This window comes from Nicotiana sylvestris, chromosome 12 (genome assembly GCF_000393655.2).
Source record: "Nicotiana sylvestris chromosome 12, ASM39365v2, whole genome shotgun sequence".
In the NCBI taxonomy this organism is placed as follows: Eukaryota; Viridiplantae; Streptophyta; class Magnoliopsida; order Solanales; family Solanaceae; genus Nicotiana; species Nicotiana sylvestris.
This window is the reverse complement of record NC_091068.1, coordinates 150,644,349-150,716,437: the sequence shown is the minus strand read 5'-3', so window position 1 is coordinate 150,716,437 and position 72,089 is coordinate 150,644,349. Positions and strand designations below refer to the sequence as shown.

Sequence of the window (72,089 nt, the reverse complement as noted above, 5' to 3'; positions counted from 1 at the left end):
ACATATAGACATATATTTTTTTATATATATATTTTTGAATAAAACAACCATGGGCAAAATCACAAATAACTAGCAAAAAATGCCACGTAAAAATCCAGCAAATGTACAGCAAGACCAATTGCTATTATTTTGTTTCTTTTGGAGTGATTGTCGCGTAAAACAAAAATCACGTGCTCACAAGTTGGATTATTAGTCCTGGAGTATTTTGGTATAAGGATTGAAGTCCAATGGGAGGAAGGGGATTGGAACAATCTCCAAGCTAGTGAGCCAAGACATTATTTTTGACTGAAAGATTGTGAATTTCCTATCTACCACAGGCTTTTGGTAATTGGATTATTTCCTATTTAATAAGGTGAAGCTTACGTTTTTGTGTTGTGGTTCTCCATAGAAAATTTCTTTGATAACATTCTAATTGATTGGTAATATTGGTAGGTAGTTTGATAGGCAGCATAACATGATTTGGTAAACAGTTTAGGGCAGCCTTTATTAAGGTGGTTCATCCCGCCATTGTTAACAAATTTGTTTTCCACCCGACTAGTCTATTTTTGTAGTTATCCAGGAGGAATTGAAAATTTGAGTTTGTAGGTAGTTTATTGAAATTAGGGTATCTAAGGTATTTACCAAAATTTGACCCCTCCCTCATATGGAAGGAATGAGTCACACTTTCTCTATCTGCTATGAAAGTGTTCTTAGAGAAGAATATTTTGGATTTGGTATAATTAATAGTTAAGCACGAAACCTTAGTAAACAGGTTGAGTGTGTCAATTATAGAGTTGATACTCATTGGGGTTAATTTAAAGGTTAAGGTAATGTCGTCATCAAATAGAAGGTGACAGATTTGTGGACCTTGCCTAGATAATTTGATGGGGTGCCACTTTTGGTAATCTACTTCAGCATGTATTTTACTTGAGAGAATTTCCATGCAAAAAATGAAAATATAGGGTGAGAGGGGGTCCCCTTGGCGGATGCCTCTTGATTGTGAGAATAAATGAGTGGGTGCTCCGTTAAGTAGCACTGAGATGGAAGAGGTGGCTATGCAAGACATAATTAATTTGATCAACTTTGGTGGAAAATTGAAGTAGTGGAGGATGTCATGTATGAATCCCCATTCCATCTTGTCAAAAGCTTTTTCGAGATCTAATTTGAGAAGAAAAGATGCATGATCACCTTTTTTCCTCTTGAAATAGTGCATAATCTCTTGCACGATAATTGCATTATAAGCTGCTCTACGATTAGGCAGGAAGGCTAGTTGTTCCGGACTGATGAAGCTAAATAAAATTGGTTTGATATGGTGGACTATGATTTTGGTAATTAATTTGTAGAGTGTGCTACAAAGGCTTATTGATCGATATTGAGTGATAAAGATAGGTTGTTGTACTTTATGGATAAGACAAATGTAAGTTCTATTAATTTTTGTAGGAATTTGTTGTGTGTTAAAGACCTCCAAACAGAAAGATATGACTGAGGAGCTCATTTGAGTCCAGTAATTTTGTTAGAAGTATGGATATAATCCATCAGGTCCAGGTGCTTTTAAGGGTTGGAAAGACTCAAGGGCATTATTGATTTCTAGTTGTGTAATGGTGTATTCCAATTTGGAATAGTCATGATTATTGATGATGTTGGAATGAGCTTTATAAGTAGGGTATGTGTTGTGAGTATGGGTAGTAGTGAATAATTTGTGATAATAGTCCTCAATTGAGGTATTGATCTCTTGTTGATCCAATATCCAATTACCTACCGAGTTTTTTAGAGTAGTAATACGATTGCGTCTACGTCGTTGTAAAGTAGTTACGTGAAATTTTTTTGTGTTGGCATCTCCTTCTTGTAGCCAAGTTATTCGAGATGTTAGTTTCAAAAAATCCTCTTCAATTTTTAGTATGTCATTATATTGAGTTATTAGGTCAGTTTCAAGATTTTGTAGAAAATGACTAGTGGTGTATTCGGGGGAATTTTGAATTCCTTGGATTCTCGGTAGAAGAATTTTTTATTTTTATAAATGTTACCAAATGTGGGTCTATTCCAATCCAGAATATATTTTGTAAAGTCTTTGATAGCAGTGAGTATAGGTTTATTCGGAGTCCAATTGAGGGTAATTATGAAATTAAATAGAGGGTGAGTGGTCCAGATTGTTTCAAAATGAAAAAAAATTTCGTTAGGAGCTTTATGTTTATTAAGATTTAGTAACAACGGGCTATGACCGGAGTGTGTTCTTGGTAGGTGTTGAACAGAGGCTTCAGGAAATAGGTTTAGCCAGTCATAATTGGTTAAACATCTATCTAGTCTTTCTAGTATACAATGTGATAGTTGTCTGTTGTTGGACTATGTAAATCGACTACCCGTATAACCAAGGTCTACTAGATTACAATAGTTAAGACATTGAATAAATTTGTCACTCCTCCTATTATTAATCTCTAAACTACCATATTTTTCACTAGATTTAACTATTTCATTAAAATTGCCTCCTATTAACCAAGGTAATTTAGTTTGATCATGTAATGCTCGCATCTTATCCATAAGATAGATCATGTGTAAAGGTCATTTTTAGCATAAATGACAGAGAGTAACCAAGTTTTAGAGATTGGGGGTACCTGGACAATGGAGTTAATTTCTTGACTTGTGGCTGCTACTTGATCAAGTTTGATCAGGTCATCTTTCCAAAGTAGAGCAATTCCCCTAGACATGCCTTCAGCAGGTGATTGAGCCAAGTGTGTAAACCAAACTCAGACTTAAGTCCCTCATGATCGTGCATGTCTGTTTCAAGTAGTGCTACCAAAGTTGGTTTATGGTAGTTGAGCATGGAGCGAAAGTTGCGACTGAACTCTGGTGACTGGGCTCCTCGACAATTTCAAATAACGAACTGCATGGATTGATTATTGAGCAGGCTTGGTGGAGCCTCCCTCTCCACTGTTGAGGATCTGGTTATCAGTGCTGGGATTAGCACTATTTTAAATTTTTCCACCTTCGAATTTCTTGTTCGGCATATGTTTAGGGAAAAACTTAGTAGTTTTGGTGGGCATGCGATGATCACTTTTCTTTCGTACTGTTCTTTGAGGGTGTAAGTTTTGTTCCCTTTGAGATAACACAATATGGAAAGTGCTTCTCCTATCTCCGCCATTGTGGCTGCCACTTCCAGTTAAGCTATTTCGTCGAGTTCGTATGAAGGTAGATTGGGTTGGTGAAGTGGACTCATTGGAGGAGTGAGTGGGTAGTATGGTGAGTCTTGTGCATGAAGGGGTATTATGGGTGCTATCGATGATCGTGGTTAGATCCAAGGTACAAAGGTTTTAGGTGGTTGTTGTGGTGGATAAAAAGGCAAGTCTAGAGTGTTCATTGGTGGTGATGGAGGGACTTTCATGGATAGAGTTGCTGGAAATGGTGGCGTCATTGGTTGTGCTTGGGTGAAAAGTGATGGAGGGTTCATAGCCCAGAGGAATTGGTTGTAAAGCTTCACCCCATGCACATCCCTTATGTTACTATTTGTGCTATATTTTCCAGATTTTGTATTATTACTATCATATCATGGTTGTCGATTTCCATGCTGAAGGTCAGTGCATGTTCTTGCAGGCTCATCTCTAGCCATGATTGAGGGTATGTTTGTAATGATGGATACTGTGTTATGTAGATGGGTATTGGTTGTGGGGGATGTTCTTATGGTGGTTGCATGGTTATTGTGTTGAGGAATATGGGGTGTTGGAGTAGGTTCATATTTGTGAAGGAGATTATTCTCCTGTGATGGAAGTTGTGGTGTGATCAGTTCATTTGGAGAAAGTATGTACGGGGTGGTATGCTTTTTAGTAGATGGAGGGATAATGTTAGTTAATGATGGTGTTGCGGTATGAAGTTGATTTTGAGAGGGTAATAGAAATATTTGATTTGATATGGGTAATGAAGGTGTAGTTTTGTGTGCGTTTTCGGCACGTGAAGGGCCGATGGAGTTTGCTTGTTTTAGGTAATCAATGGTTTTGTGATTTGGGTGGGAAGGGTAGGCATTGGGTTTGGCGTTTGTAGATTATTTTGGGTTATATGGGAAAGGATGGATGCCGAACATAGGTATGTATTTGAGTGTCTATAGAGAGGTGTGAGGTGGAGCTACATGGGTCTGTATTGGTGAAGGTGTTAGATGTTTTTTTCATGTGGAGGGTCTTTGTTGAATTTGGTTGGGAATTAGATGATGAGTCAGCAAGTATGGGTGGTGGTAGTATCATTTGGTGATGAGTGGATTTTGGGCTAGGTGGTGGCTTGGTAGCTTGATGGGCCATTGTACTTGGGCCTGGGATACTGCTCGTTTGGTCTCGCTTGAGGTTCCAGTAAGAATTTGAGTGTTATTTCGTTGAAAATTTTGGGAGGGGTGGGAAAGTCATTTTGGCTTGTTATGTTAATTACTGATTTCTTAATTGTGGCATGGTTAGCAGGATTCGAGAGAGTTAGGTCAGAGGTCATACCTGTTAATCCTGTGCCAGCAGCCATTGTCGTGCGTGTTAGTACTTGGTTGGTTGTGTGATATTGTCCACGCGAGCGAGTCCTTGGTGGGAAGGTGACCGTTTTCCATTCGTTGGTTGTGGAGATTGGTTGTTTAGATTGTTCTGATATAGTGTCATGTGATGTGTGTGTGCGGGAGGATTCATTCAAGGAAGTGATGTGCAAAGTGTTGGTATTTGATATTGGGAAACTTTGTGGAGATGAGCAGAAATTTTTAGTGTGGCCTAGCCTACCACATAGGGTGCATAACATATTGAGCCCTTCATATAGTATTTGTTGTTTATGTATACCTATGTACACATGTTTTTCTTTTTTGAGGGGCATCTCTAAAGGAACTTCGATACATATTCGTAAATAGCGGCCTCTTGTAGTTGCCGAGGTGCATGTATCAACTTTGAGGAGGGATGCAATTTTTTCACTCACTCGTAAAGTATTTCAAAGTCGTAGAACTCTGTAGGTAGTTCTGACAATATTAGCCAAATTGCTGTGTAGGTGAATTGGGTGTTGGAGGCTATAAAATTTGGTTCCCACTTGCGAACGGAGAGAAAGTGGTTGAATATAAACTAAGGGCCATTGTGTAGGGCATTGATCATGTTTTCTTCCTTTTGGAACTTAACTAAGAAGAAGTCACACCCTAAATCTATTAAGGGAAGATCTTCCGTGGGCTTCCATAATGCATGTAATTTAGACCGTAGAGTTTGATGTCCAACGTTTCTTCCAAGATTTTGATGATGACAAAGAATTTTCATGGGGAATAGAGACATGACTTATCAGCAAATGCGAGTGGTATGAAGGTGTCTTGGTGGAGGTTATTTATTGTTTCATCGGTTAGATCAATATGTGAGTGAGTTTGATGACATGTATTGGAGTAAGGGGTGAATTTGTTGTTGGCCAATAAGGTTTGTTCAAAAGATAGAGGTGGATAAATTTCAGAGCTTGGGTTTGGAGTTGGAGTTGGAGGCGTATCGATGTGCATGGAACTAATGTTCGGTGGTTCTAGTAGTGGAGAGGTGGTGGTGTCGTTCATTGGTCCTTTTTTACCTTTGGCTACGTTTGAATAATACAGTTTGTGAGTTGTTTGTCAAAGTGTTAATTAAGGTTTTAGTAGTATCATGGTTCTGCATGCAGATTGCATGGACATGGACATGTTCTTTATTCCAACTCTGAAAGATTGAATAAAGTCCAGATGTATCCCTGTTATAATTATCATGTCGTCAACATACAATGACACCAACATAATTCTGCTACCTTCTCCCTTAATAAGTTGCTATACTATTGCACATCTTGAACCTAATCTTTACAGATAGCTATGGACTCTGTTGCACTATTAGGATGGCAATAGGCGATTGCAGGGCATGTTGGGAAGTGTGTCTGACTAAATGAAAGATATAATAATTTCAAGAGAAAAATAAAAAAATTCGCAACAAGAAAAGATTTACGTGGTTCGATAAGTTTTGCTTACACCACTGCCATACAGAGAATATTTTATTATTCTGAAGAGAAAAAAGAAATTTGAGGGATGGTATATACTTGAGGAAAGAGATGCCTATTTATAGGAAAATATTAGAATATGAACACGGCTTCTTTTCTTGCTGCTGCTGACTTTTCGTGCCGCATACATTTCCTTATTTGCCTTTTGCATATTGTTCTCTTTCTTAATTAAGTATTTCTTTGACCTTTTTTTCTTTCTCTCTTACTACTCATTTTAAAGTTGGGTTTATTCCTTTCAATCTCCTTGAAAAACTGATGATAGGCTATAAACCTGTATTTTAGCCTTAGTATTGCACTCTAATTACTACATTTTACGTATGTTTGAGCTTAAATGATGGTGAATTACACTTATTATGTAGTTTATGCCTTGCAGGAAACGATTCGGAGCTATTAAAGTAATTTGAAGCTAAATCGAACAAGTTGGAGCTTTGAAGTCCGAGTAGAAGCCCAAGAATTAAGCCGAGATCACATTCGGATGGGGGGGTCGAGGACCAATTCCGAATGTCAAAAAGGGAACAAACAAATTTACTTCGAGAAAAAAGCAAAGCCGCGCCGCATGAGGCACCGCTAGGCAGTGCAAAAGGTGGTCTGACAGGCAATGTGCGAGCTCTCTGGATTTCCTCACAAGCGCACCACATGGCGCACTGCGGCGCTGGTGTACAAAATTTACAAAGTAGTTTTCTAGTTCGGCTAGAAAGGGTAGTTTTGTTCGGGCTTCTTTCTACATGGTATAAATGCATTAAAAATATGATTTTAGGAGACTTTTGACCTACGAAAGATTGGAGAGCCAACCAAACAAGAAGTCTGAAGAATTCATCAATATTTTAACCTACAATCGGTGCAATACGGGAGTTTGTATCGAATCATTAGAATTGATGTTTTCTTTGTTTTTGATCCTTATTGAGATGTCTTATTCCATTGCTATGGAGTAATTTCCATTAGGGTGTTGACAGATACAGTGTTCCGATAATTTGATTAGGGATTTGATTATTGATAATTGTTAGAATTAATTGATGGAGCTTTAATTTGTATTGTGGAGTTATTTATTATTTTGCTTAATCGAAGAGGAGTTTGATATTGAATTTCTTCACATCTTATGCTCTAGTTTAAATTCGTGATTCAAATTGGTAATCGAAAAAGACTCTTGAATTGTTAATCGAACTTGAAAATAGAAAAATATTCGTGAGAAGTTACCCTTTTGATCATAACCATCATTTTATTGTTGCAATTGTTTACCGTGCTTCAATTGGATTAATTACTAAAATTAACATTTAATCGAAAAGGGAACATTAATCTCAAGTGTAATCTTATTATTGGTTGAATTCGTGAGAATTAACTACATTATAGAGTGAATTAACTCAAGAATTGGATCCCGAGTCAGTTATCTTGCACCTATTTAGTCAAATACCCTTATCTTTCTCATTGATATTCCTTCGTTGCTTATCTGCTGTCTTTTGTGATCAATTGTTAATTGCTGAAGTTTTAGTAGTTAATTATATTAATAGTTATCAAATAAAGTGTTAATTTTCCTGGATAGTAATAAACTGAATATTATTCGAATACTGTTTAAATCCAATCCTTGTGGAGATGATAATTTAATTATACTATCTTTGACTAGTGAGCATTAATTCGTGTTGTATTTTGTGTTTGTCAAATTTTGGCGTCGTTGCCGTGGATTGCAATCAATAGTGTTTAAAATAGTTTTTAGTACTAATTCAGTAACCAATTTATACTTTAGTGTATTCACATTTTCTCACTTGTGTGCATGATACAGGTTGATTTCTCTGGTGTATGACTCGATCCTCTTCAAAGGAAGAGATACCCTATGAACCAGATTTGGAAAAACACCTGCGACAACTGAGAAAAGAAAGAAAATTAATAGGAAATTGCTTGGGTCAAACTTCGACTCAAGATACCTTGGCAAACAAGGAGAATGATGGAGTAGACTTAGCTACAAGAAAGGTGGCACAACAAGAAGTTGCACGGATAGCAACTGAAGTAGCCCGGAGAATTGCTGATAAGACGGTCAAAGATAATGGGGGTCGAAGGTTCAATATAAATCCACCCTTGGTTGAAGACCAGTTCAGGAATGCAGCATTCAGGCCTAGAAGATCATTGGGTGACTCTGCTAGGCCAGTCTACAATCAAGGACTGTCAAGTGTCAGACCTTCACCTATAGCAACAAACAACTTCGAATTAAAGCAAGTCTTGCTTCAAACTATCCAAAATAACTACATTTTCAAAGGGAAGGTGAACGAAGACCCTAACACTCACTTGATAGATTTTGAAGAAATCGTAAACACCTTCGAATACAATGAAGTATCAAAGGATGCAGTCTACTTAAGGGAATTCCCCTTTTCATTAAAAGATGACTTGAAGCAATAGCTTCGTAGCTTACCCACAGGTTTGATTAGGACATGGGAAGATATGACCAAAAGGTTTCTTGATAAATACTTCTCAGCTGCAAAAACAGGGAGGTTCAGAAGTGAAATCCACAATTTCTGCCAAAAGGCGACAAATATAGTTTTCGAAGCTTGGGAAAGATTCAAGGAGATAGTCAGAAAGTGTTAGCATAATGGAAATGATTTGTGGATACAACTCTAGGATTTTTAGGATGGACAGACACCGTCTTCGTAACAAACTCTGAATATTGTATGTGGAGGTCCACTAATGAAAAAAACTCTAGAGGAGATTGTCTTAATCCTTGATGAAATATCTGAGGATGCTAATCAGTGGCTGGCTGAGAGTAATGACAGAAGAAATTAGTTGGGGTTCACCAGGTGGATTCTAACACATCTATGCAAGCCCAGCTAGACACCATGTCCAAGGAAGTAAGGAAGCTGACATCGGCCAATGTAAAGAGTGAGTTGCACGCATCATGTGACTTTTTATGGAATATGACACCCTACACATGAGTGTCAATCATCAACTGAGGAAGTCAATGTTGTGGGGAACTTTAATAGTGGAAACTACCAAAGTAGGAACAACTATAATGCTATGGGTCAAAGACATCCAGGTGTTTCGTGGAGTTCACCTAGTGGGAGCTTGAACTAATGGCAGAAAAATAATCTAAAACCCTAGGGTCAAGGACCACTGGGTTTTCAAAACAAAAAAGGCAATAATACCAACCACAACAGTCAAATCAGTCTAGTATGGAAGATCTCATGAAGTCATTCATCAATAAATCAGATGAAATTTTGAGACTCACGGCACAACCATTCGAGAACAGGGCATGAACATCTGGAATTTAGAAAGACAATTGGGATAGATTGCATATTTGTTGGCTCGTGGAGTTTACACTCTAACACTGAAAATAACCCATAAGAAACAATCAAAGTTGTGTCTCTAAGAAGTGGCAAAATATTGGCTGACCTAGTGGTGAAAGAAAGACCAGAGGTAGTGAACAAGCAGACCGAGACACTGGAAGAGAAAAAGAGTGAAGTGCAGAAAAGCTAGAATAGTGGGATACAAAAGAAGATTGAAGAAAGTAGACATATGTCAGTTCTACCATTCCCTCAAAAGATAAAGTGGGAAAAACTTGACAAAGCGATTCTTGGAAATGCTCAAGCAACTTTATATGAACATTCCCTTCATAGAGGTACTCACTTAGATGTCTACTTATGCAAAGTTTTGAAGAAACTATTGTCCAGTAAGAGAAAATTAGAGGAGATAACAATGGTCAAGATGAATTCCCACTCCAGTACCATATTGCAAAACAAAATTCCCCACAAGTGTGGGGACCTAGGAAGCTTCATCATACCATGCTCGTTGGGGAGTGAGAAATTCGACAAGGCCTTCTGCGATTCTGGTGCATCTATAAATCTAATGCCTATGTCTGTATTCAAGAAATTGGAAGGTGAGATTGGAGTGATCAAATCAATAACAGTGTCCCTACAACTAGCAGACCAGACCAACATTTTACATAAGGAAATCATTGAGGATATTCTAGTGCGGGTAGACAAATTTATGTACCCCGTAGGCTTTATTGTGCTGGATATGAAGGTAGAAAAGTAGGTGCCTCTAATTCTAGGGAGGCCATTTTTATGTACAGGTAGAGCCTTGATATCTACGAGGGGCAGCTTATGCTCAGATTATGCAATGAAAAAAAATGATGTTCCAGATGAAGAGGATGATGAAATAGCCAGTGATGAGGCGTCCGCCTACTCGTGTTTCAAGCTAGATGTTTTTGGGGAATTGGGTAAAAAATACAAGTTTTACAAGCTTGTTGGTGATACTCTATAGTGGTGTATTACTCAGTCTAGAATAGTGGAGTATGAAGATCTTGAAATAAAGAAAGAGGTTGAAGATCTTGAAACTGAGGATCAAGTGGTTGATAAGGAGGAACTAAAAGAGGATGCTTCCAAGCCTAATGTTGAATTCAAATTCCTCCCTACTCACTTGAAATATGCTTTTCTTGAAACTAATAATTTTTTTGTGATTATTTCTGCTGACTTAACAGGTACAAAGGAGCAAAATATGGTAAAGCTGCCGAAAAAGCAGAAGAAGGCCATTGACTGGAGTATAACTGATATTCAAGGAATCAATCCATCTATTTGCATGCACAAATTATGTTGGAAGAAAATATTAAGCTAGTGGTGCAGCCTCAACGCAAGTTGAACAAAAATTTGAAGGAGGTAATGCATAAGGAGATCATCAAATTGCTAGATGCGGGAGTGATTTCCCCATCTCTGATAGCTAGGGGATTAGTCTGGTGCAGGTAGTACCTAAGAAGGGGGCATGACAGTGGTGAAGAATGAAGACAATGAATTGATCCCCATAAGAACAGTCACTAGGTGGAGAATGTGCATTGATTATAGAAGACTGAATGATGCAACAAGAAAGGACCACTTCCTACTTCCCTTTATCGATCAAATGCTCGAGAAAGTGTGTGGACATGGATGCTACTGCCTCTTGGATAGGTAATCAGGCTGCAATCAGATACCCATTGCCCCGGAAGATGATGAGAACACCACATTCACTTGCACGTCGTGTATTTTTGCTTACAAGGGGATGCCATTTGGGTTGTGCAATGCGCCTACCACTTTTCAAAGGTGCATGATGTTTATATTCTTTGATTTAAACGGGAAGTGTCTCGACATATTCATGGATGATTTCACTCTCTTTGGTGATGACTTTGAGGATCGCTTGAAGAATTGAGAGCTCGTGCTTGAACGTTGTAAAGCCACTCACTTGGTTCTTAACTGGGAGAAGTGCCACTTTATGGTGAAAGAGGGAATTGTCCTTGGCCATAAAGTGACTGCACATGGAATTGAAGTTGATAGAGCTAAGTTTGATATAATTGCTAGGCTCCTTCCACCGACTTCTATAAAGAGCATAAGAAGTTTCTTGGGACATGCTGGGTTGTATAGTAGGTTCATCAAAAAAATTTCCATCATTACCAAGCCGTTGATTACATTGCCAGCGAACGATGTCAAGTTTGTTTTCACTACGGAGTGCTTAAGAGAATTCTAATCGATAAAGGAAAAACTTATGAGTTCTCCTATTATGGTGACACCTGATTGAAGCTAGCCATTTGAGACAATGTGTGATGCTAGTGATGTAGCTTTGGGAGTAGTTTTGAGGCAAAGAAAAGATAAGATGTTTAGGCCCATCTACTATGCAAGCAGGACGTTGAGTGATGCTCAAGAAAAATATGACACTACTAAGAAAGAGTTCTTTGTTGTGGTCTTTGCTTTTGACAAGTTTAGATCATAGCTGGTGGGGAGTAAAGTAATTGTGCACACTGATCAATCAGCCTTGAAATACCGACTGAGTAAGAAGGAGTCCAAGTTGCGTCTGATGCGGTGGGTGTTGTTGCTCCAAGAGCTTGACTTGGATATCAAAGATAGGAAGGGCACAGAAAATCAAGTCACCGATCATCTATCTCGACTTGAGAGACCTCCGATTGAAATAGTTGAAGTAAGGGAAGAGTTCCCTGATGAGCAAATTTTTTCCGTTGCTGCGATTTTCGAAAGGCTGCCTTGGTATGCTAATGTAGCCAATTTTTTGGCTAGTGGATGGACGTCGTGACCTCTCTCGTGATCAAAGAAAGAAGCTTCAAGGTGAGGTAAAAAATTATTTTTAGAATAACCCTTTCTTGTTTAAACTGTGTGCAAATGGTGTGATTCAAAGGTGTGTGCCTGAAGGAGAGATGGCAAATATTTTTTCTCATTGCTATGATGGTTCAGCTGGAGAACACTATGGGGGAAATTGCACTACAACAAAGGTCATGGAAGCCTGTTTCTATTGACCTACTTTGTACAAAGACGCACGAGCATATATAGCTAAATGTGACAAGTGTCAAAGGGCAGGTAACAGTAGCAAGAGGGATGAAATGCCGCTAAACTCTATTCTGGCATGTGAAATTTTTGACGTTTGAGGCATTGTTTCATGGGACCATTCCTATCTTCATATGAGTATATCCTAGTAGCCGTTGACTACGTCTCTAAATGGGTTGAAGCAATCCCTACTAAGTCCAATGATGCTCGGGTGGTGTGTGAGTTCTTACATAAGAACTTCTTCACCCGCTTTGGGACACCTCGAGTGATTATCAGTGACAATGGGTCGCACTTTGTGAACAAGTAGTTCGCTGCATTATTGTCTAAGTATGGGGTCACACACAAAACAGGAACCATGTACCATGCCCAAACTAGTGAGAAAGTTAAAGTGGCTAACTGTGAACTTAAACGAATTCTTGAAAAGACGGTTAATGCTTCTCGTAAGGATTGGTCGGTAAAGTTGGATGAAACTCTATGGGCATACAAAATTGTGTTCAAAACAACCATAGGGACTTCACCATTCAAACTAATGTATAAAAAATCTTGTCACCTACTTGTTGAGATAGAATATAGAGTTAATTGGGCAATTAAGAAGCTTAATCTTGTTCTTAGCCTTGTAGTTGAACACATGTTGGCGCAAATGAACGAATTGGAGGAGTTTGGACTAATCGCCTAATTAAGCCAAAGGAGTTTTGTCAAATCCCAAACCTACGGAGTCGTGGCTGGCACCCAGTGTCATGCTAGCCCGAGCGAACCACTTTGTAGGTCAATTTTTTTGTAACTATCATGTGCTAACATGGCCACAACTTGTAATCTATAACTATAAGTGGGCAAGTGTTGTATCAATGAACCATAGTTCTTAAAACATGAATACATATGAGCCATCAAGGACTCTGACATACTATACAAAATCAGCCTCTGTCTAAAAAGCCTCTAAGATTATTTGACATAAAATGGGACAGGGTACTGGCCTACCCATAAGTCTGTAGCAAAACTCTGACACGATGACTTATAGACTCGGATGCACTCCGAATGAGGTGGAGTCTTACCGATCCTTCGTTGAATGCTAACCTCGTCTACTATGAGAGATCGTCAAACTGATTATCTATACCTGCAGGCATGAATGCAATATCCCAGCAAAAGGACGTCAGTACAAATAATATACCGAGTATGTAAGGCGGAACTGAAACATAACAATAAGTCAACATTAATTAAAAACATATAAGAATCAACCTGAATCTCTGAAGTACCTCCGTATATGCATACTTATTATACTAAAGCAGTAATGCTTCTTTTGGAGACTATTATCCATATCTTATGATGCATGATTGCCTAACTGATCAATGGTAACTGCCCGACCGACCGTCTTATGGTGGTAAATGTATGACTTTCCAACTGGTGGTAAATAATGATACATAACTACACAACTGGTAGTAACTGCCTGACCGACCGTAGCTCGGTGGTAAATGAAGAAGCATGTCTACCCAACCGACCGTAGCACGGTGGTAAATGAAGATGCATGTATCACTATATTATAAACATTAACATATTTATCAAATATCTCAATAGAGTCATAGGAACATACTTAGGCAGGCTTGAATATCACTTTACAAGAATGAATAACATAGACATCCTTAACTACTAGGAGTAGAACCACTTATGGAATAGCATTACGTTTACGTATCATTACTTGGATCATGCCAAAAAAGGAAGGATTAGCCTAAACATACCTGAGCCGATTCTCTTGAAAAATCCTCTAACACACGTTAATTGCGACAAAACACGTAACAACAGATCAAAGTAGCGGAAAATTCGTATGATATTCTTGAGAAAGATTGCACCGTACTTCCTTTCGCAAATTCTCACATTTCTAAGTAGTATTGTATGAATTTTATAGAAAATCACGCTGCTATCATCTTATATGAGTTTTCTGAGGCAATTTACATTATATTGTAGAGATAATGTAATGAATTATAGAGGTCTTTAACCTTAGTGAGGGTGAGCCCCGCTTTTGTGGATTACTTGGCCAAAAAATTCCCTAATCCTTCCACCTAGCTCCAAGACTTGCATAGTCAATATTGAATCCCTACTTGCTGCCACATTAATGCTTATCCACCCCAATAATTAACAACCAATTTTGTAATTAACTTGTTAACCTCCCACTAATCAATAGCTTACCAATTACCCACATAATTAAGAATTATCTCAAATTACTTAAAATACTAATCACTTTTAATACACTTTATACACCATACTATCATAGTCATGTGGTACCTTGTATGGTACTAGTCTATAAATATGGGGTATTATAGCTCGGACCGTATTTTATTCCAAATCGGCAACCTTCAACGAAACTCAGCTTCTTTAATGAATTTACCATCTAACCTTCATGGTACTTACTTATCACTAGCATAAATAATTATAACCTCAAAAATAATCTTATCCTTGAACCTATGTCAATTATCTTACGACAAATCCAATGTACAAACTTACGGGATGTAACATCCTTCCCCTCTTTAGAAACATTCGTCCTCGAATGTTAACTCTTAGAGACTTACGAAAATTTTGTAGAGTCTCCTCTGTAAACTAAACTAAAACCCAATCTTCATGTGAAGTCTATATTATTCACTACGATCTGCACTTAAGAATATCACATCTTCTTCCCTTTTGTCTTACTTATCTTTTAATCTCTCATCGTATCGCTTGTCGCTTTCATAACCTCCCTTCCACATAGGTGAAAATTACATCCATGCCTTAATGCTCTACTGAGATACTTGCTCATTTGGTGCATACATAATCCGGCGTAAGCTTTATACTGACTTCATATGACTCAGCTCTATGGAACGATCTGGAAACAAAAGAAGGGTAACATTTCCTAAATGCCCTATAGCCTCTCAATTAAAAATATGGCGCACTAAACACCCATAAGTGAGACTCTACTAGGCACGTTTTTATAGACTCCCTAGGACACAACCTGCTCTGATACCACTTTGTCATGCCCCAAACCTGGGGAGGCATGGCTGACACCCGGTGCCGTACTGGCCCAAGCGAACCACTTTGTAACTCATTTTTTGTAACTATCATGGGCCAACATGGCCACAACTTGTAATGTATAACTATAAGTGGGCAAGCATTGTATCAATGAACCATCGTTCCTAAAATATGAATACATATAGACTGTCAAAGCCTCTGACATACTGTACAAATTTAACCTCTATCTACAAAGCATCTAAGATTATTTGACATCAAATGGGACAGGGTAACGGCTTATCCATAAGTTTGTAGCAAAACTCTAACACGATGACTTATAGACTCGGCTGCACTCCGAATGAGGTGGAGTCTTACCGATCCTTTGGTGAATCTCGTCTACTGTGAGGGCTCTTCAAACTGATTATCTATACCTGCAGGCATGAATGCAGCATCCCCAACAAAAGGACATCAGTACGATTAATGTACCGAGTATGTAAGACAGAACTGAAACATAACAATAAGTCAACATTAATTAAAAACATATAAGAATCAACCTGAATCTCTGAAGTGCCTCCGTATATGCATACTTATTATACTTATATATATATAATTCTTCTCTTTGATACTATTATCCATATTTTATGATGCATGACTGCCCAAATGATCAGTGGTAACTGCCCGACCGGCCGTTGCATGGTGGTAAATATATTATTGCCCAATCTATGGTAAATAATGACACATAACTGCCTATCCGGTGGTAACTGCCCGACCGACCGTATGTAGGTGGTAAATGAAGATGCACATCTCCCCAACCGGCCGTAGCACGGTGGTAAATGAAGATGCATGTATCATTATATTATAAAGATTAACATCTTTATCAAATACCTCTATAAAGACTTAGGAACATACTTAGGTATGCTTGAATATCACTTTACAAGAATGAATAACATAGACATCCTTAACTGCTAGGAGTAGAATCACTTATGGAATATTATTACGTTTACGTATCATTACTTGGATCATTCCAAAAAAGGAAGGATTTGCCTAAGCATACCTGAGCCAATTTTCTTAACAAATACTCTAACACACGTTAATTGCGGCAAAACACGTAGCAATGGATCAAAGTAGGGGAAAATTTGTATGATATTCTTGAGAAATATTCCACCGTACTTCCTTAGAATCGCAAATTCTCACGTTGCTAAGTAGTCTTGTATGAATTTTGTAGCAAATCACGTTGCTATCATCTTGTGTGAGTTTGCTGAAGCAATTTACATTATATTGTAGGGATAATGTAATGAATTAGAGAGGTCTTTAACCATACTGGGGGTGGGCCCCCACTTTTGTGGATTATTTGGTAAAACAATTACCTAATCTTGCCACCTAGATTCAACACTTGCCTAGTCAATATTGAATCCCTACTTGCTGCCATGTTAATGTTTATCCACCCCAATAATTAACCACAAATTTCTTAATTAACTTGTTACCCTTCCACTAAATAATAATTAACCAATTACCCACATAATTAAGAATTATCACAAAATTACTTAAAATAATAATCACTTTTAACATACTTTATACACTTACTATCGTGGTCATGTGGTACCTCGTATGGCACTAGTCCATAAATACGGGGCATTATAGTTGGGATCGTATTTTATCCCAAACTGAGAACCTTCAATAAAACTCATATTCTTTGATTTGGTTACCCTCTAACCTTTACGGTAGTAGACTTATGTTGTTCCCCGAAAAATTCAAATCAAGATGGACATGTCTGTATGTGATAAAACATGTCTCATTGTATGGTGCCATTAAAATTAAGGATGAAGAAAGGGAATGAAAGCTTTAAGGTGAATGGGCACAGGTTGAAATCGTGCCTTGTTGGAGGATTTGACAAGCAATCCTCTAGCATCGTGATCAAATGAGCTTAAGTGACGGAGTCAAGCTGACGACTATAACTCAGAACTACTTCTAACCCTTTTTTTTTTTGCTTTTGTAGAATAGTTAAATAATTGTAGTGTAGGATTACTATAGTTCAGTAATTTTGGTACTTGTTTGGGCAGGTATAAGTATGAATTAATCATAAAATAAGTACATAATAGAGTCGGGGTACAACCCGTGGGCTAAAATGCAAAAATCGTCGGAACTCTATGAAATTTGTCCTAGCGCCACACATGGCCAAAGTCTTGATTCTTACAAAATAAATAACTCTTTGTATTTCTCAACTACCGTGTTGCATGGGGCGTCGCATGCAGTGACGTGACAGTGTAAAATTTTGGCAGTTAATTTAACAAAAAAAACATTGAAAAAACTAGAATAGAAAAATAACAGACCTCTTTTAATATATATCCCCATTTGTTTTTTTCCTTCTCTCATACTTCTCATTTTCTCTCTCAAATATTTCCTCTCTAACTCACCCCCACATCCTCCATCATTTTTCTTCTTCAAAGTTCTTCCCCTCCAATTTTATGGTAAGTTCTTCCTCTCATATCTTCTCTTTCTTTTAGTATTTGATAATAGTATTTAAGTAGTTTTAGTTAATTTTGAACCAAAACCTAGATAGTTATAGTCGTGCTAATTTGTTTTTTAGTTTCTTTGCTTATTATGGCCGAAAATGGTGCTTAACTTGTGGGGTTTTTATTGTTGTTTTGATTGTGAAGGATTTTTGGTATGTCTTGGTTCTTATTGAATAATTTTATGGTGAAGTATGGTGGAGGTGACTTTATGGACAAAAATAGGAGGAAAGTTTGTGCAAATTTGGAGCACCTTGTGCCATTGTTACATTGTGGTGGTGTTGTAGTTGTTGTAGGGTGGTTGATTGGTATGTTTGTGTAGTAATCCTTGATTAATTAAAATTGAAATTATAAGGTAAATTTGGTGACTACCATATGCTTGATTAAATGCCTCAATGACATAGAAGGAGACATTGTAGCTTAATTGGAGGATAATTGTTATGAGATAATATGATGCTAGATGATAAATGTGGGGTGGGAGGTGATGTTCATATGTTGTGAAACCTTAACGTTTTAGCCTCAAGTACTAATCGATTGACCACCTCATGCTAATGTGTTGCTAGGTGCTAATTGGAATGTCTGATTCATGCAATATGCTTGTATAATGTTGTATTGTAACTTCTGGATTTTGTTAGTAGTGAAATAGTATAACTTCTTATTTTTCTTTTTTTAGTTACTAGTTTAGGTTCTTGATTTTGTATTTTACACTAGTGTAGTCCGTGGTTATGTTGGTGTTTGTATGGATTTTCACTTGTGGCGTACATTCAATGTGATAGTCTGAGCCCTCGATATGCATTTTACTTGTGAACTTTCCAATAACATAAGTGTGGGTTGGTTATCCTGTTTGGTCTTGTTTTTGTTTTAAGTGTTGTGTCTAATATTATTCGTCTTGTTCTGGTATAATATTTTACCGCCCTAGCAAACCTTCTAACACAGTTTCCTCAGAGTTTGCCTTTAGTAGACATCAAGGAGGTAGGCAGGTAACTCCCTCTGTCCTAGTGGAGGAGGAAGAGGAGCGCATTGATCCAGATATAGATGTAATACCAAACTGCAAGTATGGCATTCAGGTTGTGCCAGCTCATGCTAGGATGCGGTACCGGACCTTTGTTTCGGCAGTGATTCTTGACTCGAAAGTTGGTATTGATGATGGTAAGCTAGCTAGGAAATACTCGTGGAATTACAACAACATCAGATACCTAGGCTTTGAAAGCTTGTTCCATCTTGGTGAGTTAGTGAATGTGAACATGGTTAAGGAATTCTATGCTAACTTGCAACCTGAGGCCAATTTAGATGCGGTGTATGAAGATGATTCCCTTTTCTTTCCGAGTAATGAATTAAATCATGAGGTTCATGGAGCACTCGCATAAGTTATTCCTGAGGTTGCTGCGTCGGCCACCCTATCCTAATATTAGATGCTAGTTGTGTGGCGTTGGGTCTCTTTCCACATGGATGGGAGATGATAATGAGTTCTACAAAGACATAAAAGGTTCCATTTCCAACGTCCTGCCATAGTCATTTTTTGGTTGATTAATGCAAAGATCATGCCTACCCAGAATGACACTGACGTCTCCTGGTTGAAGGTGTGTCTAATTTATGCTATCTTGACTCGGATGAAGTTTGATCTGGGTAAGATTATTCTTAAGCACATGTCTTGAGTATGACCACTTGGGGCTCGCCGGCTGTATTTCTCGAGCATCATCACGTGGCTTCTCCAGACACATCATGTGGAGGAGGAGTACCATTATGATCAGATGATTCTGGTTCTGCGACCTTTTACGCCTTTTGATGTTAGAGCCGTGATAGGCCTCCTCGTTGTTGTTGTTCCTGTAGATCAGAGATTTATTCGTGTTGAGGAGACACTATAACTGCTACATGCTGATATGTGCCTTTGCTCTCCTCGGGGGAGATTGACTTGGCAGAGCTGCAGGAGGACCATCCCCTCTCTGCGGTAAGTCAGCAATGGCTGGGCTTGGACAATGGAGCATAGATGCTACCAGATGAGAACGCAAACTCTATTCCCTCCGATGATGAAGAGTACTTGCGCACCTTTGAGGGTGTTGATTAGGAGTAGGCCACGGGCCTCAAGGAGTTACCTTTTCACTCTTGTTTTACTGTTTTGCATTGGGGACAATGCACTTTCTTAAGTGTGGGGTAGGGTAATCCTATTTGATTGTATTTATACTTGTTTTCTATTTGCCAGTTGGTTTTGTTTGATTTGTTTCTTGCTTTCTTAGAAAATATGGTATGTAATCATAACTCTGAATTCTATCGGCCTGTAATAGTTAGTAATTAATTGTTTGTTTCAACTCTTCCCTATGATGAACTTCGTCGACTGCCTTCTTGAAGGATTTGAAGCCGAACGAGAAAAATACGACAATAACAAACCCAGTAGTTTTCCACAAGTGGAGTCTGGGGCGGGTAAGATGTACGCAGCCTTACCCGTACCCCTAGAAGGGCAAAAAGGCTATTTCCAATAGACCCTCGGCTAGAGGACAATTGAAAAAAGAAAAGGTAATTGCAACAAGTAGGAATAACAACAAAGTAAAATAAGATCGAAACCAAAAATGCAGTTAAACTCTCGGTAGTAATAGCCATCTATGTATAAAAGATATCATACTAATATGAATGCTAGCAAACTGAGTAAGACAAAGAAAAACGCTCGACTACCTACAAACTTTCTACCCTAATCTTTGACCTGCACATCCTCCTGTCTAGGTCTATGTCCTCAGTCAGCTCCAGTTGTGCCAAGTCCCGCCTAATAATATCTCCCCAAGACTTCTTAGGCCTACCTATACCCCTCTTGCAGCCCACCGAGGCTAACTGCTCGTACCTTCTAACTGGGACTTCTATAATTCTCCTCTTAACATACTCGAACCATCTCAACCTCGCCTCCTGCATCATATCCTCCACAAGGTCCACTCCTACCTTTTTTCGAATAACTTCATTCCTAATACAAAAATACAAAAAAAAAATTAAAAATTTGAAAATCCTAAAAAAATATGTCTTTTATTTCACTTTATTAGGAAGTGTAACAATTCCCCCCTGATTTTTCTTTGTGTCGCGGTTCATTTCTAAGGGTTTTAATTTAACCAGGTGTAGTTAGTGTTATGTTTTATCGGAATAAAGAATCTTGAGTCATAGTGCTAATTTGAAGTAATTTTCCTTGACTGCATATGCCTTGAGAGTGGTGAGTGCCTTAGTTGTGACACCTATGCTAAGTTCTTGACTCTTAGATAAATGCCTTAAATTGTATGATTGTGACCCTACTTAACTACTTTGACTGGAGAGTTGGGATAGATCCAATCTTGAGTGAGTTATGTGCTAATGTGGGTGAGATTTTGTTGATATTCTGTGCATGTCAGTTAATGTCTAGAACTTGCCCTGTGTGTTTGCAAAGCGAAATAGTAGTCCTGTTAAGTCTAGGAAGTGATATAGGCATTTCTTTGTGAGCCAATTATATGTCTGTGACCCGCCTAATTGTTGTGTATCCTAGTTAGCCCTGTTGAGCCTGTAATTCTATTTTCCTTGGCAACCACACTACAAGTCTGACCCCTTTGTTTGAATTGACTATCTGTTTGAACCGTTTACTTCTCTAAAGCACTTGATATATTTATGAGCTTGTTAAAAACTAAGTGGAAATATGGTTGAGTTTTTGAGTGGAATTATAGAAAAGGAGAAAGGTGCACTATTTGAAAAATTGTGAGAACCACTTGTAGGGAATTGAAAAAAAGAAGAAGAGAAAATTAGAATCAAGAAAAGAAAAAATGTTGGTGTGTGTACATATTATAAGGAAAACTATTCCTTGCTAGTGGTAAGTCTTGTTTTGTATGTGCTTAAAGAAATTGGGAGCTTGGTGTTAATATGCTATGAATGTTGGGTTTGAGTTTGTGAAATTGTATATGTATTAAAGTGCTTAGGGAGATGTGGCCACTATATCCATATGTATCCTACTCGTCTCTTAGCCTACGTTACAACCAAAATAAAGTCTTACTTGATCCTTGACTTAATGAGCTCAATTAGCAGAGTATTACACTACGGACAAGCTTATGGTACATTCTATGTGGCACGTGAATTTTATTTCTGAGAGTGAGTGAATTCTTTCTATCTTGAGTTCCTATTTGTTCTAGAATTCTATTGTGTGTGGAACTACTATCTATTATTTGTGTGAGGACACATTATTTGTGATGGTAAGGTAAAGTCTTTGACCTCTATGTTAGAGTAAGTGAATAGGTTGTGAAAACTGCGTGATGCTTTTGAGTCGAGTTTTGAGTCTAGGATGTTGTGATAGGGTGCTTAGTCTATTTTAAATATTCTTGGCCTAATATGTTAGGGAGGTTGTTTGATAAAAGGTCGCCCCTATGTGAAGTGTAGTTCGATTGCTCAAGGACGAGCAATGGTCTAAGTGTGAGGTGTTTATGGTAGGCTAGAAACCCGTATTTTGGCCTTTGTATTGCACTCCAATTACTGCATTTTACGTGTGTTTGAGCTTAAATAATGGTGAATTACACTTATTATGTGTTTTATGTATTGCAGGAAATGTTTCCGAGCTACTAAGGTAATTTGGAGCTAAATCTAATAAGTTGGATCTTTGAAATCTGAGTAGAAGCGCAAGAAATTAAGCCGGTATCACGTTCAAGGGTCGAGGACCAAGTTCGGATGTCAAAAAGTGAACAAACGAATTTATTCTGAGAAAAAAGCACAGCCGCGCCGCAGGGGGGCATCGCTAGGCGCGGGCTGGCAGTGCTAAAGTTGGTCTGACAGGCAATGTGCGAGCTCTCTGGATTTCCTCACAAGCTCGCCGCATGGCGCGGCGCGGTGCGAGTGTACAAAATTTACGGAGTAGTTTCCTAGTTCGGCTAGGAAAGGATAGTTTCATCCGGACTTGTTTCTACATGGTATAAATACACCAAAAACGCAATTTTTAGGGGACTTTTGACCTACGAAACATTGGAGAACCAACCAAGGCAAGAAAACTCAGGAATTCATCAATATTTCAACCTGCAATCGTTGCAATACGGGAGTTTGTATCGAATTATTAGAATTGATGTTTGTTTTTGTATTATTGAGATGTCTTATTCCATTGCTATGGAGTAATTTCCATTAGGGTGTTGACAAATACAGTGTTTCGATAATTTTATTAGGGATTCGATTCTTGATAATTATTAGAATTAATTGATGGAGTTTTAATTTGTATTGTGGAGTTATTTATTATTTTGCTTAATCGAAAGAGGAGTTTGATATTGAATTTCTTCACATCTTATGCTCTAGTTTAAATTCGTGATTCAAATAGGTTATAAAAAGATCCTCTTGAATTGTTAATCGAACTATAAAATAGAGAAATATTCGTGAGAAGTTACCCTTTAGATTATAACCATCATTTTATAGTTGCAATTGTTTACCGTGCAATTAACTACTAAAATTAATGTTTAATCGAAAGGGGAACATTAATCTCAAATGTAATCTGATTACCAGTTGAATTCGTGATAATCAACCATATTATAGAGTGAATTAACTCAAGAATTAGATCCCGAGTTAGTTATCGTGTACCTATCTACTCAATACCCTTATCCCTCTTATTGATATTCCTTCGTTGCTCATCTGCTGTCTTTTCTGATTAATTGTTAATTGCTTAATTTTTAGTAGTTAATCGTAGTAATAGTCATCGAATCAAGTATTAATTTTCATGGATAGTAATCAAATGAAGATTATTCGAGCACTTTTTAAATTTAAACCCTGTGGAGATGATAATAAACTATATTATCTTTGACTAGCGAGCATTAATTTCATGTTGTGTTTTGTGCTCGCGACAAACCCATATACATAAAAAGAAATATTACGTGTCTCTGTGTGGCACCTTCACATTATTAATTTTGAAGGTCAACTGAGGCAGTACACAGCCTCAGCTTATCAACAACAACTACTTTAGTTAACATGTCTGTCGGGTTCTTCAATCATTCTTTAGGGACATAGTTCCATCTTCTATCAACTCTCGGATATGATGATACCTCAGCTGGATGTGTTTCAATCTTGCATGAAATACTGGATTCTTGGCAAGATGAATTGCACTTTGGCTGTCACTGAAGGGTTCACAATCATCCTGCTTCTTGGCCAACTCTTCCAGAAAGTTCTTAAGCCATATCATCTCTTTCGCAGCTTCTGAGTTCGCCATGTACTTTGCTTCGGTTGTAGAAAGAGCAATACTTTTCTGAAGTCTGGACATCTAACTAACAGTTGTACCACCCAAAGTAAACGCGTAGCATGTGGTGCTTTTTCGACTATCAAGATCACCACCTAGGTTTGCATCAGAAGCCCCTTGTAAAATAATATTACTCTTTTTGAAGCAAAGTGCCATACTTGAAGTGCTTTTTGAGGTATCGCATGATCCATTTAACTCCTTCTCAATGTTCCTTTCCAGGATTTGACATGTAACGACTAACAACTCCGACTGCATGGGCTATGACAGGTCTGGCCACACCATAGCATGCATAAAGCTTCCTACTACTGAAGCGTATGGTGCCTTCGACATATTCCTTCTTTCTTCATCTGTCTTTGGTGATTTCTCCTTAGGCAGAGTGAGGTGGCTTCCTAGTAGAGTGTTTCTAGTCATTGCATCATGAAAACTGAACCTGCTTAGTACCTTTTGTATGTACTTCTCTTTAGACAACTTTAAGGTTCCTTCAGACTTATTTCTGCTAATCCTCATCCCAAGTATTTGCTTAGCTGGTCCTAAGTCTTTCATTCCAAACTCCTCCGTCAGTTGTTGCTTAACCGTTATTGATCTCATTTATTCTAGATCCTTCATCAACATATCATCAACGTACAACAGTAAAATGATATAGGATTCATCAAGAGTTTTGATATAACTGCTGCAATCAGCCCCAAAAACAAATCCAAAAGATAGATCAAATATTAGGTGGATTGGTTATGATTCATTATTTAGATCCCCTTTAAGCATTTTTTTAGCTTTTGGAATGTTTGGCAAAAATAAGTTGCTTAGTACATTACTCAGCTCATTTAAGCCCAAATAAACTTTGGCCGTGTCATTTACCCGCCATATATTAATGAAAAAATTATGCGACACGTCAAATATATATGCTATATTTATTAGCCATAGCTATATTTTCAGCGAATTTACCATTCGTAGTTTTATTTGAATTTTACGGCAAATACATGAAACAAGAGATGAAGTATTTTGAACAGAAATAAGAGAGCAACAAGCTCTCGTAGCGTCCGCTTAGTTAGTGGAGATTTTGAGTTTGACTGTTAGCAAGTTGTTTTTTCTAAAGTTATTAGGCTCTAAAGTTGTTTTCTGGTACGTACGTTAGAGATGATCGATGCAATTAATTTATAATCTAGTAGTCAAACAGCTCTAAGGAAAATCAATTTACTCAATTTGCTCATTTACTCGCCTACTGAAAGCAATATAATCCGATTTCTTTGAAAACCAAATGGCCACACAACTCTCCCTTTCACAATTACTCATTATTAGGTAACAACAAACGTTCAAAATGAACAAAACTCACAATTACAATTGAAAAGAATCAAATTCTTGAAACACTTGATTTTATCAGCATCATTAAATATTTAGTTCACCTTCCTGCAGTTGACACGAATTTGACCTTGACTCCCAGTCAATGGCTTGATATTTCCCATCTTAATCATAGACTCAGCAAAATCTTTAGAGAAAGTTCCAAGGTTGGTACTGTATGTCTTAACAAGATTATCAGTTTCTCCTCCACTAAACAAAGCTTGATCAGAGTGTAAAAGCCCTTTCTTTGATACCAAGTTACTAAAATATTTAGAGTCGAAAAGAGCAGCAGTAGGATCAAGGGAAGCAAGATTAGAATCACCTCCACTACGTGGACAATTTGCTTGACGTTGACTTGCAAAGGTGGAATCAATGTTGTTAGTCTCATTGTAGATGCGATCTCTGAAGGTGAAACACTGAGCAAACCCTAGGGTATGGCCACCGGAAAGCGCGACGAGGTCTTCCTCATCCAATCCTTGATTCTTGAAGTTGTTGATAAGGGCAGGTAAGTCCATAAATGGAGATGGAATATCATTGTTGGCTGTGGTTCTACTTGCTGTTGTGGAGTCTCTCCTTCCTAGTTTCACTTCCCATGTTGGTCCATGTAGCTGTTCACGTACAAATATTTCAGTTTAATTAATCATTGAAGGTTCATAACATTAGCGGCATACACATTTAGAGATCCAGGATTTAAAGTTTAACAGTTCATATAGCGACCTCAAGTTAATATATAATAGTAATTGGTTTATTATAGATATTTAGCATTTAGAAGGAAGTAACACGCACAGCAACTACAGAGTCACGAGCTGCAACTGCCAAGATGTCCGCACAAGATACAACCGGACGTCCACAAGCTTTATCAACCTCAGATTTGATTTTATCAATCACCTCAAATCCTCTAGCAGAATTGTTATTAGCACGAGCAGTCTTTTCACTGTCAATAGTAGCTGTTTGGTCAAGAAGAACCGAAGCATCACAGCCCTGCATTAACCAAAAGCAATGACTTCATTCCTAACTTCAAGATTTTAGGTTCAATACTCAGATGCTCTCACAAATAGAAATTAGACTAAAATGAAAAAACATTAAGTGCAAGAAAAATAATGTAAGCTCACATTAACGAAACAATCATGAAAATGCAGACGTAGCAGAGAAGCGCCCATTCGTCTCTCTTTCCGAACTGCATCCTCAACAACCCGTTTAATGGTTGGTAAGGCTTCAGGACAAACATCCTCATAGAAATCATCTGATAAATCTGAAAATGCTATCACTGCTAAAGAAAACATGATCAACACATGAAGAAATAGGAAGCTACGTGAAACCATTTTTGATAACTATAGTCTATGAAGTTCTACACTTCTATATAAGTGATGTTATTGATTTTGTGTGATGATGAGAGTAAAATGTGGCTATATTTATAGGTTAAAAAAATGTTTACTATTATAACACGACAATGGTTTTAGGTTTAGCAACTCTCCCAAGAAAAATGAGCCAGACCTTGACAATTTCTAAGAGGATGGTTTTTAAATGAATTGTTGTTCATGCGCGAAATGTTCAGACTTGGAAATTGTCAATTATTGCAAATTTGAGTGGGTCGGAGTCTTTCGTTTTAAGATAATTAAAATCAAACCTACTACTTAGGAAACGACCAGATTAAAACTACAGAGTATCAATTTTGACTTGGCAAAAAAATTGTACGTTGTAATTAACTAACTACCTCTTTGTATACCGGTTGCTTTTTATTGAATTTTTCTCTTTGCATGGGCGTAGCCAATTTTATACGAGGAAATACGGCCAAAAGATTTACTTCACGAGAATGGTTAATTTAGACTGCTATTATATGAGGGAGTTGTTGATACATAAAATAGATAAATATGTGTCATCTCTAACAACTTATGTTTTCAAATGAGATGGTTATACACTTTGGCGTGTTATCAAAGCAGACATAGTTCTGGATTCGAGACTCATCATCACCCATTATGAAAAAGAATTTCCACTCTTTGGTCATGAACAAAAAATATGGTTGCATGTGAGGGGCATGGTAAAGACATAACTAACTAAATAAACGTGTGCTCTCTCTAATATCTTAAGCATCTAAATGAGATGGTCTCAAAATTCGATAGGAGTAATTAAGGAGTTTTGCAAATTAATAATATAATAGGCAACTACCAACTCCAAATTTGAAAGGGAAAAAAAGTCAACTTGTCTAAAAAAAGAATTAGCAAGAACAAAATATAGAAATAATTAAGAAGCACAACTCAACGTGGACTATATCGAGAAAAACAGCCTCTGAATAGCTATACTAAATGTCAACATTAACAACACGCAAATAAATTTTGTAATGAGGGGAAGCCATTGGTTAACATTGATGCTAAAGGTCTTAATTATTTCTTTAAAGAATAGAGCGGACTATTTGTCACAGTTAATATTGACTCGTTCATTAATTACTTATGGGGCACGTTAATTCAACATTAATCATATGGCCCCTTGCCATACCACACTCACCGAAAATCTTCTAAACAAAATATGCAGAAGAAAATACGTACGCGTCAGTAGATCAACAACTGCTTTTTAATATTACGTTTTCTGTATCTTTTGTCAAGGTATTAATTAAGGTTTTCGTAGTATCATGGTTCTGCATGCATGGACATACACTGACCCGGGTAATGAGACATGAAAAACTGTACTAATTTGAACTTGGTTAGGATATAACTAAATTTTCCTTTTATCCAGATTTATGTGATTCAATTTGAATTTCGAGAGTCAAATGAATTTTTCTTTATATTAACTTATAGTATTATTTTTTCTGTAGTCTCCAAATATATTTTATTTCAAAAAACTTAAAAATTTTATATTTGAATTTACCGTAAAACTGAAAAGTTTGACTTTCGAAATTGAAATTGCATAACATAAATTGGGATATAATGAGTAGCATGATTGTCCAAACGATTTTAGTGAGGGAAGACTCCAATCGAGATTTTGTTAGTGGCTTAGTCAAGATATCAGCTATTTGGTCATGCGAGCTCACATATCGAACTTGTAAAGACTTTGCACGAACTCTATCACGGACAAATGAAAATCAATCTCTCCATGTACTTCGTCTGTGAGTGAAAAAATGGGATGCGCTGTTAAGTACGTAGCACTAAGATTGTCACACCACAGTGTTGGAACTGTAGAGAAAAAGCAACCGATTTCTCGAAGGAGATGTTCAACCCACGTAATTTCTGACGTAGCAACGGCTAAGGCTCGATACTCTGCCTCTGTACTCGACCTAGAAACAGCTTTTTGTTTACGTGAAGCCCATGAAACAAGGTGAGAGCTAAGAACAAAGCAAATCCAGTAGTCAACTTTCGATTAGTAACATAACCTCCCCAGTCTGAGTTTTTATAACCGTGTAGTAAGGACGAGGACTATGAAGCAAAAAATAAACTGTTGAATTTGGCAAAGTCCCACGTCGGTGGGTTAGCCATTTGGTTGGGAAATTTTCCCTATAAAAGAAGGCTTAATGTTTAGGATTTAAACACACCTCTCATTTGCCTTCTCATCTGTTTAAGGCATTTGTATCTTCTCTCTTTAGTATTATTTCACTTGTATTTTGGAGTGAAATAAAATATTGGTTGTGTCCGAGGAGTAGGCAAAATTAGCCGAACCTCGTAAATTCTGGTGTTCCCTTTATTGTTGCTTTATTGTCTTATTTATTATTTGGTGGCTGTCATAATTTTTGGTATAGTAGTTGTGACTTATTCACACTATATACATTTGGCTTCCGCAACAATTGGTATCAGAGCCAAGGTACTGTCTTAGTATGCTCTGTGGTTGCAGCATAGTCTGATCTTCCACATCAGAAAAGATTTATCTTGGTAACTGTGTCAAGATTCTGTCTTAGTATGCTCTGTGGTTGCAGCTTAGTCTGATCTTCCACACCAGAAAGGAAATAATCTTGATTTGTGTCGTCAGCTATTGAATAATATTTGTGTCAAAGATTTGTGTCAAAGATGGGAGACAATAAACAAGAAGAATCTACATCAAGTGTCAACAATACGTCATCATTGGCATCTTCGCTTATGACAAGAATTGTGTCAAATGCGAAATTTGCGGTAGAAATATTTGACGGGTCCGGACATTTTGGGATGTGGCAAGGCGAGGTTCTAGATGTCCTTTTTCAACAAGGGCTAGATCTTGCTATTGAAGAAAAGAGACCAGATGCTATTGGAGAAGAAGATTGGAGAATTATCAATCGTGTTGCTTGCGGTACCATTCGATCCTACCTTGCTAGAGAGCAGAAATATCCATACACAAAGGAAACTTCTGCAAGTAGATTATGGAAAGCACTGGAGGATAAATTTTTGAAGAAAAATAGTCAAAATAAATTGTACATGAAGAAGAGACTGTTTCACTTCACCTATGTTCCTGGTACCACGATGAATGAACATATCACCAGTTTCAATAAGTTGGTCACAGATTTGCAAAATATGGATACAACTTATGATGATGGTGACTTGGCCTTGATGTTGTTGGCGTCACTTCCTGATGAGTACGAGCACCTTGAAACTACTCTACTCCATGGAAATGACGAAGTTTCTCTCAGAGAAGTTTGTTCGGCTTTGTACAGCTATGAACAAAGAAAGCGAGAAAAACAGAAGGGCGGAGAAGGAGAAGCACTATTTGTGAGGGGTCGTCCTCAAAGTCAAACGAGGACAAAGAAGGGAAGATCCAAGTCAAGATCCAGACCCAGGAAAGATGAATGTACCTTTTGTCGAGAAAAAGGGCACTGGAAGAAAGACTGTCCGAAGTTGAAGAATAAGGCCAAACATAACAATGGAAAGGCCATTATGGATTCAAATGTAGCTGATTGTGATGATTCAGACTTCTCATTAGTTACAACAGAGTCATTAACATCATCAGACATATGGTTGATGGACTCGGCTTGTAGCCATCATATGTGTCCCAACAGGGACTGGTTTGTGGAATTTCAAGAAGGAGAATATGGAGTCATCCACACAGCGGATAACAGCCCTCTTACCTCATATGGCATTGGTTCAATACGATTAAGGAACCATGATGGAATGATCAGAACATTAACAGATGTTCGATTTGTACCGGATTTGAAGAAGAATCTCATCTCTGTAGGAGCCCTAGAATCAAAAGGGTTCAAAATCATTGCAGAAAATGGAGTGATGAGAGTATGCTCCGGTGCACTAGTGGTAATGAAGGCTAATCGGAAGAATAATAATATGTACCGCTATCGTGGCAGTACAGTTATTGGGACAGCGACAGTGACATCCAGTGACGACAAAGAGGCAGAAGCAACCAAGCTATGGCACATGCGCTTGGGACATGCTGGAGGAAAATCCTTGAAAACTCTATCAGATCAAGGATTGTTAAAAGGAGTAAAGACTTGCAACTTGGAGTTTTGTGAGCATTGTGTCAAAGGGAAACAGACAAGGGTTAAATTTGGTACAGCGATCCATAATACTAAAGGCATTTTGGATTATGTACACTCTGATGTTTGGGGTCCTTCCAAAACACCTTCATTGGGTGGGAAGCACTATTTTGTAACCTTTGTTGATGATTTTTCCCGAAGAGTATGGGTGTATACAATGAAGAGCAAAGATGAAGTGTTGAGAATTTTTCTCAAATGGAAGATGATGGTGGAGAATCAAACAGGCAGGAGGATCAAGTGTATTCGCACAGACAATGGAGGTGAATACAAAAATGATCATTTCAATAAGGTCTGTGAAAATGATGGCATCGTCCGACACTTCACTGTTAGACATACACCACAACAGAATGGAGTGGCAGAACGTATGAACCGGACCTTGCTGGAGAAGGTACGGTGTATGTTGTCCAATGCTGGCTTGGGCAAAGAATTTTGGGCTGAGGCAATTACATATGCATGTCACCTCATTAATCGTCTACCATCTGCTGCTATTGATGGCAAAACACCATTTGAAAAATGGTACGGAAAACCTGCTGTAGATTATAACTCTTTGCACGTGTTTGGCTCAACTGCATATTATCATGTGACGGAGTCAAAATTGGATCCAAGGGCAAAGAAGGCTATTTTTATGGGAATTACTTCTGGAGTCAAAGGATATCGCTTATGGTGTCCTATGACAAAGAAAGTAATATTCAGCAGGGATGTTACCTTTGATGAATCTGCTATGGTAAATAAGGTAACAGAAGATACCAAACAAAATAAAGGTGCTTCTAAGCAGGTGGAGTTTGAGGGAAAATTTATTTTTCCTACACAAGAAGCAGAGGAGGAAACAAATGAAGATTACCCTCTGGAAGGAGAGCCAGTAGAGGAGATTCCAACTCAGGAACCTCATCAACAACTTGAATCAATAGCAACCAGCAGGCCAAAAAGAACAATAACGAAACCTGTTCGTCTCATAGAGACGGTTGCTTGTGCAACCTCAATTGTAGCTGATGATGTTCCTACTACTTATAAAGACGCTGTCCAAAGTTCAGAAGAAGATAAGTGGAGGATTGCCATGAATGATGAAATACAGTCCCTTCATCAGAATCATACATGGAGATTGGCCAATCTCCCGAAGGGAAAGAAAGCAATTGGGTGCAAATGGGTATTTGCAAAGAAGGAAGGATTTCCTAACCAAGTAGATGTTCGCTACAAAGCAAGATTGGTGGCCAAAGGATATGCTCAAAAGGAGGGAATTGATTACAATGAAGTGTTTTCTCCAGTTGTAAAACATTCCTCCATTAGAATTATGTTGGCTTTGGTAGCACAATTGGATTTGGAACTAGTTCAGATGGATGTAAAAACTGCGTTTTTACATGGAAACTTGGAGGAGGAAATCTACATGACTCAGCCAGAAGGATTCAAAGTTGCTGGAAAAGAAAATATGGTGTGCAAACTTGAAAAATCGTTGTACGGATTGAAACAATCTTCTAGACAATGGTACAAGCGATTTGACGAGTTTATGTTGCGGCAAGGGTACAAGAGAAGCAAATACGATCATTGTGTGTATTTGCACAAGCTTAAAGATGGTTCATTTGTATATCTTCTCCTATATGTTGATGATATGTTGATAGCTTCCAAGAATTCGGAAGAAATTGATAAGTTGAAGATTTAACTGAAGAAGGAGTTCGAGATGAAGGATTTGGGTGAGGCAAAGAAAATTCTTGGCATGGAGATAATTAGAGATAGACGTTCAAAGAAACTCTGTTTATTTCAAAAGGAATATTTGAAGAGAGTACTTCAACGTTTTGGCATAGATGACAAGACTAAGCCAGTTAGTACTCCACTTGCTTCCCATTTTAAGCTAAGTACTACTATGTCGCCAATGGATGAAGCTGAACGAGAGTATATGTCAAAGGTACCATACGCAAATGTTGTTGGTAGCTTGATGTATGCAATGGTTTGCACAAGGCCTGACATTTCACAAGCTGTTGGAGTTATTAGCAGATATATGCACAATCCAGGGAAGGAGCATTGGCAAGCTGTGAAGTGGATTCTACGGTATATTCATAATACTGTAGATGTCGGGTTAGTTTTTGAGCAGGAAGACAATCAGTCTGTAGTTGGATATTGTGACTCAGATTTTGCGGGTGATCTGGACAAACGAAGATCAACTACTGGTTATGTGTTTACTTTTGCAAAGGCACCAGTTAGTTGGAAGTCTACTTTGCAGTCAACAGTTGCTTTGTCTACAACAGAGGCAGAGTACATGGCTATTACAGAGGCTGTGAAGGAGGCAATTTGGCTTCAAGGATTGCTAAAGGAGCTTGGTGTTGAACAAAAAGGTATCACAATTTTTTGTGATAGTCAAAGTGCTATTCAATTAGCGAAGAACCAAGTTTATCATGCAAGGACGAAGCACATTGATGTTCGGTATCATTTTGTACGAGAAATCATAGAAGAAGGTGGAGTCACGATGAAGAAAATTCATACTACAGAGAATCCTGCTGATATGCTGACAAAAGTGGTGACTGCGGTCAAGTTTCAACATTGTTTGGATTTGATCAACATTGTTGAACACTGAAGATTGAAGATGAAGACACAACCAAAATTTGTTATTGAGAGAAGATTGAAGATGTGGAATTTTGCCAAGGTGGAGATTTGTTGAATTTGGCAAAGTCCCACATCGGTGGGTTAGCCATTTGGTTGGGAAATTTTCCCCCTATAAAAGAAGGCTTAATGTTTAGGATTTAAACACACCTCTCATTTGCCTTCTCATCTGTTTAAGGCATTTGTATCTTCTCTCTTTAGTATTATTTCACTTGTATTTTTGGAGTGAAATAAAATATTGGTTGTGTCCGAGGAGTAGGCAAAATTAGCCGAACCTCGTAAATTCTGGTGTTCCCTTTATTGTTGCTTTATTGTCTTATTTATTATTTGGTGGCTGTCATAATTTTTGGTATAGTAGTTGTGACTTATTCACACTATATACATTTGGCTTCCGCAACATAAACCATATGATGGTGTCGCCTTAATATACCGTAGAACGCATTTAACAGCAACCCAATGTATCCAAAGGATTATGCATGAACTGAGACACCTTGTTCGCCGCATAAGCTATGTCCGGACGCGTAAATGTTAGATACTGTAGTGCACCAACAACACTGCGGTATAATGTAACATCAAAAAGCTGAGCACCATCTGTAGTTGAGAGTTTGTTTGTAGCGGAAGTTGGTGTAGACAAGCTACTGCAGGAGTCCATTTGAGCTCGTTTGAGAAGGTCAGCAACATATTTACCCTGAGACAAATGAAGACCATCCTTCACCCAGTGTGCCTTAATTCCCAAGAAATATGAAGGTCTGCCCAAGTCTTTCACTACAAAACGATCACGTAATTGAGCAACTAGTGTCTTAACAAGAGTAGGATTAGAGTCCAAGACTAGGATATCATCCACATAGATAAGGCAGAAAATTTTCTGTCCAGCAGTAGACTTATAATACAGAGAGCTATCAGTTTTGGAACTTAAGAAACGAAAGGAAGTCAAGGCATCAGTTAGACATCGATTCCACATTCTAGGACCCTGTTTTAGGCCATAAAGAGAGCGTTTTAACAGGCAAACATGGTAGTCGTGTCAGATCAACAAAGCCCGGAGGTTGGGACATGTAAACCACCTCATCTAGATGACCATGAATAAAAGCATTAGAGATATCCAACTGAGTAGCATACCAATGATAAATCACAGTTAGGGAAAGGAGCAATCGGATAGTTGTAGGCTTAACAACTGGACTAAACGTATCATTATAATCAACTCCATGACGTTGATGATAGCCTTTAGCAACAAGCCTCGCTTTGTAGCGATCAAGTGAACCATCCACTTTCAGCTTTGTTTTATAGACCCAACGGCATCAATGACATTTCGTGAAGGAGAAGGCGGGACAAGCTGCCAAGTCCCACTTTGAATCAATGCATTATATTCATCAGTCATGGTCTCCGCCAATTTGAATCTGTAGGAGCATATGAGTAGCAAGAGGGCTCAGTGGAAGGTAAAGTAGTTGTCATTAAGGAAAAAGGCTGTTTAGGTTTCAACGAGCCTATTTTTGCTCGAGTAACCATATGTACAGGTTTAACTACGGAAGATGAGTCATCATGATGACAAGGCAGCGTATCAAGAGAAATATCTTGTGGAGAATCCACACACAAAGGGATACCAACAGGAGAGGAACAAGTAGCCAATGTAAGTGTCCATCTGGAGCAGTAACATCAGGCAAAGGTGTTGGGCATGTAGATGAGGTTGGTGAAGAATGACCCATCAAGGTGTTGGATTGCTCCAAAGGCGAAGCTGGTGAAGGTGGTATGGGCTGTTGAAGTGGTACATTGACAACTAATGGGGTTCGAGTTCCATTGGTTGATGAAGTAGGCACCACAACATCCTGTGAAGCAAATGGAAAGTTAGACTCATCAAAAATTACATGACGGGAAACAAAAAAATTTGATGAGTCTATATCAAAGCATTTGTACCCCTTGTGCAGCTTACTACATCCCAAAAATACACAAAGCTTAGATCATGGAGAGAGCTTGTCCTTTGTGTAAGGCCGAAACCATTGAAAGCATAAGAAACCAAAAATACGTAAGACAGAGTAATCTGGATTAGTATGAAATAACACACGAAATGGGCATAAATTATTTAATATGCGAGCGCGTAATCTATTTATAGTATATACAGCAGTCTCAAATGCGTTAGTCCAAAACTTAGATGCAACATTGGCATGGTGGAGAAGAGCACGATCAGTCTCAACTATGTGCCTGCGTTTTCTTTCAGCACATCCATTTTGGTCAGGTGTATATGGACAAGAAGAACGTTCCATTGTCCCTTAAATAAGTGGTAAGGGCTTGAAATTCTCCTCCCAATCTGCTTGAAAATATTTTATAGGACGACCAAAATATTTTTCAACTATAGTACAAAACTGAATAAAGACAGAGAGAACTTCAGATTTACGCCGCAAAAAGTAAATCCATGTATATTTACTAAAATGATCAAAAACGTTCACATAATATTTATAACCATCATTAGAAATAATTGGAGCAGGGCCCAAGCATCTGAGCAAACTAAATCTAGTGGCCCGGTGGCTTGAAAACTAGTCTCACTAAATGGAAGTTTGTGACTCTTACTAATAGCACATGTAGAACATAAACTAGGATTTTTATTTGATGAACAGCTACAAGGCACTAGACGACAATGTATGACGAACGGTGGGATAGGATGCATGAGCCAGACGAGCATGCCAAACTCATAATGACGCTGCATAGGAAGCTAGTTTTTGCACAGAAAGAGAATACGTACAGGCCTCCTTCAGCCGGCCCATTGTGGCAGATGTCCCTTGTTGCCAGGTCCTTAATCAAAATATAGTTAGGAAATAATTCAATAGACACTTGATTAGATTTAGCAAAGGAGGTAATAAATAACAAATTTTGTATGGCATTAGGAACATGTAATATAGAACTTTTACCAACATGAGAGATCGGTAACTTAGAACCATTACCTAATGACTTCTTCAGGACCTTGGTACTCCGAGTGAATACCTAGATTATTAAGATCTGCAGTGAGATGATGTGTGGTGCTACTATCCATCAACCAATTTTGTGTAGTAGGAGGGTTTTGAGAAGTAGTAAGGTTGGAAACAGGTCAGTTACATACCATGTTGCCATTGTTAGCTCGAGGTGATGGACAGACGCGCGCAAGGCGTCCCTTTCCTTCACAATTATGACAAATAATTTCAGAGAAATATGAGATATATTGTGTTGGTTTTGTAGTCTGGTTAGAAGTCTGAAAGTTCCAAGTTGAGTTTGTCTGTGCAGATCCATGGCTTGAGGAGCGTCCACGACCACGAATCCCACGGCCTCTACCACGTCCTCGATTAGATGAGATTGAGATGTGAGTAAACTGAATCATAGGTGCAATAACATTAATTATTTCATCTCTTTTTAATTGTCGTTCGTCTTTAAGAAGAAGACCAATTATAGCATCAAAGGTAATATCTTCTTACCGCGATTCAAGCGACCTAATAAATTGACGGTAAATATGACCCAACCTAGTAAGAACAAATTCAACTAAGTTGTCATTAGGAACTGGATGCTGCAATGCAGCTAGTTTATTAGCAATTCCCTTCGCTTTTTGAACATATGACTCAATACTTGCATTCTCACGATGCAAAGTATGCAACTTCATCTTCAGTTCACGAATCAAAGGCTTGGATCCTGAAGCATATGCAGCAACAAGCTTCTCCCAAGAATCACGAGCAGTTGATGCTCCAACTAGTTGCGCCAAGATGCTCTCTGAGACAGATGCGACTATCCAACTGAGCACAAGTTGATCCTCTCGTACCCAGGCTTTATACTCTGGGTTTAACTGATTCTACGCAAGAAATTTTGTGGGAGTCGGCTCACTACCATCAATATGATGGTTAAGGCCGCATCCATACACCATTGGCATAAATTGTGTCTTCCACAATAAAAAATTAAATGAAGTTAACTTCACTAGCAATTGGTGGGCAAGGTTTGGAGAGGGCATGGAAACTTGAGTGCGCGATGGTGAGTGTATACGGCAAAAATTTGGGAGTTCAACCTTGCGGCTACTATGCCACTCCACGCCTAACCTTGAAGAAGCCCGAAGCAGAGCATGAGGTGCGACCCTGAGGTGTGTCCCTCGAGGGAGCACATCGAAGGCTCACTATGGTTGACCTCCGAGCAGTACAATCGATGATCGTCATGGAAAGGCGGAAAAATTCACAAATACATGTGGTTAGAGCTGACCAGGTCTGCAATATTAGTACAAATCCGTACTTAGACATGTACTATCTTGGGATTCCTCCCTTCTATATAAAGGGGACCATTGTCATTTTGTAACACACATAATATCGAATACAATAGAACATTCTCTGCTTTTCTTGCCTAAACGTGCTCAACAATTACTCTACAGCTTTATTGCTCCTCATTTATTGAATTCGATTATTGTTCATCATTTTTTCATTTATTGTTCTTTATTCATTGCTCATCATCAACCTTTAAAGGCTACCCTTGAGGTCCCATATCGCTGAGCTCGAGGCCCTCAACCTTGTGACCACACGGGTTTGCTTATCATTTATTGCTCATTTACAGTAAGCATTATTCTCCTAACAACTAGTATTAAGATAAATCACGTATTTTTAGAAAGACAAATCAAATATAATTGTAAATACCATTTTTAAGGTAAATAGTTTGGCGCCCACCGTGGGGCTAAAAATAATAGTGATTGTTTTGGTGGTAGTTTTCTGATAACACGCATTACCCTTCACACTTTTTCTTATCAAAGATTCTTTGATTTCAGGCTTAATCATGTCTAGCACACAAAATGCACCTTTTCATGACAGTGAAGGACTTGGGGAAAACAACGACATAGGGCTGGGTATACCACCTGTAAACCCTGAGCGAGTACCAAACATGGAGCTAGTTGATATCAGCTCCCACAACATTCTAAACAAGGAAGCAGGCGCAGACCCCGTAAGGAAAGGATGTAGGGAAGCCCAAGTTGGAGACCAAGAAGCACGAGGGATGGAAGAAAGAGGAGTCAGCCTCCAAGTCATTTTCGAAATGTTGCAAGCACAACAAGTGGCTATTGCTCAGCTACAAAGTCAACAAAAAACTCCAAGCACAACAACACCAGAAACGGCTCCTCGAGTTGAGCAGACACCAGAGAGATCGAGTAATAACAGGTCAGCAACGGACCCCACTACTATGAAGATGCTCGAGGACCTCACTAAAATGATTGAATCTGGAGAAAAAAAGATAGAGGCTAACGATAAAAAGGTAGAGACTTATAATTTGAGGGTCGATAAGATCCCGAGTGCACCGCCAATTTTGAGGGTGTAGATTCAAAGAAGTTTATACAGAAACCATTCCCACCAAGTGTGGCTCTGAAGCCCATCCTGAAGAAATTCAGAATGCCCGATGTCCCGAAATATAACAGAACCACAGACCCTAATGAGAATGTTACCGCTTACAATTGTGCGGTAAAAGGGAACGACTTGAAGGATGACGAAATTGAGTCTGTCTTGTTGAAGAAAATTGGAGAAACACTGTCAAAGGGGGCTATGATGTGGTATAATAACCTACCCCCAAATTCAATAGATTCATTTGTCATGTTGGCATACTCTTTTGTAAGGGCACACGCTGGTGCCATCAAAGTAGCCACCAAAAAGTCCAATGTCGTCAAAATCAAACAGAGAGAAAATGAGATGCTATGGGAATTTGTATCTCGCTTTCAGATGGAACGAATGGAATTACCACCAGTCTCCAATGACTAGGAAGTACAGTCCTTCGCTCAAGGTTTGAACGAACGAAGCTCGGTAGCCTCGAAACAGCTAAAACAAAATTTGATCGAATATCCCGCTGCAACCCGGGCGGATGTGCACAATAGATATCAATCGAAGATCAAGGTCGAAAACGACCAATTAAGATCCACCTCGCGCTCAGTATATCCTAGCAGGATCTTAATGAAGGAATAAAGGTTTAAAGAAAGGGAATCAAGGCCAAACAAGGAAAGATACCGGCCATACGTAGAAGATCAAAAAAACGCCCCAAGGCGTAATATAACTCGAGGTGATCAAAGGATAGATCGAGGTCGAAGTTCCCGGGGACTCATGAGTAAAGCTGGGTTCGATAGGCATACTAGGCCAGTAGAGGCACCCCGGCCATCCGAGTATAACTTCAACATCGATATCTCGGATATTGTATCAGTCATAGGTAAAATCAAAGATACCAGATGGCCAAAACCCATACTGTCAAACCCTTCACAGAGTAACCCTAACTTGGTATGCAAATATCACGGCACCCATGATCATAGGACCGAAGATTGGAGACAGCTTCGAGAAAAGGTAGCCCGACTGATCAGCGAAGTGTACCTTTGAGAGTTCCTCATCGACCGAGCCAAAAACCAATTTCGGGAAAGAGAGGCGAATAGGAAAAACAAACCAGAAGAACCACGGCACGTCATCCACATGTTCATTGGAGGGGTCGACGCCCCACATGGGCCCGTTGTCAAGTGATTGAAAATATCCATCACTAGGGAAAAGCGAACTGGGAGTTACATACAAGAGGATGCTCTCACATTCAGCGAAGAGGATATTGAGACCTTGTCTTAGCCTCATTATGACACACTAGTAATTTCTTTTCATTTGATAAGTTTCAAATTAAATGCGTACTCGTTTACCCAGGTAGCTCGGCCAACATAATCAGGTCAAGGGTGGTAGAGCAGCTCGGACAACTCGATCAGATTGTACTCGCATCTCGAGTCATCAATGGATTTAACATGGCGAGCGAGACAACAAAAGGAGAGGTCATCCTCCCGGTCGACGTGGTCGGTACAATCCAAGATACCAAGTTTTATGTCATCGAAGGTGACATGAGGTACAATGCCTTACTTGGAAGGTCGTGGATACACATTATGAGAGCAGTGCCATCAACCCTTCATCAAATGATAAAGTTTCCAACCAAGGATGAAGTAAAAGCAGTATACGGGGAGCAACACGCAGCAAGAGAGATGTTCGCGGTATATGATGTAGCACCGGCATCAATGCCCTCAACATAAAAGAAGCCAAAAGACAAGCAAATGGCCAAATAGCAACCACAACCTACATTCTCGGCTCCACCCAAATGAGTAAATAAAGGACCGTGCCGCGTCATCTAAGCAAGTAATTAAAATGGATTGAGGCTCTAACGCTATCAATGCTAAGGTACGACCTTCTCCCTTTTCATTTATGTTTTATACTAACTTACTGTAGGTATTCGATTGAAAGGAATCAAAGTGCCCTCCAACTCAAAGACCTTGGGTTTTAAAGCATGTGTTGCGCTCTTTTTCCCTTAGACCAGATTTTATCCCGAACGGGTTTTACCGGCGAGGTTTTTATTGAGGCAACATCCATATGCTACCTAAGGAGAACTGATCAAGTATTCAAGGCTTCTCTTCGATCAACCTCAAATACTGGGGGCATCACCCTAGGAGGCCACCCCTTGGAAGAAACCGAACTATGCCTAGGAGGACCTAGATAGGAGAATGTTGTATTGACCCAAACGGCCAAACGAACCATGTCCATATAGAATAATCGAGCCTCCAAAGGCAAAAAACATGTATGCATATATCAAGTAATTGAGGAAGCCCCTTTGCTTATCAAAACACTTTGTGCCTCAAAGAAATTCACTACTTTCTCACAAGACAACTCGAGGGCCAAAAAACTCTCCAACACTCGAAGACCGTCATCAGGCAATTTTGAGCTCGTAAGCCCTCAGTGAGGCAACCCCAATCTGTAAGACCTCAACGAGGCATGCCAAAACTTATAAGACCTTAAAAAGGCATAACCCCGATATTATGACCAAGGCTATATATCGAACTTGTAAGACACCTAAAAAGGCATACCCTCAATATAGACGCCGAGGTCATCTCACACAGGGACTATCGACTATGATCATATCAAAAGGCTCTGGCCAAATTAACGCGTCTCGGCAACGTCCGACCACCGCCATAAAATTAAAGGCCTTCAAATACTTCGAAAATAACCGGTTAATCAGGCTACCCCCGGCATAAGCAAAGGATCTTCGATCATGTCAACTCCAAATAATGACAAGGCTTCGAGACAATCAGCCTTCAACAAAAGGATTCGAAAAATCAGCCTTCAAGAGAAACTCCCGATGTACTCAATTATCATCACATATTGACTAATAATCGAGGTTCTTATTTGAGTCGTTGAAGAGTCGGACGAACACAAAACATGCTAAGGCATAATCAAAACTTCAAAAGTCTTCAGCCGAAATGGGGAAAACTATAGCCATATTAGAGGTCGCATCGACCCAATCTACAAAGTGCATAAGGGCCAATGTGTAAGACACTAAGGGCCAACATAAGAGCCTAAGGGCCAATATGTTGAAAACCTAAGGGTCAATGAGCCTGAGTCAAAACTTGATTCGAGCACCTAGCCCTGAATTGTCAACTAGTATCAATTACTCATCAAGCACAACCAAAGGGTTCCTATCTTAAAATTCCAGCATATCAGACTAATTATCGACAAGCATCAACACTCAAAATATAAACAAAGACACAAGCAAGTGGAAATTCATATGAATGGAAAACCAAAGGGTTCCTTTTTATTATAACTAATGGTACAAAGATACATTTACAACACTCCCGCATGGAGCCCTATACAAGGAACAAGAAAGAAAAATCTAGTCTACCCTCGGGAACTTAGCCTTTCCCCCCTCGGGGACTATGTCACCATTGGATCCATCTGGACCAGCTTCCTTACAGGCCTCCTCCTCGTTGTCTTCAGCATCGGAAATGAGGAACTTGGCGTCTAGCTATAACATCATATTTCAGATAGATGACCACCTTCTTATCGGCTTTTGCTCGAACCTCTTCAGCTTCGGCTCGAGCGTCTACAACTTCGGCCTTTATCTTCAAAAGTTCTATTTCAAGCTTAGCAATCCTGCTCATCTGGATTGAGTCACCTTCCGGAGCTTTACTAAGCTGTATCTCGAGGGTGGAGGCCTTATCCAAAGCGTTCCTTTTGTCCGCAACATGAACATCTATCTGTGCCTTCAAGTTGTTGCATTATGAATTGACATGGTTGGTGTAACAACCCGACCGGTCGTTTTAAGCTCTAGTGCATCGTTCAATAATTTGGGGCCATGAGCAACTTCACTTTAGGTATTATAACTTGAACACATGGTCGAAATTTAATTCCAAGGAATTCGGAGTTGATTTGGAAAGGGAATTCTCATTTCGGAACTTTAAGTTAAAGAATTGACTAAGATTGGATTTCAGAGTAAACAACCTCATAATCGGGATCTGAAGGTTCCAGTAGGTTCGTATGATAATTTCAAACTTGGGCGTATGCCCGGATCGGGTTTTGGATGACCTAGGAGCGTTTTGGTGCCTATTGTGGAAGTTAGCATTTTGGATGAAATTGCATAAGTTTAGGTTAAAGTGCATTTTAGTGTTATCGATGTCCATTTAGGATTCTGAGTCTCAGAGTAGCGTATGGTGATTCTGGAGTTGGGAGCGCGATTGGAAGTGAATTCGGAGGTCCGTAGGCCCTTTTGGAGTCATTTGGCTAAAGATAGAAATTTGAAGGTTTTTGAGGAGTTTGCCCGGAAGTGAACTTTTTGATATCGGGGTCAGATTTTGATTCCGGAAGTTGGAGTAGGTCCGTAATATCAAATATGACTTATGTGCAAAATTTGAGGTCAATGGGACGTGATTTGATAGGTTTTGACATCGAATGTAGAAGTTTGAAATTCTAAAGTTCATTAAGCTTGAATTGGAGAGTTATTCGTGATTTCGATGTTGTTTGATGTGATTTGAGGCCTCAAGCAGGTCCGTGTTAAGTTATGGGACTGGTTTGTGTGGTTGGACGGAGTCTTGGGAGCCTCGGGTGTGTTTCAGATGGAGGTGTTGCTGATTGCTAGTATCTGGTTTCCTTCTTAGCGAAGGCGAATGGAGTCCCGCGTTCGTGAAGAGGAAAGTGGGAGGCTACATGATTTGGCCTTCGCGAACGCGAAGGGGTGGGCTAAGTAGACTACGCGAACGTGTATGGGAGATCGTGAGCGCGTAGAAGGAAAGAGCGGAGCGGGGCCTGAGGCCGTTGGCCAACGCGAGCGCGAGGCTTGGAAATCGAACGCATAGGGTCCGGGGAGCTGGCCTTCGCAAACGCGAGCATCAGTTCGCGAACACGATGAAGAAATTTTGGGGCTGAAGCAGGTTGTGCTTCGTGAACGCGAGGACATTTCCGCGTTCGCGAAGAAGGGCAGTGCTGGGCAGTGAGTTGTTTTAAGACGGGATTTGGCCCATTTCTTTTATTTTTCTGTTGGCTTGGGCGATTCTTGGAGGATTTCAAGAGGGGGTTTCATCATTCAATGTCAAGGTAAGTTATTCCCACCTATCAGGAGTTAAATACATTGATTATGTATGGATTTTTACATGGAAATTAGTGGAAATTTGGGGTTTTTGAGGAAGACCTAGAAATTTGATATTCTTGAATTTTGACCACGATTTTAGACATGAAATTAAGAGAAAATCATATATTTGAGTTCGTGAGTTCATGGGTAAACTTTATCTTCGAAAAACTTTTGGAATCCGGGCCCGTGAGCCCGTGGGCAATTTTGTCAACTTTTCGATCGGGGTTAGGAATTGTTATAAATTGGATTGTAATGAGTAATTGAACATATATTAATGGATTTTCATAATTATTGGCTAGTTTTGGAGCATTGTGCATCAATTCGAGTCTCCGGAAGAGCGTGGAATGCCGGTTATGGACCTTCGGAGCGAGGTGAGTCTCCTTTCTAACTTTGTAAGAGGGAATTATCCCCATCGGTGAAATAATTGGTTATGTGTTCCTATTGGTGGGGTCTACGTATGCACGAGGTGACTAGAGTCCATGCGTAAATACTATTATGTGTAAGTCCGGGTAGTCTAGGACCCAAAAACATGCTATACTTGGAATAATTGTAATCTTATTGACAGTTGAATTGCATAAATCCTATCGAATTGGTAAATGAATTTCTAAAAGAATTAGACTTCATTTTCTTATATCGTTAAAAGATTATTGGCTTTTATTTGGATAAATATTCCCTGATAAATTCTTAATTGGTTGTTCGAATGTGTGTATTTATGTGTGCCTGCGTCGCATGTATGATTCGCGAGTGGGGTGTTTGTTTATTTATGTTGACCACGTCGCATGTATGATTCGCGAGCGGGGTAATAGATGCATCTATAGTTCGCGTCGTTCGACCATCGGCAGTGCACATTTTACATTTATGTTGGATCAGGCCGTACGACCTCGACATGATATGCACATGCTTGTATTGTTTGCCTGAGATTTATAAATGTTGATATTTGCCTTTCCTGGCCGGAGATAAATTGATAAAAGATGATGAAAAGTAAATCTTTGGAAATCCATTATTATTTGAAAAGTTGTTTACCTGCTATCTGGATTTATGAGGTTATAATTTCTTTATAAAATCAATGATCTCCTCCCATTTTTACAAATATTATTATTGGACCACTAGTAAGTGTCGAAGTCGACCTCTCATCTCTACTTCTTCGAGATTAGACAGGATACTCATTGGGTACACGTTGTTTTCGTACTCATACTACACTTGCTGTGCATTTTTGTTCCACAAGCACATGCATCTCTAGTGGCCTAGTGGGCGTAGCAGCATGGTTGATACGAAGACTTAGGTGAGTTGCACTCCTCGAGACGACCCGCAGCCAACAGAGTCTCTTTCAGATTACTGTACTTACTTTCTGTCCAACTTTGTATTCCGGACAGTTGTTGTATTACATTATTTCTTAGAAATTGCTCATGCACTTGTGACACTAGGTTTTGGGATGATTATGGGGTATTCCTTATTTACTTCTAAACATTCTTTTTTTTGCAAATATTATCATTTACTAGCTGATTGAAGGAAAATTTTAGTTTTCAAAATTATTAAGATAAGAATTAAATTAAGTATTTTGGTTGGCTTGCCTGACAGTAGTGTCCGGCGCCATCACGACCCTTAGTGGATATTGGGTCGTGACAACATGGTATCAGTACATTAGGTTCCCTTAGGTCTCACGAGTCTTGAGCGAGTCTAGTAGAGTCTTGCGGATCGGTACAGAGATGTCTGTACTTATCTTCGAGAGGCTACGGGGCTGTTAGGAGCACTTCCCTTCTTGATTCCTCATCGTGCGATTTGATTCTTTTGCGGCTTATGCCTTTATTTCCTTCCTATTTGATCTTATGCGACGCGAACTGCTCTCTATAAATTGAGAATTGAAGAATTGTAATGGTACTACCAATGTGGTGCGGGATGGTTCTCCCTAAATAGTTGATTGAGCTATTGTCGTTGCCTTGCGGAAGGATATCTTGTCATTTCGGCTCAGTAACAGTATTCCTGAGAGCTTTGAGGCTATGCACAGATTGCTATGATGCTCACGATTGGTTATCACACAGTATTGACCTGATGGTAGGATACTTGCCTATGTGTTGGGGCAGTGAATGATTCGAAAGGAAGTCTACTTAGTGCACGATTCAGAGATCGGATATCTCATTTTCGATGAAGGAAAAGCAATTGGCCTATGAATGTCTAGATTTGGGGTGATGGAGTAACGAGACTTGGTATTTTCGAGCGTGGTGGAATTTTAATCTGCGATGTAGTGTCGTCCTCAGTTGTATGTGTTAAGTTCGCCAGTGTTATGGTCTTTTGCAATTCTCTCTTGGGGTAGGATATTCTGAAATAATATCGGAGAAACGACGGTTCCATATCGTGGGGTGCGGTGGTTCAGGATTGAATCAGTGTTTCTAATGTCGACGGTTCGAGAAAGATGATCTCCGAAAAGGTTTAAAGTTAGTAGCGATTTGTGGGTTTAAGTGCTACGAAGATAGATTTTTTTAAGGCAACAACTGAGCAACGAAGGATGAGGAAGGACATGTGGGGAGTGTCAGACGGTGGTTAAAATTTCTAGAAGTCCAGGTATAAGAAGCAAAGGTGGAGTGGTCGATTAGAGGGGTGAGTTCCGCCAAAATGGGAGAGTGGCGGAGTTGCATATGGGCTTTGTGTTAGGATGACTAGGCACCTTAAGGAGAGTTTGGAACAACTTGGGAATTTTAGTGATTGATGATTGGGGTCTACGTATCTAATTTGAAGTATGAGCTATTATGCGGTAAGAGATTTGATATAACAGAAAAGAGCTACTTGAAATGAAGAAGGATACAACGTAACTTTGAATTCGAAGGATGTTGCCGCACATTTAATTGATGTCCATAAGGGGTGAATGGACTTGTGCAGCTAGAGAGTGAGCTTGGACTCAGGATGGGTTATTGATGTCGTAGTGATTGTACCTCGTGTAGCAACGTTGGAGGACGTCGGCACATAAATTCCATAGGTGGGTTATCTCCAGTGAGCAGCTCGGCGGTCGCATGGATTGGCGAAGCTTCTGCGAAGAATTCTATTGGTTATACAACAAAGAGATCGGTCGTGCGAATATGGTTATGGATTCAGAGTATGAAAAGAGGGTTTTACAAAAAGATTCTGAGAATTTTTGCGGTTGATTGCACAATGTTATGTCAATAAGAGATAAAGAATCCTGGTGAATTCCAAATTTGTGTAATAGTGGATTCAAGCTAAGTGGGAGAGTTCCACCGCTTAGGATTGGGTTGCATGGCTAACTACTTGCGAGGTTTCTGTTATTAGCATATTGATGGGTTATTATAGCTGCAGAAAACGAACATAAGTGGTAATTTGAGCAAAGAAATTATTAAATGTGTGCTATCATTGGCCTTATTAGCTCATGTTCAGACTCGGGGAAGGATTCAGGATTTATGCCTTGTATAGATGTGGGTCTCAAGGAAAATGATTCTGCCGGGTGCTTTATCGAGAGGGTATTCATGTGCTAGAAGATTCATGGAGTTTATTATATTCGGCACCAAGTTAGAGCGTGTGGCTCTCAACAACGGTCCTAGTGGATTCAAAGGTTAAAGTGTGGTGCCTAATGATTTCGAGCCTATAAGTACGGTTAAGAATCAAGCTTTCGTAGCAGCTTATGAGAAGAGGCCCAGAATGTTCTATGATGTTTTGACTCGCAATGTAGCATTTGGGAGGAAAATGAGAAAAGACTTCGGATGCGTAGAGGGATTATCAGAATGGGCATACTGGTTGAGGATGCTAATTGCGCACAAGGGAGGTATGAAACGGTTCGTGGGATTGGAGATAGCGTGGTCTCGTGATTCAAGGTCCTTCGGGATGAGTGTGGATGGGGTATGTTATGTGTTGAATGAAGTTATTATTATCTCTAAGGCAATCAAGGATAAATTGGAAGAAGATAAATTGATTAGCCATTGTTGAATTGGCATATTGGTGGTAGTGATCAGTTGCTGCAGCGGGACCAAGTTATGCAAGTGATTCGTGACGGTACGTGTGAGGCCGGTTGGCTGCGGTAATTGATGTTATTCAGAAGTATTCTACTATTATGGCCTGTTATGTGTAGGCGGATCCCGGAAGGGCTATGGTGGCTTAGACCACTACTTAGAGATTTGCATATTCCACGGTTATGAGAATTCACCTGTGTGTTGCTATGGTTCTCCTAAAGTGAGTTAAGTGAAAAGTTTTTATATGATGAAGTGTTAATCTATTAGTGGTTCCGAAGTTATGATGAAAAACGTGTTTTCTATCGTATATTGGCATATTGGGTGCAGTGAGTGGTATGTAATTTGAAGTGAGGATCAAGGTTGCAATTCGGTGTTGACAAAGATGTCACGAGCTCGAATAAGCAGGAAAGGAGTTTCGATGTTTAAGGTAAGTTGGTATTGTCTTCAGCATCACCTGAGATTGGTGTTTTCTGAAAAAGGCTTTGCATCCTGGTTAAGGATTCTTGATCTCTTTTCAGCGTTAGTGCGGCCGATGGTTTGGATGTACATACCTATTATCTATTACGGAAGGTTGTGGGAGCGTGCCCCACGGGAAGGTTGTATTAGTGTGGCATGTATCCACTTGATTGATTGAAGAGTTAAATCAAGTATGAAGATTGTAATGATGTCGTTAAATTAAGAATTGATGCCTGGAGGGCACACAGTTTATTGAGTTGCGGACTGTGGAGGATTACTCCAGTTATGATGGTTGTTCTTGTGTGTTATGAGAAAAAGGGAGTGATTATGGACCTTTGAAAGGTTATTATCCTGGTTCAGTGCGATCAGAATCAGCTTGAGGTCTGTGGATGGATTTAAATGTGAATGGGCTCTATATTAGGCCAGATGTGTTCATTTCATCCATGTGCTCCTTATGGAAGAGTAGTCGGGGTGTTATTTCGTCGTCAGCTATTTCATGTAATGATGTATTGCGCCATGTGAGTCAAGAGACGGCTTGGTGAATTTCTTATGTGTTGAGGTTCTGCGTAAAGATGATGTTATATGAGCAGAATGGCTCTTGAGATTCAGATCGTATATCGCACCTCAGTGGTGCTTGAGTTTGTAGCTTATAGCGCTATATGTCTCCCCAGGGAGGGTATTATGCACTTGACGTGCTGGTGACCGATATTCGGTATTTTGATGTAATGAGCAATCTAGCTCTGTGTGTATCTCCTTATGTGAATTTTATGTGTGGATCGGGTGGCACGCCGCCATGGGTATGTTATTTGGATTGGGTTGCGCGCTGCAACAATGTGATGTTGAGTACAGTTCCCTATATCTATTTTTATGTGTTTTGTTTCCTATTTTTTTCTGAGGAAAACTCATATTAGCTATATGCCCGCGTCGCAGGTATGATTCACGGGCGGGGTGTTTGTTTAATTATGTTGACCGCGTCGCATGTATGATTTGCGAGCGGGGCAATTGGATTTCCTTTTTAGAGTTCGTTTTCCTTTGTATCACGCTCGAATTGGTAGCCTATTGTCACATTGTGGCATCATATGAGACTTTTGATCATGTCCGGGATGGGCTATTGCCTAAGCAGTTCGTACTGGGTGAGACGAGTTCATTGGATTTAGGATCACTGCAATCTGATTATATGAAGTATATTAAGGAGCTAAGACCATTATTTGGTTCAGAATGAGGTGATGGTTCTTGTCAGCAGTATAGACCCAATGATTTATTGATTCAGTAGTTGGTTATTGATTTCTACACATCTCTTCCATCGTGGCGGTATTGTAAGAGTTAGAGCAAGACTTATATATATATATATATCATGAGGTGCATTGGGAGCATTAGATTCGTGGAATTTCAACTAATTTAATCAGAGAATGTTATTGTCGTCCTGTGAGTAAAGTGGTGCAAGGTGCGAATTCGACTAAGGTATGCAGTCATGTTTTGGTGCTGTGTGTAGTTATTGATATGGTGAGCGTATGTTGGAAACAGGCCTGGCATAAACTTTCGGATGTTGGAATTTGGCTCTAAGGCTTATTTGCTTGAATAAAAGGGAATATCTCCAAAATTGATCAAGCTAACGTGCTCAACTGAGTTGTAGTAGCACGGGTAGGTGCACGAGGTGTTAACGAGTGATTTCAGACTACTTCAGTGTAGTTCTCAGCACATTCGAGGACGAACGTATGTTTAAGTAGGAGAGAATGTAACGACCCGACCAGTCGTTTTGAGCTCTAGTGCGTTATTCAGCAGTTTGGGGCCATGAGCAGCTTCACTTCAGGTATTATGACTTGTACGCATGGTCATAATTGAATTTCGGGGAATTCAGAGTTGATTTGGAAATGGAATTCTCATTTTGGAAGCTTTATTTTGAAAGAATTGACTAGGATTGGATTTCAGAGTAAACAACCTCGGAACCGGGATATGAAGGTTCCAGTAGGTTCGTATGATGATTTCGGACTAGGGCGTATGCCCGGATCAGGTTTTGGATGACCCGGGTGCGTTTTAGCGCCTATTGTGGAAGTTAGCATTTTGGAAGAAATTTCATAAGTTTGGGTTGAAGTGCATTTCAGTGTTATCAATGTCCGTTTGGGATTCCGAGTCTGGGAGTAGCTCTGTATGGTTATTCTGGAGTTGGGAGTGCGATCGAAAGTGAATTCGAAGGTTCGTAGGTCATTTTGGAGTCATTTGGCTAAACATAAAAATTTGAAGGTTTTTGAGGAGTTTGACCAGAAGTGGACTTTTTGATATCAGGGTCGGATTTCGATTCCGATTCCGGAAGATAAAGTAGGTTTGTAATGTCGAATATGACTCGTGTGCAAAATTTGAGGTCAATCGGACGTGATTTGATAGGTTTCGACATCGAATGTAGAAGTTTGAAATTCTAAAGTTCATTAAGCTTGAATTGGAGGGTGATTCATGATTTTTATGTTGTTTGATGTGATTTGAGGCCTCGAGCAGGTCCGTTTTAAGTTATGGGACTGGTTTATGTGATTGGACGGGGTCCCGGGGGCCTCGGGTGTTTTTCAGGGTGGTTTCGGATCGAATTTGGATAAAAAACTGCTGCTAATTGCTGGTAACTGGTTTCCTTCTTCTCGAACGCGAAGGGAGTCCCGCGTTCACGAAGAGGAAAGTGGGAGGTTGCCTAATTTGGTCTTTGCGAATGCGAAGGAGTGGGCTGAGTTGACTACGCGAATGCGTATGGGAGATCGCGAGCATGTAGAAGGAAAGAGAGGAGCGAGGCCTGAGGCCGTTGGCCTACGCGAACGCATAGGGTCCGGGAAGCTGGCCTTCGCGAACGCGAGCGTTAGGTCGCGAACACAATGAAGAAATTTTGGGGCTGAAGCTGGTTGTGCTTCGCGAACGCGAGGACATTTCCGCGTTCGCGAAGAAGGGCAATGAGTTGTTTTAAGACTAGATTTTGCCCATTTTTTTCATTTTTCTCTTGGCTTGGGCGATTTTTGGAGGATTTCAAGAGGAGGTTTCATCATTCAATGGCAAGGTAAGTTATCCCCATTTATTAGGAGTTAAATACATTGATTGTGTATGGATTTTTACATGAAAATTAGTGAAAATTTGGGGTTTTTGAAGAAGACCTAGAAATTTAATATTCTTGAATTTTGACCACGATTTTGGACATGAAATTAAGAGAAAATCATATATTTGAGTTTGTGAGTTCATGGGTAAACTTTATCTTCGAAAAACTTCGGAATCTGAGCATCTGGTCCTGAGGGAAATTTTGTCAACTTTTTGATCGGGGTTAGGAATTGTTATAAGTTGTATTGTAATGAGTAATTGAACATATATTAATGGATTCACATCATTATTGGCTAGTTTTGGAGCATCGTGCATCGATTCGAGTCTTCGAAAGAGCGTGGAATGTCGGTTATGGATCTTCGGAGTGAGGTGAGTCTCCTTTCTAACCTTGTAAGAGGGAATTGTTCCCATAGGTGAAATAATTGGTAATGTGCTCCTATTTGTGGGGGATACATATGCACGAGGTAACGAGAGTCCGTACGTAGCTACTATTATGTGTAAGTCCGGGTAGTCTAGGACCCAAAAGCATGCTATACTTGGAATAATTGTAATCTTATTGACAGTTGAATTGCTTAAAACCTATCTAATTGGTAAATGAATTTCTAATAGGATTAAACTTCATTTTCTTAAATCGTTAAAAGAGAATTGGCTTTTATTTGGATAAATATTCCCCGATAAATTCTTAATTGGTTGTTCGAATGTGTGTATCTATGTGTGCCCGCATCACATGTATGATTCGCGAGCGGGGTGTTTGTTTATTTATGTTGACCGCGTCGCATGTATAATTCGCGAGAGGGGTAATAGATGCATCTATGGTTCGCGCCGTTCGACCCTCGGTAGTGCACATTTTACATTTATGTTGGATCGGGCCGTACGACCTCGACATGATATGCGCATGCTTGTATTGTTTGCCTGAGATTTATAAATGTTGATATCTGCCTTTCCTGGCCGAAGATAAATTGATAAAAGATGATGAAAAGTAAATCTTTGGAAATCCATTATTATTTGAGAAGTTGTTTACCTGCTATCCGGCTTTATGAGTTTATAATTGCTTTATAAAATCCATGATCTCCTCCCATTTTTACAAATATTATTATTTGACCACTAGTAAGTGTCGAAGTCAACCTCTCGTTTCTAATTCTTTGAGATTATACGGGATACTCATTGGGTACACATTGTTTTCGTACTCATACTACACTTGCTCTGCATTTTTGTTGCACAGGCACATGCATCTCTAGTGGCCTAGTGGGCGTAGCAGCATGGTTGATATGGAGACTTAGGTGAGCTGCACTCCTCGAGACGACCCGCAACCAACAGAGTCTCTTTCAGATTACTGAACTTACTTTCTGTCCAACTTTGTATTCCGGATGGTTGTTGTATTGCATTATTTCCTAGAAATTGCTCATGCACTTGTGACACCGAGTTCTGAGATAGTTATGGGGTATTCTGTATTTACTTCTAAACATTCTTTTTATTTTTTTGCAAAGATTATCTTTTACTAGCTGAATTGAAGGAAAGTTTTAGTTTTCAAAATTATTAAGATTAGAATTAAATTAAGTATTTTGGTTGGCTTGCCTGACAACAGTGTCCGGCGTTATCACGACCCTTAGTGGATTTTGGGCCGTGACAGTTGGTTTCGCCCCGAAGGCATTCCAGCGTCTCTGTCTTTCTCTGAAACTGGGATACCGAAATGTTAGTTTCTGAAGATGGAGGAAGGAGCCTGTATTCCCTCAAAATAGAAGTTACCTGTTTCTCGAGGTTGCCTTCGTAATTACGACTTCGGTCCAACTCCGATCGAAGATGTATCGGCTCTCTTGTTTTCTTATCACATAGAAGCCTGAGGGATTTCTCCCCATTCAAGGCTTTATGCAACTTAGCCTCACAGCAAAGCAGCCCAGACTTGAGCTTATCGAAGGCCTACGAGAAAGAAAAGTTCAGTTAAAAAGGAGAGAGTATGAAGTTGGAAAAGTGATAATAAACTCAAAACTCACCATAGAGCAGAGCCGCTGAGCTTCCTTAAAGGTCGACTTCGCATCTACCAGCTCAGTCTCATTGGCCCCGGTAGAGCCACCCGAGGCGCTCCGATTGGGCAGAGATACGTCGAAGCCCATCCCGACGTCTGAAAACCAGGTGCAAAATCAGGTACTGAAGGGCCTTCACCTTTCCTCGCTTGAGGAATTTCTCCCTCGAGACTATGGGCCTCAAGCTCAGCAGGCTCAACAATCTTGGAAGGCCTACTAGTTCTGGCCATCAATATAGAGTCATCCTCTCTAGGTGCATTGATGTCCACAGAACGACCGATAAAAATGAGGTCTTCGTCAGCGGCAACTTCCTCCTCGCACCCTCGGGCGGATCCTGCTTTGCTATGGGAATCCTCGTCCTTCGAGGACCTTTTCCTTTTGTTATCCTTCCTTGCCTCAGAAATCGAAGGTCCTTCCTCCTCCTCGAAAGGGGACAGTCTCACCTCAGAAAACTCACCGATGCCGCCAACAAGGAAATTAGTGTACGAAAGGGAAAGTACTCCTCAAGAGAAGGACTACATAGCACATACCATGGTTCTTAGCCTCCTATTTTCCCTTCGACAAATCTCGCCAATCGCGCTCATCATAAGTCGAAGAGGCCACCAGTTTTCAGGCCCAGCCCGCAGGATCGGGGACCTCATTTGGCATCCACGGGATCGCTGCGGAAAAGGAAATAAAACGCCCTTACGGAGTCTAGCTCCACTGAGAACAAAAATAATGGAATTTAGTGTATCACTTATGCTTGAAATTCCATTTCTCGGGAAACGACAGGAACTCCGTAGGAATAATATCAATAGTCCTCACTCGAACAAACCGACTCATCCATCCTCGATCCTTGTCCTCCTTATCACTGGAGATAAAGGGCATGATGGATCGACGTCGTAGTGTAATTAGACATCCTTTAACATAAGAAAGGGAAGATGAAAACTCAGGCGAAAACTTTGATCTGATGCGGCACTAGAACTAGCGCAAAAAAGGAACTCCACAGAGAAAGGTAGTTTCACAAAGAGGAAAAACCTTCAAAGAAAGGAAAGCAAGTATATATAAGAAGAGCGACGACTATTCATTAACTTTGATAGCCAATCAGCTCGCACGATGCAATTATGACTTTTTGGGAAATGTACTGACGGGGTCATTTCGGTCACTTCACTGTAATGTCATAGAAATAACGTTACAACCCCATGTTCGAGGCATCTAGGAGTCAAATTGAACCCTTACCAAGCCGACATAGGGAAGGTATGCAATCGAAACTAGAACAACCCGATCTAAAGGGTCTCTATTACTCCGAGACTGAGCTCGAAGAAGTTAAATTAAAAGTTCGAAGCTTGACTTGGCATAAACACTGAAAGGGAAAACTTTGAAGACATTAAACGAGAAAATCCTTTGCATTCATATTTACAAAGGCGCATTTACAAAACTCCCACGCGGAGTCCATGTACAAAAGAAGAAGAAGTACAAAGAACAAAAGTGGCTTAGTCTTCATCTTCGCTACTCCCCGAGACACTCGTAGAGCCCTCGTCCGAAGAGGTCAGAGTTGTTGACTCCTCTTCCAAGGCCTTCTCTTCTTCGATCTCGGCGGAGAGGTCAAAACCCTTGGCATGCACTTCCTCGAAGGCCTTTCTCTGAGCCTTTAACCAAGCATGTGCAAGGGTGCTAGCCAGTTTAAGCTCGGCCTCTTTAGATATCTCCCTAACTCAAGCATTTGCTACAGTAGCGTCATCCCGATATGAGGATAAGAGTGCATCAGCTTCAAACTTAGCCTTGGATAACGCAGCAGTCGACTCGGAATGAAGCACTTGGAATTTGTGACCCTCCTCCTTAGCCCTTGAAGAAGGCCCTGGGTCGAGGCCAGCTCCCCTCGGAGAGTATCCTTTTCCAAGGCTGTGCTATCCTTGCACCGCTTCAGCTTAAGTATCTCGACATCTTTGGCCGCAATCTCTTCCCGAAGCTGCTCCGCTAGGGCATCCTTTCGCTCGATCTATAAATGCCAAGCGAAGATATTAAACACCAAGTTATGAAAACAGCAAGCAAGCTCATGAATACCGAACTACCTGCTCAATGAAGTTGGCCCGCTCTTGGAGCACTTCTCCGAGCTTGCTCGATGGCTGTTCAGTTCCTCTTCCTTTTGGGCGTATAGAGTTTTTAGCTCTTTCAACTCCATGGCAAGCTTCTCTAACTCCTCCTCACTATGAGTCAATTCAGCTCTTAACTTGGAGAAGTCTTGGTCATACATCATCGTGACCTATAGCACGAAGGAAAGAAGTTAGAAAAACAAGGATCAAAACTCAAGGAGCAAAGATTATGTCAAAATCACCTATTTTTAGAGCTTCGCAGCCTCCTCGAGAACAACTGGAGCATCGATATCAGCGTCCTCTTTAACACCGGCAAAAAAATCTCCAAAGATCTCATCCACTCCCTAGGATGTCCCCACATCGTGAATCTCCCTACTTTGGGCATCCCGTGTTTGCCTTGGGGAAAACGACGGGCCTGATTGAAGACCGCCTATGACATCAACCTCTATCGAGGCTTCTCTCGCCCTCGAGGGATCCTCCGACGGCTTCTCTCGCCCTCGAAGGGCCTGATTATATCATGTTCAATGGTCGGATCAGGGATTGCATCCAAACCCTCCTCGAGGGTCTCCTCAATACGAGGTGGGACCGCATCGGCCACCTCTGACTCGGCAGTCTTCTGCCCGACAACCTTCGAAGCATCGATGCTTCGTTTTGCCCTTTGTACCAATGGGTAACCGTCATCATCTTTGTCTTCAGCGCGAAGATTCTCAGCAGCTGCCGAAGTTAGGACCGTAGCATCGGCCCTTGGTTTTTGAGCTTTGGCTCTCTTTGGTTTTGGGGACTCCGCCAGCATCTCCTTCTTTCTCTTTCTATCTTTAGAGAGCCTTGGGGTCTCCTCTTCGCCAAGAGGAGGCCATCTCATTAAAACGGCTTCCCCCAGGCCTGCACAGGCGTAAAATGTCAAACATACCACCAAGAAATCCATTCATAAGGGATTTGGAAGTGATAATGGTAAGGGCGTACAATGATTGTTGGCCTCCCATCGAGTTTTGGCCAGATCACGCCAAACGCGCTTGTCATATGAAAAAGCAGAGTCCAAAAGTGTAACCCAGCCCGGGAGATCGTTGACCACGCCGGGGAACCACATGGTGGCTAAGCAACCAGAGAAAAATCAATTCAAACAACAAAGGAGTTAGTTCGAAAGAGGAAAAGAGGACATTCAGATGATAAAACATGCTCGGTGTAACAACACTTACGCCTCATATTCCATTACTTAGGGAACGACGTCTTCTCGACAAGGATGAGGTCCGAAGTTCTGACTCAAACGAAGCGGCTCATCCACCCACGGTCTTTATCTTCATCGGTATTGGCCAAAAATGCTTTGGCAAATTGATGCCACAGTTTGACTAGGACCCCTCGATAGAGGCAAGAACTATACAATCTGATCAGGTGATCGAGGGTGAAAGACATCCCTTCGACCATGTTTGAGAAATGTCTAAGCAAATAGACGATTCTCCAAAAAGAAGGATAAATTTGACCAAGCGTCACTCGATATTATCGACAGAAATTGAGGATCACCGGGTCTATCGATGGAGAAGAAGAACTTACAGGACCCAAGGTAAAGGGATACATATACACGCTGAGGAAACCAGGTTTATGTGTAGTTATATCCTCTTTCGAAGAAAGGATCTCTATTTGTACCGCCTTTCCCAGCGGAAATCTATTTTCACCTTCTTTATGTCAGTTATTAGACTAATATACAGAGACATGGGTTCGCATCGGCCCCGTACCGAAGAAGGTTTATCAATTTTGAAATCAGAGGTTGTATTGAAGGTCCCAGGAACACACTCCTCGACGCTAGGGGAACTACCTTTTTGCTCTTAGATGAGCATGATGAAGAAGGGGCTTCCCCTTTTGAGGTACTGTCTTAGAAGTTTTGGCCATGGTTATAATGAAGTCTCAAAGCAAACTGACGAAGAAGTGAACGCAGAAGAAAGGTGAAAACAGGAAACTGTTAGCAAAGATTTGAAGATCTGAAGATGTTGCAAAGGTTTAAAAGATAAGGAATTGGAGTATTTATAAGTCATCTAAGTGAATTGGAGGAGTTGAAAGGGCGGCCAATAGCTGTTCGTGGGCTTTTCGAGAATCGTGCTTGACAAGACCCCTGTACAACTTTTCTATCACGCCATTTAATGATCTCACGTGGCTGATGTCACAATGGGGTTATCGAAGAGGCAAGAATTCATGATCGTTTCTTATCATTTCATTCTAAGAAATGCGGGGACTATCTGTATACGGCCAAAATTGGGAAGTTCGACTTTGGGGCTACTATGCCGCTCCACGCCTAACCTCGAAGAAGCCCGAAGCAGAGCGTAAGGTGCGACCCGGAGGTGTGTCCCTCGAGGGAGCACATCGAAGGCTCACTATGGTCGACCTCGGAGTAGTACAATCGATGATCGTTATGGAATGAAAATTCCCAAATACACGTGGTTAGAGCTGACCAGGTCTGTAAGAAGTACAAATCTGTACTAAGTCATTATACAGCTATATCAATAGCATTTTCTCGTTATTATTAGACATGTACTATGTTGGGATTCCCCCCTTCTATATAAAGGGGACCCTTGTCATTTTGTAACACACATAATATCGAATACAATAGAACATTCTCTGCTTTTGTTGCCTAAACGTGCTCAACAATTACTCTATAGCTTTATTGCTCCTCGTTTATTGAATTCGTTTATTGTTTATCATTTGTTCATTTATTGTTCTTTATTTATTGCTCATCATCAACCTTTAAAGACTGCCCTCGAGATCCCATATCGCGGAGCTCGAGGCCCTCAACCTTGTGACCACTCGTGTTTGCTTATCATTTCTTGCTCATTTACACTAAGCATTATTCTCCTAACAACTAGTATTAAGATAAATCACGTATTTTTAGAACCACAAATCAAATATAATTGTAGCCCGACTTTGACTATATACAAAATTATTATATGGATTCATCGTAATCATTTATTGTTCGAGTATCTTTAGGAGTTTTCCACGTCAAAATAACCATTAAAGTTTTATTATGTTTTGATCTTCCTATTTAGTTTTTGATTGATATTGCTATATATTTTTTATACCATTTTCAAGGTAAACAGTGAAGTTGGTGGTGATGTATCATCTCCCATGATCAGATGAACTGGACAAAAGAAGTTGTTGGAATGATGACAACGAAGGAAGATGCTTCCTTACGCTATGAAAAAGAAAAGGGTGTTGGGTTGATTAAACCTCTTAGGGCTTCGATACCATGAAAGGCTCTGTTATTCAATAACCAAAACAAACAACATTCAATACATTCCAGACAAAAATAAGACTTCTAACCCTATAGAATTCTGTCTTCAATAAACTTACATCCTAGAGTTTGAGTGTGATTAGGAGTCATTCTTTAAAGTAAATACAATCTCTCGCTAATTCACAAATGACCACACAACTCTACAAAGTCTCAACATTCACAATAAACTTATTTATATGGAAGAGAGGCTCTTCAAATGAGTAAAACAAAATCACGATTACACTTGAAAACAATCAAATTCTTGAAGCACAACATCATTAATTACTACTCCCTCTAATTAGTTCACCTTCCTGCAGTTTACGCGAATTTGACCTTGATCCCCGGTCAATGGCTTGATATTTCCCATCTTAATCATAGACTCAGCGAAATCTTTAGCGAAAGTCCCAAGGTTGGTACTATATATTTGAACAAGGTTATCAGTTTGTCCACCACTAAACAGTGCTTGATCAGAGTGCAGAAGCCCTTTCTTGCACAACAAGTTACTAAAATATTCCGTGTCAAAAAGAACTGGCGTTGGATCAAGAGGAGCAAGGTTGGAATCATCTCCACTACGTGGACAATCGGCTTGCCGTTGACTTGCAAAGGTTGAGTCAATGTTGTTAGTCTCGTTATAGATACGATCTCTGAAAGTGAAACATTGCGCAAACCCTAGTGTATGGCCACCAGAGAGCGCGACGAGATCTTTTTCATCCAAGCCTTGGTTCTTGAAGTTGTTGATAAGTGCAGGTAAGTCCAAGAATGGAGGTGGGATGTCGTTGTTGGCCATGTTTCTATTTGCTGTAGTGGAGTCTCTTCTTCCCAGTTGCACTTCCCACGTTGGTCCACCTAACTGTTCATGAAATTAAAAACCATCTACTACTACTTAATAGTTAACTTTAATTGTTAAGGGTTCATTAGTAGCCATTGCAGCTAGCATATCACTAAGCATTTATAATACTATAACTTGAACTAATATAGTATTTGAGTATAATATTAACCATGGAAAAATATTCTCCTCGTCCCAATTTTTTGATATATTTCGGATTTAGGAAGTCAAACTTCTCAATTTTGATCGCGAATTTAAACATAATTTTTTTAATTTTTTAAATAATATTTACAAATTAAAAAACTACATAAAAAGTAGTATAAGTCACAATAACAATTCAGCATAATTAACAGACGTATGAAACAATCCTGGTAAAAAAATCTCGTTTGACTCTTGAAATTCGAGTAGTATCAAACAAATTGAGACGGAGAAAGTATATATCATAATAAAGGAAAAACTTGACTAGAGGATAGAGAGGGAACGATACGCACTGCAACTACAGAGTCACGAGCCGCAACTGCAACAATGTCTGCACAAGATACAATAGGATGTCCGCAAGCTTTATCAACCTCCGACTTGATTTTGTCAATCACTTCAAATCCTCTAATAGAATTATTATTAGGTCTAGCAGTCTTTTCACTGTCAATAGTCTCCGTTTGGTCAAGAAGAATCGAAGCATCACAGCCCTTCATTTACAAGAAACATTAGTAACATATCTAAATTTTAATTTTAAAATACTGAGTTGATCTAATCTAATTTAGCTTCAAAAACTAATCAAATTGACTCTCGGGAAGCAAAAAATATCACATAAAATGAGACGAAATTGTTTAATGTAGATCTTTTTTTATAAAGTTGGATGAATTGACGTATGAAAAGAGAGAAAGGATCTCACTTGAACGAAGCAATCATGAAAATGTAGACGTAGCAAAGAGGCACCCATTCGCCTCTCTTCCGTGACTGCATCCTCAACAACCCGTTTTATGGTTGGCAAAGCTTGAGGACAAACATAATCGTAGAAATAAGGTGAAAGTGAATTCGAAAATGCCATGCTTGCTAGAGAAAAAATGACTAAAACATGAAGAAAAAGGAAGCTATTCTTAGCCATTTCTATTGCTATAGTTTATAAAGTTACTAGTACACTTCTATGTGTGCTAGCTGCTAATGCTTTTGTGTGACGAAGAGAATAAAATGTGAATGTATTTATAGGTAGAAGAATCGTTGACTATGGCAACACGACAATTGTTCTAGGTTTAGCAACTCTCACTATAATAAGCACAGGACCTCAGAATCAATCCATGCTCGAAATTTTCAGACTTGGTAAATCACAAAATAATGCAACCTCCTCTTTATAACACTATTTATTATTTGGAGAGTCAATAGAGTTTTTGTTGATCGTAATTTTTTTTATGTCTTTTAAATATTTTTAATTTTTAGATATTGTGAATTACAGTAATTTTTTTAGTATAGCTTTTAAATATATGAATTTTATTTCAAAAATTTTAAAATCTATATCCGAATTTGCATCGAAATTAAATATTTTGACCCTATAACGGGGGTACTATTTAGGTTTGGTCTTGAGAGAGGGTGTGTATGTGTTTGTGTGTATTAGTTGAGACTTTGTTATCAACATCGGTAGTAATCGGGATTATTTTAGATGAAAAAACAAAATTTACCCCTCTCCTGACCTTTTTTTTTAGCTGCTTTATCACTTGTTGATAATGTAATGATGGAACTGATGATTAAGATAGAGCCGACTAAGAATTAAAAATCAAAAATCAAAAATCAAAAATCAAAAAATGATATAGCCATTTTTTCCAACGACTTGACCAAAAGGTTTACTTTACAAGTGGTTTCATTCGAATGATATTATATGAGGGAGTGAGTAATCATGGATAATATTGTAACTAACAACTTCAAATTGACAACCAAAAAAAGATGACTAATAATTAGTAAAAATATATACAGAAAAGGAACAACTAAACGTGGACTATATATAGAGAAAACACGTATCCTCTGGGTACTTATACTAAAATGTCAACGCTAACAACATGCAAATAAATAATTATAAGGAGGGTTAGCGATTTGTTATGATGACGGTGAAGGTCTAAATAACTAGTTCCTCAAGTAATAGAGTGAACTTGCCACACTTCTTAAAAAAATTCCTTTTTTAAAGAGAAAGAAAGCGACCAAAACTAGCTAGAAATCAAGAGAATGAAAACCCCAACAACATCTACTGTAAATACGAAAAAAAGGTTAAAAATTATAAGCACATGCATGTCATTCAAAATGACAATCTTGACCTGTTGAAGATATGAAGCCCCTTGTTAATTTGGAAGAAGAGTTTACGGGGGAGAGGATATGTAAAGAGAAGAACGGGAAGAAGAAGATTTCATATCTTTGAACAAGGGATTTTTGGACATATCTATATTTTAGACTTATGTTCTAATATTCTTTTTATTAACTTTTTGACCGGACACGTGGACACATTAGACTTAAATCATTTCTTATGAAGGTTGTAGCTGGACCATTGATCTTAGAGACGCCAGCTGTGAAGAGGAAGACTCCTCTAAATATTTTTTACGTGTACTACACATGTATATAGATAGGAAGGAATAAAAGTTGCTATACAATTATACACATAGCCAAAAGGATATTCACAAATATATAGGAATAGTTTTTTTAAAAAAATTTCTTTTTACATCAAATACTTGTATAAATGTATCAGTGAATATTGAATACAACTAGAGAAAATTTTCATACCTCATTTCTTCAGTTTTCTTTCATGTATCAGAGCAGTGAATTGCTCGATCCTTCATTTTTTTTCTCTCAACTTCATCTACCTGTTTTTCTTTCCTTTTCTTCTAGTCATGACCGGAATAGAAGCTACTTTTGTTATTTCAGCCTCAGGTTCATCCAACAGTGAAAACAGTCTTGATTCCACTCATCCTTACTACCTGCATTCATCTGATGCACCTGGAATGACACTGGTGAATTCACCTTTTGATGGAATAGGGTTTTCAGGCTGGAGAAGATCTATTCTGATAGCAGTCTCTGCTAAGAATAAGGTCGGTTTCACCAATGAAACTTGTGCATAGCCAAGTCCGGATTCCAAGGTCTATCCACAATGGAGTAGGCGTAATGACATGATGACCTCTAGATTGTTAAATTCTCTGTCTAAGGATATAGGAGACTATGTCATCAATTCAAAAAGTGCAAAAGATCTTTGGAGTAATCTTGAGCTCAGGTTTTTTCGCGACCTAATTCAATTATAGGCCGTGATGGCGCCCAACACCGTTGCTAGAAAAGCCAACAGTGACTGACCACATGATTTCTCTTTTTAAAAGATATTTCCAAGTAATTAAACTTTTCTTAATTTAAAAGATTGAAGAATTAACAGATTTAAATAAATAACACGAAAGCAACTGAGTGCAATCATAACCATAGAATAAAAACCCAAAACCACAAGTCTATTAGTGTGTGTGCCAAGACCTGGTGTCACAAGTGTATGAGCATTCTAGTAAAATATACAAAAGAATACTAGTCTATTGTCTTGAGGGAAATAGACAAAAAAATATAAGCGAAGGAAAGACTACAACTACTGCAGAACGGCTCGGAAGACAGGTAACCGTGAAGTCTCAAAGTGGTAATCAAGTGTGCGCGCCGGACTGATATCCAGATGCACCTACCTCAGATCCTGCACATTTAAGCGTAGAAGTGTAGCGTGAGTACATAAAAATCATGTATCCAATAAGCATCTAGTCTAACCTCGAAGAAGTAGTGACGAGGGGTCGACTTCGACACTTACTATGGGCCAATAATATAATAATATGAAATTCTAATTAAACATGACAGATATAAATGACAGTGGAACTCAGGGTAAGACATAAATAAACAATCCTTTTACCGTTAGTAAGTAAGAAATAAATAAACAATCCTTTCACCGTTAGTAAGGACCAAATACTTTCCTCATTTAAACATGTAACTTCTCAAGCCAATGAATTAATATCAAATATAAAGGGGACTTTTAGTATTATTATTACATTTGAATTATGCCAAAGACGTACGGTCCGATCCAAATATACATATACATAAATTGTGTGCACTGCCGAGGATCGAACGACATGAACCATAGGTGCATCTATTAACTTGCTGAGGGGAACGACCCGCTCCAATGAGAGTAGTAGAAAAGTTACCCCGCTCGCGGAAAATATTTGTGACGTAGTTGAATATAAATTTCTCAAGTTACCATAATATCCCTCAATTCTTTCCAAAATAAAGAAATTCAACTTGAAACTTTTAAAATCTTAAAATCCTCAATCTTAGCCCTATTCAATACAATTAACAAACATAATCAAATAATGGTGTCCACAAGGTATGGTGTAAACCTAAAATACCCGGACATAAGCATTAATAGTAGCTATGTACGGACTCTCGTCACCTCCTACGTACGTAGCCCCCCTCCCCCTCCCCCCACCCACAAATAGCAGCATATGTTAATTAATTTCACCTATGGGGTTAATTCCCTCTTACAAGGTTAGAAAAGAGACTTACCTCATCTCAAAGCCTACTTTCCGATCCAAGATTGAACTTAAATCCCCAAATTCGGTGCCAAACGACTCGAAACTAGTAAAATATTATATAAAATAATTAATACATGTTTAAAAGTTCATATCCTAACTGTCAAAGTGATTTCCCAAGCCTATTTAAAGAATTCCTAAAATTCATCCCCGGGCTCACGTGCCCGGATTCCGGAAATATTTGAAAAAAGTTGTTACCCATAATCTCATGAACTCAAATATATGATTTTTACTAAATTCCATAACAAATTTCGTGGTTAAATCTCATTTTTACCAAAAATCTAGGTTTTCACCTAAACCCATAATTTTTACTAATTTGCATGTTAAAATATGCTCATAATCTATGTATTAAACTCACATTAGGTAGAAATTAAGCTAGGTAAAATCCCACTTTTAAACCTCCAAAATCGCCCAAATGTGCAATTAATGAACCCAAAAATGGCTAAGTCTCGATTTAAAGCAAGGTTTCTACCCAGCTGAACGACCTTTTTCGCGAATGCGGAATAAGCCTCCCGTTCGTGAAGGCCTAAACTAACTGAGTATCGCGAACGCAACAACTCTTGCGCGATGCGAAGAGCAAAGTCAATTGGCCCTCCCTGGCCCCATTTCCCCTATGCGAACACGAGTGGGGTTTGTGAACGCGAAGACCTAGGCTCACAAGGATTTGCAAACACATGAGCCTGACTGCGAACGCGAAGGGAAATTTGCTACTGCTCCAAATCCTTTTCGCGAACGCGATGGCCCTCCCGTGTTCGTGAAGAAGGAAACCAGAACTGGACTGGTTTTCTAGATTTAGCTCGGGGCGGTCCGAAATGCACCCGAGCCCCTCGACACCCCATCCAACTACACCAACAAGTATGTAATCATAATATAGACCTTCTCGAACTCTCGAAATACGTAAAACAACAACAAAATCAAGAATCATACACCAAAACCAAATTGAATCAAAATATGAAATACAAGTTTCCAAATCGCTCCGAACGCGCCGAATCATACTTAGACTACTTGCAATGACACCAAATTTTGTGTGCAAGTCTTAAATGACATTACGCAACTATTCCCAGCCTCAGAATTCTATTCGGACCTCGATATTACCAAAATCTACTATAAACCAAATTTAAAGAACTTCAAAACCTTCAAAGAAATAATTTTCACTATTAGGCATCAAAACACTCTCGGTTCATCCAAAACCCGATCCGAACATACGCCCAAGTCCAACATCACCATATGAACCTATTGGAACTGTCAAATCCTGATTTCGAGGTCATTTTCTCAAAATGTTGGTTCGAAGTCAAAGTTAGCCTTTTTAGCTAGCCTTAAGGAACCAAGTGTTCCGATTTCAACCCGAAACCTTCCAAATCCCGAACTAACCATCACCGCAATAAGTAAAACAGTAAAAGTATGTACGGGAAGTCATATCTACGGGAACAGAATTCTAGAAAGAAAAATGACCGATCGGGTTGTTACATTCTCCACCTCTTAAACAAACGTTTGTCCTCAAACGGGTTTAGAATCATACCTAGAGTGCTGAATAAGTGTGGATATCTGCTCCTCATATCCTCCTCGGACTCCCAAGTCGCCTCCTCGACTGGTTGGTCCCTCCACTGAACCTTTACCGCGAAAATCCTCTTGTATCTCAATTGGCAAACCTACCTATCAACAATGGAAACTATCTCTCCCTCATAACCCAGGCTCTCATCTAACTGAATCGTGCTGAAGGCCAACACATGTGACAGGTCATCATGATACATCCAGAGCATAGACACATGGAAAACCGGATGAACTCCCGATAGACTGGGAGGTAAGGCAAGCTTATAAGAAACCTCCTCAACTCATCTCAACACCTCAAATGGGCCTATAAACCTTGGGCTTAACTTGCCCTTCTTCCCAAATCTCATAATCCCTTTCATTGGCGAGACTTTTAAGAGAACCTTCTCGCCCACCATAAATGATAAATCAACGCCTTCTGATCCGTATAACTCTTCTGTCTGGACTGTGTTGTACGAAATCGCTCCTAAATCAACTTTACCTTTTCCAAGGCATCCTTCCCCAAGTCAGTACCATATAACTTAGCCTCGCTGGGCTCAAACCACCCGATGGGAGAACGACATCACCGATCATATAAAGCCTCAAATGGAGTCGTCTCGATGCCGGACTAATATTTAGTTTTTTAAGCAAACTCGGCCAAAGGTAAGAATCGATCCCACTGCTCTCCAAAGTCAATCACACATGCTCTGAGCATGTCCTCCAAGATCTGAACTGTCCGCTCCGGCTGCCTGTCAGTCTATGGATGAAATGCGGTGCTGAGCTCTACATGGGTTCCTAACTCACTATGTACGGCTGTCTAGAAATGCGAAGTAAACTGAGAGCATCTATCTGATATGATAGAAACAGGCACACCATGCAATCGAACTATCTCTTAAATATAAATCTAGGCCAACCTCTCTAAAGTATACATAGTCACAATTGGAATGAAGTGTGCCAACTTGGTCAACCTGTCAACAATGACCCAAACTGCATCAAATTTCCGCAAGGTCTGCGGCAACCCCACTACAAAGTCCATAGTAATGCGCTCCCATTTCCACTCTGATATAGTCATCTATTGGAGTAGGATACCTAGCCTCTGGTGCTCATACTTAACATGCTAGCAATTTAAGCACCTAGCTATATACTCAACTATGTCTTTCTTCATCCACCGCCACCAATAATGATTTTTTTATGTCGCGATACATCTTCATAGCACCTGGATCAATGCAATGCCGAGAACTGTGTTCCTCCTCTAGAATCCTCTCCCTCAAGCAATCGACATTAGGAACACATCGACGACCCTGGAGTCACAGAACACCATCCTCGCTGATAGAAACCTCCTTGGCACCACCCTATAGTACCGTATCTTTGATAACCATCAAATGCGGATCATCAAACTGTCGATCCTTGATCTGCTCCAATAGTGAAAACTGAGCAACAACGCATGCAAGAACTCGGCTAGGCTCTGAAATGTCCAACCTCACAAGTCTGTTAGCTAAGGATGGAATGTCCAAAGCTAATGGCCTCTCCTTGCAGAAATGAATGCCAAGCTACCCATAATCTCTACCTTTCTACTCAAGCATCCGTGACTACATTCACCTTGCCAGGATGATAAAGAATGGTGATGTCATAGTCCTTCAGCAACTCAAGCCATCTGCCCTGCCTCAAATTGAGATCCATTTGCTTGAACAAATGCTGCAAGCTGTGATGATCAGTGTAAACCTCATAGAACACCCCATAAAGATAATGCTTCCATATCTTAAGTGCATGAACAATTGCGACTAACTCTAAATCGTGCATGAGGTAATTCTTCTCATGAATCTTCAGCTGACGGGAAGCATATGCAATAACTCGCCCCTCCTGCATCAATGCACAAACCAAGCCCACGCATGAAGCGTCGCAATACACTGTATACATCCCCGAATCGGAAGGCAATGCTAGAACCAATGCGGTAGTCAAAGATGTTTTGAGCTTTTGAAAGCTCGCCTCACAATCATCAGACCAACAAAACGGAGCACCCTTCTGGGTCAGTCTAGTCAAAGGTGCTGCAATATATGAGAAGTCCTCCACAAACCGGCGATAATAACTTGTTAACCCTAAAAAGCTCCTAATCTCAGTCGCCAAAGTGGGATGAGGCCCACTCTAAACTGCCTCAATCTTCTTGGGGTCCACCTTAATACCCTTGCCTGATACAATATGCCCCAAGAATGCCACAGAATCTAGCCAAAACTCACACTTGGAGAACTTAGCATATAGTTTTTTTTCCTGCAATGTCTAAAGCAGCACTCTCAAATGTTGTTCGTGCTCTTCCATGATGTGCGAGTAGAGAAAAACGCCATCAATGAAGACAATGACAAATGAATCAATATAATGCTTGAACACCCTATTCATAAAATCCATAAATTCTGCTGGGGCGTTAGTCAAGCCGAAGGACATCACTAGAAACTCATAATGGCCATATCTAGTACAAAAAGCAGTCTTTGGAACATCCGAGTCCCGAATCTTCAACTTGTGGTACCCCGATCTCAAGTCAATCTTAGAGAACACCCTAGCACCCTGCAACTGGTCAAATAAATCATCAATAATCGGCAGTGGGTACTTGTTCTTAATGGTAACTTTGGTCAACTAGTGATAATCAATGCATATCCGCATAGTCTCATCTTTCTTCTTCACAAAGAACACTGGTGCACCTTAAGGTGATACACTTGTCCTGATGAACCCCTTTGCCAGCAACTCCTCAAGCTTCTCCTTCAACTCTTTCGGAGCCATACGATATGATGTGATAGATATAGGTTGGGTACTTAGAACCAAGTCAATGCAAAAATCAATATCACGATCTGGTGGCATGACTGGAAGGTCAAAAGGAAACACATGTGAGAACTCCCGGACTAATGGCATTGAGTCACCGGAGTTTCCATGGTAGTATCCCAGACATAAGCTATCTAAGCCAAATAATCCTTCTCGACCATATGTCGAGCCTTTATAAAAGAGATAATCCGACTGGATGTACTGACAGGCGAACCCTTCCACTCCAATCTAGGAAACTCTAGCATTGCTAAGGTAACATTTTTGCATGGCAATCAAGGATGGCGTTATATGTGGATAGATAGTCCATGCCCAGGATGACCTCAAAGTCGTTCATATCCAGCAACAAAAAATCCGCTTTAGTCTCGTAACCACAGAATGTGACCACACAGGACCGATAGATCTGATCCACAACAATAGAATCGCCCACAGCAATGGACACATAAACATGAGTACCCAAGAACTCACGAGGAATATCTAGGAAATGAGAAAACAGAGATGATATATATGAATAGGTAGACCCTGGATCAAATAATTCCAAAGCATCCCTACCACAGACAGAAATAATAGTTGTGATCACCGCATCTGAGGCCACTACATCTGGTATGGACCAAAAAGCATAGAACCTAGCTGAAGAGACAACTAGCCAGCCTCTGCTTGACTGAACCATAGCTGGTTGACCTCCCTCTTCCTGGCCACCACCTCTAGGACAATCCTTACCCGTCTGCTCTCCGCCTCTGGGCAATCGGACGGTTGGTGCTGTAATCATGGGTTGATGAACCTGTTGTACTGCCTTGCCCCGATGTCTAGGACAAAATCTCTTCATGTGACCTAGATCCCCACACTTATATAACCTCTCGGTACCACAAACTGCTCCCCTGAAGTCTGACCCTGATGGCCTGAATATCCATTGGAAGAACCCTGAATAGCTGGTGGGCGGTATGAACTCTCTAGCATGGCACTGAAATAAGGTCGTGCTGGAGCACCTCGAGGAGGTGGTGGTGCTAGATATGTGGTCTTGCTAGGCTGACCCCTCCCAAACTGACCTTGGCGCCCAATCGGGGCACCTATAAACTCCTTAGAATAACGGTTCCTCTTTTCCCTCTGCATCTCCTCTTTGCCTCTGTAATGGTAACCCTCAATCTTCCGAGCTATCTCCACTACTAGCTGATAAAAAGTCCCCATCTCAACCTCCCATGCCATTCTATCCTGATTACTAGAGTACAACCCCTCAACAAACCTCCGCACTCTCTCTGCATTAGTAGAAAGTACCATAAGTGCATGGCGAGACAACTTAGAGAATCTCGCCGAATAATCGGTCACTAACACCTCACCCTATTAGAGCTACTCAAAATGACACCACAACTCTTCCCTATAGGACGGTGGGATATACCTATCCAAGAAAAGACGTGTAAACTGGTCCCAAGTCATGGGATGAGAACCTGTTGGTGTGCCAAGAAGATAAGACTTCCATCATCTATGGGCCCTGCCCTCCAACTAAAAGGTAGTGAAATATACCTTGTAGAACTCCAATATACTCATGTTGTGCAGTCTGTCCCTACACTTATCAATGAAGTCCTGTGGATCCTCACGTCGCTCACCTCCGAAGATAGAAGGGTATAGCCTAGTCCATATGTCCCAAAGCTTCTACGACTCACCGGCCACAGCTGGTCTAGGCTCAGGTATGGCTGCTGCCACTGGCTGGGACCCACCTATGGGTAGTGTACCTAGGGGCTGATATACGGTAGCTGCATGCCTGGAGGCTGATATACGGTAGTTGCATACCCGGGGGCCTGAGCAGTAGGGGTTTGTGCTCCCCCTCCCTCTTGAAATATGGCTGGGTCTGCTAGAAAAAAACCAGCATGGATCATAGAATCTATGCACCATAGCATACGACCCATAACCTCCTAGAAACTCGGTACCGACATGAAATCTACAAGAGCTGGCTTTGGCGCAGGCACCCTACCCTGCTCCTCGATAATGGGGTCCTCTACTAGGTCCGCTGGTGGTACAATTGGGGCAACTCTAGGACGTCCTCGTCTCCTACCTCGGGATGGTGCCCTCCCCCGGCCTCTGTCTCGGCCTCTAGAAAAATAGGGAGCGGCTCCTCCCAGTTCTTGAACGTCCTCTATACTCGTTCTCACCATCTATGAGAGAATAAGAGAAAGAAACTTAGTATACCATCAACTGCACCATAGGATATGAATAAAGAGTAGTTTCCTAACACCCTATTGCCTCTCGAAGATAAGTACGAATGTCTCCGCACCGATTCGCAAGACTCTATTAGGTATGCCCATAACTTATGAGACCTACGTGAACCTAGTGCTCTGATACCATATTGTCACGGCCCTATTCTATTATAGGGCACGATGGCGCCCAACATCGTTGCTTGGCAAGCCAACAGTGACTAATCACGTGATTTCTCTTTTTAAAAGATATTTCCAAATAATTAAACTTTCCTTAATTTAAAAGATGTAAGAATTAACATATTTAAATAAATAACACGAAAGCAACTGAGTGCAATCATAACCATAGAATAAAACCCAAAACCACAAGTCTACTAGTGTGTGTGCCAAGTCCTGGTGTCACAAGTGTATGAGAATTCTAGTAGAATATACAAAAGAATACTAGTCTACTATCTGAAGGGAAATAAACAGAAAAATATAAGCAAAAGAAAGACTCCAGCTGCTGCAGAATGGCTCGGAAGGCAGCTCACCCTGAAGTGTCGAAACGTTAATCAAGTGTGCGCGCTGGGCTGATATCCAGATGCACTTGCCTCAGATCCTAGACATTTCAGTGTAAAACTATAGCCTGAATACATAAATAACATGTACCCAATAAGTATCTAGTCTAACCTCGAAGAAGTAGTGACAAGGGGTCGACTTCGACACTTACTATGGGTCAATAATATAAAATCTAATTAAACATGATAGATATAAATGAAAATAGAACTTAGAGTAAGAAATAAATAAAACAATCCTTTCATCGTTAGTAAGAACCGAATTATTTCCCTCATTTAAACATGTAATTTCTCAAGCCAATGAATAAATATCAAATATAAGGTGACTTCAAATATTATTATTACGCACGAATTATGCCGAGGACCTATGGCCCGATCCAAATATACATATACATAAACTGTGTGCACTACCGAGGGTCAAACGGCACGAACCATAGATGCACCTATTAACTTGCCGAGGCAAACGGCCTGCTCCCATGAGAGTAGTGGAAAAGCTACCCTGCTTGTGGAAAATACTTGCGACGCGGTTGAATATAAATTTCTCAAGTTACCATAGTATCCCTCAATTTTTTCCAAAATAAAGAAATTCAACTTGATACTTTTAAAATCTTAAAATCCTCAATCCTAGCCCTATTCAATACAATTAACAAACATAATCAAATAACGGTGTCCACAAAGAATGGTGTAAACCTAAACTACCCGGACATAAGCATGAATAGTAGTTACGTATGGACTCTCATCACCTCGTGCGCATGTATCCCCCCCCAAATAGCAGCACATATTAATTAATTTCACTTATGGGGTTAATTCCCATTTACAAGGTTAAAAAAGAGACTTACCTCGTCTCAAAGCCTACTTTTCGGTCCAAGATTGAGCTCAAATCCCCAAATTCGGTGCCGAATGACTCAAAACTAGTCAAATATATATAAAATAATTAATACATGTTTAAAAATTCATATCCTAACTATCAAAGTGATTTCCCAAGCCTATTTGAAGAATCCCTAAAATTCACCCCTGGGCCCACATGCCTTGATTCCGGAAATTTTCGAAGAAAGTTGTTACCCATAACCTTGTGAACTCAAATATATGAGTTTTACTAAATTCCATAACTAATTTCGTGGTTAATTTCATTTT

General features: G+C 39.8%; 4 protein-coding genes across 4 annotated transcripts; all 4 read right to left on the bottom strand.

Moving 5' to 3' along the window:
• Positions 1–20,395: 20,395 nt before the first annotated feature.
• On the bottom strand, positions 20,396–23,948 carry LOC138883941 (uncharacterized). The gene is made up of 2 exons (XM_070164664.1): positions 23,734–23,948; positions 20,396–20,675 (listed from the first exon to the last, which is right to left on the bottom strand). Exons 1-2 carry the CDS (start codon positions 23,946–23,948, stop codon positions 20,396–20,398), a joined length of 495 nt encoding a protein of 164 aa, XP_070020765.1.
• Positions 23,949–25,141: 1,193 nt separating this feature from the next.
• Positions 25,142–26,651, bottom strand: LOC104225331 (peroxidase 22.3-like). The gene is made up of 3 exons (XM_070165217.1): positions 26,369–26,651; positions 26,043–26,237; positions 25,142–25,864 (listed from the first exon to the last, which is right to left on the bottom strand). The coding sequence occupies exons 1-3, from the start codon at positions 26,576–26,578 to the stop codon at positions 25,313–25,315; spliced, it is 957 nt and encodes a 318-aa protein (XP_070021318.1). The 5' UTR covers positions 26,579–26,651; the 3' UTR covers positions 25,142–25,312.
• Positions 26,652–42,025: 15,374 nt separating this feature from the next.
• Positions 42,026–56,149, bottom strand: LOC138883940 (MAR-binding filament-like protein 1-1). The gene is made up of 6 exons (XM_070164663.1): positions 55,853–56,149; positions 55,204–55,394; positions 54,657–54,841; positions 53,203–53,651; positions 52,878–53,048; positions 42,026–42,295 (listed from the first exon to the last, which is right to left on the bottom strand). The coding sequence occupies exons 1-6, from the start codon at positions 56,147–56,149 to the stop codon at positions 42,026–42,028; spliced, it is 1,563 nt and encodes a 520-aa protein (XP_070020764.1).
• A 2,303-nt stretch (positions 56,150–58,452) lies between these two features.
• On the bottom strand, positions 58,453–60,485 carry LOC104242283 (peroxidase 22.3-like). Its single transcript, XM_009797316.2, has 3 exons — positions 60,199–60,485; positions 59,798–59,992; positions 58,453–59,330 (listed from the first exon to the last, which is right to left on the bottom strand). The coding sequence occupies exons 1-3, from the start codon at positions 60,409–60,411 to the stop codon at positions 58,779–58,781; spliced, it is 960 nt and encodes a 319-aa protein (XP_009795618.2). The 5' UTR covers positions 60,412–60,485; the 3' UTR covers positions 58,453–58,778.
• Between the last annotated feature and the right edge of the window lie 11,604 nt (positions 60,486–72,089).

What these genes read in the sequence shown, in the direction of transcription:
- LOC138883941 (XM_070164664.1), bottom strand. Translation starts at nt 23,948, where the DNA reads ATGTCCAGACTTCAGAAAAGTATTGCTCTTTCTACAACCGAAGCAAAG. An exon ending in TTGAAACACATCCAGCTGAG is followed by an intron (nt 20,676 to 23,733) that starts GTATCATCATAT and finishes TTTTTGTATTAG; the next exon opens with GAATGAAGTTATTCGAAAAA.
- LOC104225331 (XM_070165217.1), bottom strand. Translation starts at nt 26,578, where the DNA reads ATGGTTTCACGTAGCTTCCTATTTCTTCATGTGTTGATCATGTTTTCT. An exon ending in TTCATGATTGTTTCGTTAAT is followed by an intron (nt 26,238 to 26,368) that starts GTGAGCTTACAT and finishes TGGTTAATGCAG; the next exon opens with GGCTGTGATGCTTCGGTTCT. An exon ending in CTCGTGACTCTGTAGTTGCT is followed by an intron (nt 25,865 to 26,042) that starts GTGCGTGTTACT and finishes GTACGTGAACAG; the next exon opens with CTACATGGACCAACATGGGA.
- LOC138883940 (XM_070164663.1), bottom strand. Translation starts at nt 56,149, where the DNA reads ATGGATTTCTTGGTGGTATGTTTGACATTTTACGCCTGTGCAGGCCTG. An exon ending in GAAGCATCGATGCTTCGAAG is followed by an intron (nt 55,395 to 55,852) that starts GTTGTCGGGCAG and finishes TTCGTGCTATAG; the next exon opens with GTCACGATGATGTATGACCA. An exon ending in TTCGGACGAGGGCTCTACGA is followed by an intron (nt 53,652 to 54,656) that starts GTGTCTCGGGGA and finishes TCTCTTGAGGAG; the next exon opens with TACTTTCCCTTTCGTACACT.
- LOC104242283 (XM_009797316.2), bottom strand. Translation starts at nt 60,411, where the DNA reads ATGGCTAAGAATAGCTTCCTTTTTCTTCATGTTTTAGTCATTTTTTCT. An exon ending in TTCATGATTGCTTCGTTCAA is followed by an intron (nt 59,993 to 60,198) that starts GTGAGATCCTTT and finishes TTGTAAATGAAG; the next exon opens with GGCTGTGATGCTTCGATTCT. An exon ending in CTCGTGACTCTGTAGTTGCA is followed by an intron (nt 59,331 to 59,797) that starts GTGCGTATCGTT and finishes TTTCATGAACAG; the next exon opens with TTAGGTGGACCAACGTGGGA.